Genomic DNA, 72,089 nt, shown 5'->3' with positions numbered 1-72,089 from the left:
ATCTCGAAGTCTTGACTCTTCCTCAATTCTGAGTTATCGTTGAAGAGCCTCAAGAATGAAATTATCACCCTTTCTCTTAAGAGAATTGCAGTAGTCTTTCCAACTTGGAGGTAATTTGGCGATGATAGCACCAACTTGAAGTTTCTGCTCTACAGAAATGCCTTCAGAAAATCATAGACTTGAGAAAGAATAGGCTTATTGTCAACCATTTTAAAATCAAAGTAATTGAAGATAAGATAACTTTTGTTACCAGAGTCTTCTGTTTTGTACTTATTCTCCGAAGCTATCCAAATCTCCTTCGCGGACTTCATATGAGAGTACATATCAAATAGATGGTTGGTGAGGGACACAAGAATAGTACCACGGCACAAAACATTGTCCTCGTCCCATTTTGGTTTTGCGGCTTTTTCTTCTACAGTAGACTTCTCGGTCAAGACTGGACACTCATTTTCCATTACATAATGAGTCTTCATCACCGTAAGGACGAACTCGATTTTCTCCTTCCATCGCTTATAGTTATTTCCATCAAAGCAATCAAGTTTGTCATGCGGCAACATAGATGAAAGTGCAGCATTTGAAGCAGCCATTTGAAATCACTTAATTATGCAAATTTGTTCAAGAATTGTTGGAGGAAATTAAAAGTGGAGATTAATGAAATCAAATGGCTAGGCACTTGCAACGGTCAGGAGAAGGTAAATCTATCTCTTGAACAAATTTGCCGTCCACTTGTTGCGATTGGAAATTTACAAAGGCAATTTGTTCTCGGAATACAAGACCGTCACGAATCAAGGTGCAACTCGCAAAATTGAACCTTGATCTGAACTAGAGTCAATTGTAACAAAGCAAGCACTTAGATCTATGGAGTATCTAAAATAATAGCACCATCTTCTATTTATAGAAAATAAAAAAACACCAACTAAAAGGTACTAGTAGTTATATAACTAAAAAATAGTTATATAACTAAAAAGTAGTTAGATAACTAAAAAGTAGTTATAGTAGTTAAATAACTAACAAATAGTTATAATTATGAAAATGTGTCTAATCTAAATATTTATTCATAAAATTATTTATTTTAAAATAACACTATAGAAATATTAATATTTCTAACAATCTATAGTGCAATTGGCAAATTAATCAAAGAGTATTAATATTTCTTTTTTGCTTTTTTAAGAGCAATAGGAATATCCATCTCATTTACAGGATGAGAGGAATAGTTATCCAATTCCAAGGATGGATTATGATGTTTAATCCAAGATGTTGTTTCCTCTCCTTTTTTTTTTCACTCCTACTGGAAATAAAATTTCTTTCTTCAAGAAAGATGGCTTTACTTGTAAGAGCTAATTTGTGGGTCTACTTAGCTTATTAAGTATACTTCCTCTGAGACAAGATGAGAAGGGAATAATTCAAGAAAGATGGCTTTACTTGAAGAGAGAATGTATAGTCCTTATTAAGCTCTACCATCCCTACCAATCATCCACATAGTCATTTAGTCCTGAAATGAATGATGAGAAGGGAATAAATTCAAGCTACAACTTGGAGTCTTAGTTAAGCTACTAACAAATAATAGAATAGATATAAACTAGGAGCATGCAAGACAAAGGATAAGGTTAAAGAGAGAAACATATATATATTATTTTTTATTCCAGAAAATGAGCATAAAAGTCATCTACAAGTTTCACTTTCTCACTATTTGGAATTATGGAAGAAAGAGAAATTTTGAACTTTAGTTGTCATGTGATCTATAACTCCAAAATTTTCCTGTTGACAATAGAGACTGTATGGAAACTGGATTGATGACTACTTGTTGCAGCAATAAAGGATTAAAGGGTGAGGAAGCATTGTCTTCAAGACTTTCAACATGTTCATAAATTTGATAAACTCTTCCATGGTTGCGGACTTAAGGCTTATAAGTCCATAATTATCTTTGATTTCTTGTAAGAAAAGAAAAAGAAACAGGAACTATCATTTAAAAAAATTAATAATAATATTTTTGTATTAACATACTTCAAAGTTAATGTTAGTTCTTTTGATTCTTCTCCTCCAATAACATAGTTGTGTTTTATTTTTTTATTTTTTTTTCAGATTCAGATTCAACAAAGAGTGCTTCGTTAAACTCTCTATTTCTTTTTCACATCTCCGATAAAAATATTAGCTAAAAAATTTTACTCTTATTCTATCATGCTACAATCCTTTTTTATATAGAGAGTGCTTGGATGAGTATAAAATATATTTATTTTTTTGTTATAAAGTGGAATTACTCATCTTTTATACACTAAAAATAAGGAATAATTTTGCTTAAAACCCCATAAACTATCTATCATCACGCTAAAAGTGAAGATAAAATTTTATAAATTAATAAAAGAGCATCCAGACGAATATGATACTACTTTTAAATATCTTTTCCTATTGAAGAAAGTTAATTCTTTTATCAACAAGGTTAAATATGAAAATCTCTTATTAACATTTATGCCTAATGTATCAAAAAATTATATATTTTTTTGATAGTAAAATGTATAACTATAGAGATGGATTAAGATAATATTTATAAATTTCATATATATAATTATAGATTGTATAAATATTCATCTTTAGATTATATAAAATTTCATCTTTGGATTCCATAAATATATTTAATTGTGAATTTTATAATATATTTATGGATTACATAGATATATTTTAGGAATTCATATAGAATTCACAGTTAATAATTAACAATTTATAGTTGGTAATTACAAAATCTGTAATTGATTTTTTAAAATTTATAATTAGTAACTATAAAAATTCAAAATTAGTATATATAGAATCTGAATATATAAACTATAGAACCTTAGTATCTATGAAATATGTTATTGGTCACAATATATAAAATTAAATTCAATGAAATGAGTTATTTTATTTATAACGGAGTGTATTTAGAGTTATTTGAAATTCATAATTAGTATCTCAAGAATTCATAATTTAAAGTTTGTAATTATAGAATTTGGAGTTAGTATCAATAGAATTTAGAATTAGTATATATAGAATCCGAAGATATTAATTAAAAAATCATGAATCTATGTACAATATGATATTAATTGAAATAAAAGTAAGGAATATATTTACTTTTTATTGAGAGATACTCTAAGTCTAGAAATATTTCATATTTTTTTATTGTTCAGTAGCTTAGATACGGACTTGACTTACCAACATATCAGTTTGTATGTTAAACTCGTACCGAGGTATGCACCCCAATATTCTGGTATGGACTATATATAAAGAATCCAAATACACTAATTATAAATTATATAGATTGTATGTTAAAATATTTTGTTGTTTTACATATATTTGAGAAACTAATATCTAAAAATTAAATAGGTTGTATGTCAAAGTTCATTGTTGTTGAACACAAAGAATATATATTGAACTTCATTTCAAATATTCAAGTGTTGTGTATTGAAATAAAATTTTATTATTATGAGATTTTTATCTAAGATGCCAAAAGAAAGAGAGAGAAAAAGAGTTTGATGAAGAACTCTTTATTACAATTGAAAAAAATAAAATAAAATAAAATTATGCACTTGTAGGAGAAGAATATATAATATATATTTTCTCCCTTGGTACAAAAAAAAGGGTGAAACTGTAAAGTAAAATTAGAATGGATAAATGTGCAAAAATATAAATTATATTTTTTTTATGATACAAATAGCCCTTTTAAGTATGCACACTAAAAATTATGCATCAAATAAGTGAGTTACAAATTTATTTTTCTAATATGACTTTTAGTATACGTAAATGTCTTGCAGGTACGTCAAAGAGAAACACTTTCGAGATAATAATTTTGTTAAGTGAAAAACGTTAACTTAATGAGTGATTTTAGGTACCTTTAGCAAATTAAAATGCTTAGTCACGAATCACCCATTAGAAGTGATTATATATAGAATATTAATAATCTTCTAACTATGGGTACCAAAAATTACTCTCCATTTACACCATAATTTCCTTAGAGAGATTAGAAAACCTTGAGTTTTGTTTGCCTCCCCATATAAGATCCACCTTTCCACTCCTATAGAGATGAACACATCCCAAGCTAGTCCAATATTTGGACATTCTCATTGTTCCTCCAGATCTCCCAATAGACCAACAGAGCATCCAGCTTAAAAGTCCAGCCTAAGAGGCCCCTGAGAAGTGATTAAAAAATATCTCAAAGCTTCAATCAATTAAACCAATTGGAAGCTCCAGAGATCCACACTGTCTTCTAACTGGGAACCAATTTGTGCATTCAGATCGAATCTGAGCCTTCACAAAGACCACCTTAATTTTACAACTCATAAAAAATAATATTTAGCAATTTTGCATGTGTTCCGTTAATCATAGAGTACAGGATCGAGACTATCAAATACATACACGATCAATGTATTAGCGTACATCTATTAAACCTACTGAAAATTCTTACGATACACCGCCAATTTAAAAACAATTAAAAAATAAGAGAAAAGAAGAGAAAAAGAAAATTCATCACTCTAAATAATTATTGTGAAGAAAATTGTTTGGCAGTTTAGTAGAGCTTAGCTCTACTTGGCTGATGACCGGACGATGCCATTAGCTTAGAGGAGGTAGTGTGACGGCTTGAAGCAGGTCTTACTAATGTTTAGTTTAAAGCAAGTATTCGTCGAAGTGCCTCTGCATCTATGAAAGGTTAATCTTTTATCTAGCTCATAATTTAATCTTTAGGCTCATAGAAAAAGAAGAAGAAAAAGGAAATCTTACTACATAACAGGACCAAATGGCCGGCCAAAGGTGCAACCGACCACAAGAATAAGGTGATGAGTGGGATTCCCTTGTGAACAGAAACATCACAATCTACAGCCACTGCTTTGTTTGGTGATGGTGGGGAATAAATATTTTGTATTGCATGGTCGGCTTATTCACGATATGAATAAGGGGACATGGGCTTGGCATGAAAGCCATTCAAAGAGCATTAATTGGCCATGCACATGTATCCATGTGAGGATACAAGCACAAGTAAAGGGAGCTCAATACTAAAATAATCCCATCTATGCCTCAGCCTCAGCCTTCTTCTCATTACGTCTAATTACCAGCTCCAAACTTCCAAGCCGCCGATGGTGATTGTTGTTCTTATCCATTGCTGAGTTTCTATTTTTCTTTTGATAAAAAATTGATAAATGTACTGATTTATATATATCCATATATTGTTGAGGGGATTAGAGTATTAGAATATAATTAAAAAAATTTAAAGTTTTTAGATAAATTAATTAGGTGAGTTAGTATAATATTAGAACTTAAGCTTTTGAAGAAACTGATATATATACATACATATATATATATATATAGAGGGGGGAGAGTCGGACTAATAATTGTGGTCAGAGATCCAGCAAATGAGGCAGTTCCTGCTCCTTTTTTTGGACTTAGCTCTCAATCAATTGCGTTGTAATAAAGATAGGAGAGATTATATTAATTAATTATGCCCATATATATCCAGGACTAGAAGACAGAAACTAAGCGTGATTTGCCGCAATAATAATGTAGGATTCTTTCCGTAAAACATGCCCATCAGTCAAAATCAAGCAAGAATGCTCCGAAATCTTCTGATCACCGTCCAATAAATTTATGTGTTGACTTGACTGGTAAAGTGTTTTATCCCCAAGAACGATGCGATGACGGCTTTGTGCGAGAATCATGGGAGTCTTATGTTCAAATCAAATCTATTTGATTCATTAATGGAGGATTTTCCTGCAGGGTTCTTTAGGATATGTAAAAAATATAGATATATATATATATATATATATATATATAATATACATTAGTGGTTTGTTACATAACAACTTATTTTTTAGTCAACTTAGTTTTTTTGTTAGATCTTTAAACCTCAATAGACAGCTTTTATTTCTTATGGTGGCAATTTGCCTATTCACTATAATAGATGATTAATTGTACATCAATATTCTAAGAAATATATGCAAAAACTACATGAGACCAAATTTATGATTCCTAATTTACAAATTTCCTGGCTTAATTAAACCATGGGGGCACACATGGGTAAATGAAGCACTAGTCCTTTCAAATTTTAGGTCAACTAGAGCCCCAAAGTAGTTAAGTTATGAGACCAGGGCTTCACATGCTTAAGATTGTTAGATGGAGGACCACAAATAGATAGAATACTAATACCTAACATAAATGATCTTAAATCTTAATCTCTTAGTTAAGCTAAACCGAATCTAACCAACCACAATTAGACTTTAGGGCATTATTTTTTTGAAGCTAGCTACAGCATTTTGTGCCCACTATTACACTATTGCTACATTAGTGATGGTCAAGAATAGTCCAAAGTATCCAATTAACAACCAATCATTTTGTTGGCTTGGAATAGTGACTGGATTCACTGCAGCCCAGCCCACTAAATGTCCATAGATTCCACTACCAAAAGCAAATAATGTTCTTATATATATATATATATATATACTTATATAGCCAAACCTCAAGCCAAGCCAAGCCAAGCCATTAGCCAAGCAGGAGCAACCCAAAAATTAAATTAAATTAAATCTGAACACCTAACTAACGGCTATATAATAGTCCAATCTGAAGGAGGGGGGATGTCATGAGAATGGAGGGGAGAAGCACCAAGACGACCATCACATGCATGCCAAGGATACGGGGCCGCCGGCAGACCACCGCGGCTGCCGCCTCGCCGATGTCGATGCTGGAGCGGTTCCGCGAGGTGGTTCTCCGGATCATCATGCTGTCCGCGGTCTCAAAGAGCCCGCGGACGCGTCAGGACGGAACGGAAGCGGCCGCAAGACGCACGCATTGCTGCCCCGACTCCTACCGGAGCGAGGCGGTCGAGGATTGTATAGAGTTCTTGAAGAGATCGGCTGAGGGGGAGGGAGCGAAGGGATCCGGAATTGGTGAGGATGATATGGAGGTGAGCCAGACCTACATGGCTTTGCCCGTTATATGATGATCCGATATAAATATATATATTGATCTAAAGTTCTTTTATTTAATTTTTTTTTTCCTTCTTTTTTTTGGTTGTAGAAAGAGTGGGTTTGTGTGTGTGTGTGTGTAATTAGTTTACACGAGTGCAACGTTCAGTAAATCTCCATTGCGTAATGAGAAGCATAAATCGTCTCAGTTAACTAGATTCATCGTTTCAGCATTTCATCAAACATGGGATAGGCAACATGTGGTTAAACTAACAGCAATATATACAAACATAACTAGCATAACAAAAGAAGAAACAAGAGCAACTCAAACAACGGCTAATAGAGAAAGATTATTCATACGAGTTATAACCTCCTCCCAGTAAGTACAACTCCTTGTCTCCATCGATCTTGTTTAACTCTCAGTTCATCGTCTCTTTCGCCTGGCCTTCGTTACTGCTACAAACTTCATAGAGCTTCTCGGATTCTACAAACAAAACTGGCTCTGGTTAGAGTGGCAGGGCTTGAAAGTTAATTTCTTTTCTTTTCTTTTCTTTTTCTGATCATTTTTATTACTTCTTGAATTTTGAACTTTACTAATATTTTTCTTTTGGGATAATTATACTTTTGTTTGTTCTTTCAGAAAGATAAAATATTATTTTTTGCCCCTTTCAAAAAAAAAATGCATACAGGAGTTAGAAACGTTTTAGAAGCCCAAATTTACCTTGATCCTGATTCATGTTATGTTTGCATATTATATATATTACTAAGATGAAAACTATGTGGCCCCTTTAATTATGTTTTCTATTAAAATTAGTTTAATTTAAATTAGGATCAAATGACTGTCTCTAATTATATGCTTAGAATACACTAGGGAGAGGGATTTAGTGAATACCGCAGTAAAGGTTATGTGAAGGGGGATGTCTCAATATATAGAGTTGACTTAGATTTAATTACTTATTTTGAAGTCAAGGATGGATATATTGAATATTTTGGGCTGTTGCCAAAAGAGAAGCAGAGTCTACCTACAAGCTTCTAGAGGTTGATTTTACAAATGGGCTAGTGGAGTTGATTTGTGACAAATATGTGATGGAAATGTTTAATGTGTCTAATAATAAAAGATATTAGAGTTATATGTCCATGAATATTATGTTAATTCTAATATTGATAGAAGTGCTTAGGGTGATGATTGTATAACTGATGCTAATATCACAACAATTATTAATTGGCCAAAATACTCATGGATCCATTTGAGGATGATGATATATAGTAGTGAAAGGGAGGGATAGTTATCAGAATTGGACCGGGCCGGTGAACCATGCAACTCGGCTAATTTTTGGTGAACCTGACGTGTCAATTATTTTTACAAAATTACATAATAATTTTTAATATCTAATTATTTTATTTTATACCTTAAAAATATTTAATTTATAACATATTTGTTATTTTTAAATTATATTTTTTTTGCAAATATATTCTGTATATTTGTAAAATCTCTTATTTGTTTGCATGTCTATCTAAAGTTCATATTTACATATATATATATATATATATCTTAAAATATAATTTTTTGCATCTATACCTTTCAAAATCCTTATTTTTTGTGGGAATACTATTTGTAATAAACTACCATAAAATTTAAACAATTTAAATATATAAAGATAAAAATATCCTTATTCTTTTTTAAGTATTTCTCTTATTTAATAGTATTTTTATCTTCTTATATTAAATAACTTAATTTAAAAATAACCTTAAGGGCATCCATATCAATGATGGTCGTGCCACAGGCACGGCACATGTCGCGGCATTTGCTAGTCGTGCTGTAAGAGGAGACAAAAAAAAAGATACCCACATTCGCCGTCGCCGATGGCCGCTCGCCTTCGCCGTTGCCTGAGCGCTTTAGGTGCCCTAGCCTGATGGCTTTGAGTTAAAAAGAAAAATGTATCATCAAATTATTCATCTATTCTTCATATTTTAAATTGTGGGCACCCACGGAATCATCTTCCTAGGTTAGTCTCAGTAAAAGATGTCAACAATGTAGCTCTCAAACTATAGTAGCAAATAAGATTATCTATTTTCAAAAAATCCATGTATAGCCTAAAGTAAGAATGCATTAAGTTCAATTGGAATTTCTTTACTAGTTTTAAGTAGAATATTAAGATTGGTGGGAGTTAATTATTTTTTTCGACACTAGATGTGAATGATATTTTGTTTACTATTAGTGAATTGGAAACATTGTATCAGAGAGGTAGTTTCTCTCTACGAACTTTGAAATGGATGATAATAATAAAATTTCTTATGCGTTAGCATAGAAATTTATAGAAATAGAATATAAGAAATATAATTATATATATACAATCTTACAGAGCTTACATAGGAAGATTTCTTGAGAGATTTAGTATGAAAATTGCGCATCTCCTTCAATATTTATCATACAATTAAGGATCAATCAGGCACCATGCTTGAGGAACTATTAGGAAATCAATAAGAATTGAAGTACACTAACTATACAAATCATCACGATGGAAGGTACAATCCTATTTACTTTTTTTTTGGTAAAAAAAATATTATAAATTTAGCCACAAATACAGGGATAATCACTACTGTTAGTGACAAAAAAGTTGCAAGAGAGGAGCGGGAAATGTAACACCCATTAAAAAAAAAAAATTTAGCACACGCGCCAACTCCTTTTTCCCCTCCTCCACCTCTCGCAGTAAGTTGCGAGAGGTGGGAGAGAAGTGCATCGGAGAGGAGTTAACTCCACTCCGTTACCCTCTCCACCTCTTCTCTATTTAAACTCCTCTCCTTCCCTTTGAGTTTCCCTCTTTCGCAATTTCCTCTTCTTCGCTCTTCCCTCCTCTCTTTTCTCTCTCGAGCCGCCGAAGTCCTCGTCACGGGCAGCAAGTCATCGGAGCACCGGCAATCAACCAAAACCCCTCTCACCTCGATCCTCAGATCCATTATTGTGCGGGAAGGATCTCGAAAATCAAGGAGAGCTGACTGATTAGGAGAGTAAGACGGATTCCAGAAATAACTCAGACGAGTAGAATTCTATAATAGTCTATGAAAAATGCATGCTTATGTCATTTCTTACCTGTGATAATTAAATGTCGTTTTCTTACTTGTGAAACTTATATGACATTTCATGTTTGCATTTAATTACATGCCAATTCTTACTTGCATTATTTATCACTTAATGCACATGTATGATAGACTCTATGCTTGTTTATAATATCTGTTATTGTGATGATTATGTTAAATAAATAATAGAGATCATGGCAACACGTGCACGTATCACTATTAGTCAAGTCCCAATTAGGCAGTTCCCTTTTACCCACTCAACTCGGAGTTAGGGGTAGAGTGTATATTATATAATATTATATTAGCGGCCCACACTTGAGGTCGGTAGCTGGTGGAGCATTCAGGTGATTACAGTGCCCTAGTTGGAGACTTGACTAGTATGATATTAGAAAAGATGATTGAGAGGTAGGGATTATAGTTCTAGCGGTACCCGAGGACGTAGGGTCAGGGCGTCTATTGAGCTGTGTGCTCTTATCAGCTGTATGTGATGATTTCACTCTGTGCGATGATTACTAGAACGGTGTTGATGGGCCTACAATTGGGATCCTTAGTCTGATGGCCACAGACAACCGGTCATATGCAGCGTCGCTAGGCATGTATGTGCGATAATACTGTGACTAGTCCCCCTCGATTTTTATGATGCTTTGTGAGATATGTTATTGTGACTCAACTCCTGTGTGAATTTCTATGTAAAATGAGCTATAATGAAGGAAGCTATTAAAAGTCATAATGTACATTTTTTCCTGACATGTTATGAGTTGCATTTTTATTTATCATGTAATATTTTTAGATTATTATTAGATTTTACTTGCTGAGCCCCGTGCTCACCGTCATTTTTGGTAGAAATATTTTAGAGATGATTATAGAGGATGCGGACATCGAGGAGTAACAGATTCATTATTTTATTTTTTAACATTTGTTTATTCTATTATTTTCAGTTGGACTTAGCCTCTGCGAGGGTATTTATGTTTTAACAAATTTGTGTTGGACTTGTATTCCTAAAGGCTTGTTGAGGCCTGTGATATTATAATTTTGGATTATTTGTTGGATTATTTTGGTATTTCTTGACTTATTCAGATACTTGGTGAGATTATTTCACTGACAGGTCATGTGGGAATCACGTGGACGTGCTCCACGTGAGGAACAAGTAAATTTTTGGAAATGGGTGTTTCAGGAAACCTTCTCAAGAACACATGGGAATTCTTTACATTGAGGAAAGTGCTTTAGAAAAAAAAAATCAATAACTATGCATTTAATTACCCATCCGGAATCATGAACACTATCAACTCATTTGCAAGCAGCTGAGAGTCTGTCTCAATCCAAACCGATAGGGGTGACCGAGATTTAACATAAATCGATGCTTCTCTGACTGCCCAAGCTTCAACCAATTGGTGATCCGTTAGACTACCGGGCTACAAACCCAATGGCATCGAAATTCGAACTGTCTTTAAAAGACCCGTCAGTGTTAACCTTAATCCACCCTAACGAGGAAGGTGTCCATCTGCCGACCAGATTGGGTTTATTGGGTTTGGAGGGACTGGTGAACAGCACATCAAAATACTCTTGATTTAAGATTAAGGCACAGTTCCAAACCTGCAGTGGAGTCTCAGATGCTCCATTAAAAACATTATCATTCCGATTCTTCCATATTTGCCAGTGGACTTTACCAACCAAAGCAAGGAGAAAAAGCCATTAAGCAGCCTACTCCTAATGATCCAATTGGGTCTATAATTATGGACATGGAACATGGTCTAGGCATGATCCAAATATGGGAAGGCAAAAGGGCAATGATAAATCTGGGTAATTTTTAAATCTAAAAACCAAGAAAAAGCAATATTGGAGCCATTTGCATGTAGTTAGCTTAATCACCTATTTACTATGTCACTGAACCAATGAAAGACAAAAAGGTAAGTAAGTAAAGAGGTAAAATTTTATTTACCAGACTATCAATTTGAACCTCAGAATATGACAAATGCTTGTTTGATGATGCCAAAGATGAGCAATAGTGTCTGGTTCAAGTTGTTAGTAAGATAAAGTTAATTAGATGAGGTTCGAATCAGACTTCCATTAGATGCTTGAATCTATTCAAAAGATCTGAGAGGTGATAGTATATATATATCAGAATAAAGGAGGATGTTTTATGTAGAATAGGGTTGTCAAAAATGCTCGCCACCTTGTGAGCCTCTTGAGCTCGGCTTGAGTCAGCTTGCTTGAGCTCGACTTAAATATGCTCAATATATAATATATAAGATAATATATATAGACCAAAATAAATGTTATATAACATAATTGGTTAAAGTAGCTTTTATTAACCCACCCAACTTGGGTTTGAATCATATTCTACACCATTTATTTGCTATTTTTTTTTCATAAAGACTTTTAGATGTTTACTCTCATATTGGAAATTGGATATTGTATAGGGGAACAACAACTTCTGCAGCTGCGGCCTCCCCTGCACCCTCTTCCTCGCGTCCTTCCTTCTCAATGCCCGAGCATCCATCCAATGCTGAATCATGATCACTCCGAGCAAGCCCTGCCTGGATTTTGCACAAGAAGGAATATCGACTTTGTCTTTATAACTATCATTTCCTCTAATTGCAATGAAATTGAGTCTGCTAGATTAGATTAATGTAACACAAAGATTTTGGATTGATCCACCGAGGTTGAGATCATAATCTAGCATACGAGCCATTGAGCGAGCTCAAGCCTCATCTAGCTAGAGATAAGCTGAGCCAAGCTGATCTTTTCCAACTCAAATTGAGCTCAAGTTGAGTGAGTTTTTCTACCTCTCAAGCTGAGCTGAGCCTAGCTCGCTTAAGCTCAACTCGTTTACACCCCCCTAACGTAGAATAGTTGGCTTAGATGATTAATCTTCATCCTAGATCATTAGATCTTGCATTAGATGGCTAAGTTGTCGGATCAAATTATCAAATATGAGAGATGACAGAGTCGTTGGATTCTAATTGGATGACTAGAAATAAAAAAGAAAAAGAAAAGAAATTAGGGTTTGTGGTACTATAGTCCTATATAGCCACGATTGTTCGTTCATCACGTAATGAATATTAACTGTGAGCCATTGTATCTAGTCCAACTACAAAACTGGATCTAAATTCTATACAAAGAAATGGAAATTTTGGGTAACTATACTTTTACCCCCTCAACTATAACTCTGTTTTTAGCTTTCATCCCCATTTTCAAAAATTGGCCTCTTGACTTTAAAAAACCATCAGAATGGTCTTATGTTAGTCATTTTCTCGGAAGTCCATTAGAATTATGAGGCATGCATGCCATATACTCACTTTTACTTTTATCAATGATACAATTATCATATTTGAGAGGGAATGGAAAAGAGAATAAAAAAGAGAAATCTTTTTGACCTTATTATTCTTACCATCTCCTTCAAAAATTATCTCCCCACTTCCCTCTTCTTTATATAGGAGTGTTTATATCCTTTTTAGATACTATAGATTGCTCGAAAAATAACAAATGAGATGGTTTTGACAATTCATGTGCATTAATCTTAGCATATCTCACTTATAGGTTTCTAGTTTCTATGCAACCATCCTATTCTCACCACAGAGTATAATTTTTTATTCATATTATGGAAATAAAGCCTTAGCATAGATTAATTTGCACCGACCATGAAATCACTATTCATACTTACTTATATCACCAAAGGGTATTAAACTTCTCCTCTCAGAGTGCGAGTCTTCCTCTTGGTGCTAGTTCACCCTCTCCCTAATCTAAGGTCTTGGACAACAATTCTATGATCTTGACACGTTCAGGACAACATCTATGACAGTTCACCTCAAAATATCTGAAGTATCTGATTCTATGCTTATAATCCACCCATTTTGACTAAAAATATCATGTAAATACTGCTCCTTTGGTGCATGGAAATTTTCTTTCTTGTGAGAAAACTTCTTATTCCTTCTCCTCTGCATTATCTTCTCCCTTGTCACCTCCTAACCTATTAGTTGTCCATCCTCCCTTGCTAGACTCCCTTTCCCCTATTAGCCCCACTCGAAAAAACTCTCTTCCTCTTTCTCTTACCCCTCGCCAAGGAAATGTAAAGGCCAGGCCCTATTAATCCATCCCCCAGTTGGAGTGCCCTAATCCTCCCCCGGTCATTATGAAGAGTCTCTCCCTAGACCAAATGCGAGTTATGGTCCATCAAGTCAAGCGGTGGTGAGTCCAAGTCGTTGTTGCCTTCTCAATGAATCTCTTAGCTTGGACTTGTCAAGGGTGTGGAGGCCTGTGACAATTCAAAATTTGATCAATTTATTCAATAGCTCGAAATGGGATGAAAATAGATCGGATAATGCTTAACCCACATTCAAATTCATATTTTTGGTTCGAATAAGGATATTGGACAGATAGAAATTTTTTAAAATCATATCCTAACTAAAAGGATATGGATACTTTTCGGATATGGATCGGATAATTTTTGGATACGGATTGGATAATTTTTTGGAAGATCTTAAATGGATATGTGTTGGATCTTAAATAGATATGTGTTAGATCTTAAAGAAAATAGATTGAATCTTAAATGAATTGTGACTTTTCTTTTAGACACAATTAGGCTATCAAAAAAGCCCGTGGGCTCAGCTTGTTAAGAGCCCGGAGCTCTGAATGAGTTGAGCTGAGCTAAGATTTTAGGCTCAAAAGAATTATTGAGCCGAGTTAAGCCAGCATTCGCTCACTCAAGCTTAGCTCGATTAGGCTCGTGTGTGTGTGTATGTGTGTGTATATATATATATATATATGTTTGCAATCGTTGGATCTAAGATTAACATTTGATATGATCTGCATATACCCATCCTCATCTCCCCAAAGTCCAAACCCATCGACCTGCCAGAGTCCAGACCATCTTCATCTCCCTCAAACCCTCCATCTCCCCCAAACCCTCTTCACCATTGAAAACCACTCTCGATCAACCATTGCCTGATCCGGCGGCCTCCGCAGTCGCATCAACGCCCCTTCCCAGCAGGAGTCGGAGATCCATCCACCAAACCCTTGGTGGTGGTGCATCGATGTGCTTCTATGGTCGATGTGCTACTATGGCGATAGCGGAACACTGTGGTTCTCTTGGTAGTTGGCTCCACTATATTCTAATTCATCTTCGAGAAGGCTGGGTATAGCTTCCTATCTGTAATGGCGAATGCTTACCACGTTGTCGCCATCGTCTTCTTCTAGGCCAAATCCGCCTTGCTCCATAATAGGTACCAACTCTTTTGTTCCTAGATCAATTGGTAACCAATATCTGTCAACACTCACCACTCCATCTCCACCACTCAAGCTTTGCTCCCCATCTACACTAACGACCATCCCATGAGCTATCAAGCCAAGTTAGAGCTTCATTGAGCTAGGCCCAAGTCGAGACGAGCTAACCTTTTCCAGCTCAAATCAAGCTCGAGCCAAAAAAAAAAAAAAAAAACCTATAGAGTCTAGCTGAGCTGGGCCTAGCTTGCTCAAGCTCTACTCATTTACACCCCTAGACACAATTAACACAAAAAATTAAGAGTTTTATAGAAATGAACTATTGCATGTCAAGTATATAAAGTTAGCAAAATTAATCTTTATAAACAATATTAAATACATTATTAATAATCAGAAGAAAATGACATCCTCGTTCAAGGGCATTTGCAAAATAAATAAATACTATTAAATTAATTATTGAACTAAAAATTTATAAATTGAAATTAGATTAATCAACTTAGAAAACTAAGGTAAAGAAACTAGATCAACTTAAAGCAGAGGTGTCATTAACTAAAGTTTAACAAAAGAGTAGTTAGACTAATGAATTTAGTAATTTAGATTTTAGGTATGGTATATCATCAATTGTAATGGACCAAAAGAATACATACATATATACTTTACAATTAAAATAATAGAACTAACACAAAAGACCCAAAGAAGATTACAAACACAATGGCTAAAGTTTTAGCCATCATCCTCTGTCTACTTTTAAAGTTTAAACATCAAAAATGAAAAGTCTAACTTCTCTTGATGCAACTACCTGAGCGAACCCCATTTCACTTCCTCCGTTCTAAACATTACAATACTTCTAAACATATCTGATCAATCAAAGTCGGTGCTCCGCTTATGACATTTAATTACAATAATTAAGCTACATGTTCATCTTATGGGCAAGAAAGTTAGATATGGAGCATAGAAGTTTAAGAGACCTTACTTGTAGATGTTCAGCTAAGCTTGGTGATGACAAGTTTGAGGAGGGGGGAGGCGGATCTTGATAACGACGGAGAGGCGATAGTGGCAAAGAGCTAAAGAGATGATAGTAGTAGAGTCAGAGAGTTGATGGCGACGGAGGAGGAGTTGAAGATGCCAAAAGTGTGGTGATTTTGGGATTTTCAATGGCGGCTAGATAAGTAGAAGATAGTTTAGATGACCTGTGAAGATAAGGTAGATGGGTAGTGGATAGAGTTTAGTTAGTAATGGGCTAGATTTAGGTTATTAGCAGGTAGGATATGTAATCTAAGTATATTATTTTAAAATTAGGATAATAAACAGATATCCAATATTCGTATCCATATTTGAATAATTTTATCCAACTTGTATCCGACTCCGTATCAGAGCTCCTAGTCTAGACAGTCTAAATGCCAATTATATTGGCTCGAGCTAGCTGAAGTCTGCTATGTGTGTCAAAGTGAGACACTTCTTCCATACCAAGTCCATTAATAAGCAGCTAAACAAAACAAATATTGTCCTTATCCCTAAGAAAAACTCTTCCACTATTGTCAATGAGTTTTGTCCAATTAGCCTCTACAATATGTCTTACAAAATCATATCAAAGCTTCTTGCCTCCCAAATGAAACCTTTACTAGACATGATTATCTCACCCTAGCAAAACACCTGTGTTCTAGGTAGACAGATAGTGGATAATCTCGTTGTAGCCTATGACATGGTTAATCATTTGAAACTCTCCAAAAGTAATTTCATATTGAAAGTGAATCTTTCGAAAGCTTTTGATTATATGGAGTGGGACTTTATATCGTTCGGTGATGTTTCTATATTCACGTGCGGAGCAATCTTTAATTCACTATGCAAATCCAAGTACAAAAAGTTTTCTCAACTCTACTCTCACTCAATATAATGGTGGCTCTTCTCTCTTATGTTTTCTCCCTTGCTACATGCCCACTCCAAACCATAAAATCCAACATTTGTATTTATAGAGCTGATTTAAGGCTGAAAAAAACTCGTGGGGGGCATCCGAACACCCATGAGCTCATTTGAATGCTTACAGAATGCCAAACTAAAATAAAGGAGGGCATTTGAATGCTTGTGGGGCCGTTCAAACGCTTGTAGAGTGAAAATCTTCTTGGGATGAAGTTTGGAATGCCCTAGCAGATGAAGTTTGGAATGCTGATCTGCAACAAGGCTATTCGAATGGATTCGACCCCGTTCGAACAATTGTCTTGATTTGAGCCAAACTTTAATAATTCTCCACCTTAGTGAGAACACTAACAAATTCCTCTCCACCACTATAAAGTGATTGCAAATCCCAAATTGCACCATCTACAAATTCTCGTCGAATGACGCCAAATCCAAAACAATCAAATATTGCAAGAATTCCAAAGAACTTCAAATGGTCTTTATCATTGTAAAGTGCGTATGCACCACCCCAAATATAAAAATGAAAAACTATAGTGAGACTTCAAAGATGCCAAAAAACTTTCTTCATCAATGCAAAATGAGTGAATGCACCATACTAATTCCAAGTAATCAAATATGTAAATAATTGGTCAAGTTCAAACAATGTAAAACCTTAACCCCAGTCATAACTGTACTATCACCGTGAACAACCGAAAGTGCATATGTCATCCTGTTAGTATACCGTGCAAACTTCTCAATCTTTCTTCTCAGCTTACTAACTATAATTGATTTTTCTTCTTGTAAATTTTTTTGAATTGAGGTCTCCTTTTTATGCAAAACTTGAGTCTTCTAAATTCAGATTTTTTGCTTTGATAGACATTAGTGGAGCAACAAGGATTTCAACTCCCATCTACTGCGAAAAGTCTTTGCTCTTACCATTTTTCAAATGCTCCTGATTTAAGTTAGAAGATTCCCTAAGAGTTACAACTCTCCTGGAAACCATATTCTTCAAAACTGGGCTTCGTGATTTATGACCTTGTCTGCCTATCACAGTATTGCCCTACAAAAAATACAAATCCTTTTTCCGAAGGCCTTTTATCACGACCAAAGTACCAAATGCAATTTTCAAAACTCTATTTTTCATTGTGATCGTGAAGCCTTTGAATTACAATGCACTAAATAAGATGAGATTCTTCTTCAAATCAAAAACATATTGAACACCTATCAACTCTCTCACTAATCCATCAAGCAAATGTAAATGAATTATGCTAATTCCTCTAATTTTACAGGAATTTTTATTACCCACGAAAACTATGCTTTTGTTCAATTCTTTAAAAGTGCAAAACTTGTTACAAATCCGATCTGGACTAAACTGGACATAAAAAAATTATAAAAATTTAAATACCAGTAGCCTCGAAAGTTAATAGTTCTAATGGTTTTAGTTTCATATATATCGGAGGTCGGAATGAAAAGTTATAAATAAAAGAGTGGAGTAAGGTCAGAACAAGGCAAAACGGTGAATATCAGACGTTGTGGCGATCATCAGAGGGTAGTGGCAAGCCAAGGGTGGTGATGGATGGCTGTATAGTAGGGTGGCTGCCGGAGGAAGGTAGTGGTTAGGGTTGGGTGCTTGGAAGGGTTCTCCAGTTACGATCGACTCCTATGAAGATAAAAACAATTTAACGGCTACAATAAAAATAATAAATGTGATTATAAGAAACTAACTAAACTTAATTACTTTTCAATGATTGGATGCTTGGATGATTAAATAAAGAAGCTTAGCCCCTCTATATATAGAGATCAAGTATAAGAAGTTCTACTCAGACTTAGCCATAAAGTCTTATATAACTCGAATTAGGATTTACTTTAGAGGCTCACATGACTTAATTAAACTTATCTTAATGGTTTACATAACTTAACTAGACTTATCTTAAGGGCTAACATAAGTATGAATAAATTAAGATATAAATATGCTCGATCTATTGAGCCCAATCATGATGAGGACACATATGATAAATGCAATTTGCATCCACAATCTACTTATCTATATGGCATAATACAAATGAACTGGTAAATGCAATATCCAAATCCAAATTATCAATCTCTTCTTCAAGGTCTACCATATTTACTATTTCCTCATGATGATCCCTATCATTCAATGCCGAATAATCTTTTTTCCAATATCTTTTATTGTGACAATATAAACATTCATCTTTAGTGGGAATGTTTCTGCTAGACGATACACCCCGGTTGCTAAAATTTTTAGGTTTTGATCTATCACCCACTATCAAAGCTTCAAATAGAGAGTCTATATGAATCTGCTTATCTATCTTGCAATATTCATTATTTATCAATGTATTTGCAATATCATTATAACAAATAGATTCTTTTCTGCATAGTAAGGTAGTAATCAATTAGTCATATATATTGGGAAAAGAATTCAACACAAGTTTTGTCTTCATCCAATATTTTCACATCCAAATTTTGTAAGTTTGCAAGTAACTTATTGAAAGCATTTAAATGCTCAACCATAGGTGTCCCAACCTTGTATTGAAATAGGAAGATTTCTTCTTCAAATAGAGCCGATTCTTAATGCTCTTGGTCATGAACTTGTTCTCCAATTTTTTCCACAAGCTTTTTGTCGAGGTCTTCTTCATCACAAAATATTTTTGATCCTTCGCAAGACAAAGTCAAATTATACTGCAAGCTTGTCAGTTCATTTTTCTCCTAATCCTCATCTGTGATTTCTTCAAGCTTTTTTTTCCAATGTAATGTCCAAATATTGTTAAAATAAGATAACCATTACTTCACATTGTCACATCCCAAAATTATTTGTGCCATCAAATTTCTCTACTTTTAATTTTGCATTTGAGATAATTTTTCCTGATTTGGATGATCCCAATATATTTGCAAATTAGTACACCAAATCCAAAACTCTTAGTTTGAACCTTTAACTCTGATACTAATTTATTGTGCTAAATGCCAAATGGGTGAAAGATAACGGAAGTGTTTTCAAATACCTACAAACAAATCCAATATGATAGCAAATGATTAGGGTAAACCAAATATTAGCAAAGCTAATATCAATACTAAATGGGAAATCCACAATCAAGATGCTAGATGTAGAGATCTGCAAATAAGAACTCCAAAATATGCAAATCACAGAGAGTAAAGAAGAGACAAGATTTACATAATTCGGTGATGTGCCTACATCCACACAGAGAGCAATCTTTAATCTACTATGCAAATCTAACTATAAAGAGTTTTCTCAACTCTAATCCTACTCAATACAATGGTTGCTCTTCTCTCTTGCAAAATATCCACTCCAAACCCTAAAAGCTAATATTTATATTTATAGGGCTGACTTAAGGATGAAGAAAACCAGCAAGATATTTGAACGCCTACGGAATGTCAAATTGGAACACAAGGGTGCATTCAAATGCTTGTGGGGCCATTCTAACGTTTACAAAGTATAAATCTTCTCGGATTTTGGCATTCAAATGCCCCCAAAGGATCGTTCAAATGCCTTGGCATATGAAGCTTGGAATGCTAATCTGCAGCAAGGCCGTTCAAATGGATCCAATCTCGTTCAAATGGTTGTCTTGATTCGAGCTAAACTTCAACAAAATCTAAAGGCCATTGTTAATCTTTATTGCAAGATATTTGGGCAAGAGCTTAATAAATCTTTAGTGCTTTAGTGCTAAAACTAGTCAAGACAACAAATTCTCTGCTCTCTCTATTCTTAAGGTCCGACATCAAAGCCTGAATGAAATGTATTTAGGCAATCATTTATTCACCATTGGGTCCAAGAGTAACCTTATCTCTTTATTGCAAACAAACTCAAAAGAAAATTTGAAAGTTTGAAAGGAAAGCATCTTTCACATGCGGGAAGGCTTGTGCTAATCAAGTAGATGTTAAGCTCGATTTCTATCTATTACATGTCCTCTTTCATTTTTCTGCAAAACCTTTTGAAGGATCACTCTAGTATTATTCAGGACTTCTGGTGGGGTTTTGTATCTATCTTAAATCCTAGGACTCTTACTGCAAACTATTGTGTCGCGGTGCTCTAGGCATTCGTAGATTGGAGGTTGTGAACCAAGCTCTAGTGGCCAAACTAGCTTGGAAGATACTAATTAATCTAGCTTTGCCATGGGCCTTGATTCTTAAAGTCAAGTACTTTTCAAGGGTCTCTTTTTGGTTTGCTAAACCAAAAGCCAATGGGAGTTGGATGTGGAGCTCCTTACTCCAAGCGAAGGAGATTTTGATGAATGATACAAGTTGGTCTATAGGAGATGACACTTCTATTTCAAGTAGGGAAGATCCATGAATCCCTTAGCTATGGCTGGATGATCTTTCCATTCCATCAGACTTAACTAGGGTGGACCGACTCTTGCGTGATGGTAACTTGAATTGTGATCTGGTCTCCTCGATCTTCCCTAAGGTGGCCAATATTAATGATATTTATTGGCCAACCTCTTACAAAACTCCTAATAAGCTAGTACCGTGCTTCTCGCCATTTAGATGTTTCTCTTCAAAATTAGTCTACAAGGAAATTTTCTATGCTAATTGGGATTCTTCTTCCTCTTCTTTAAATTACTCTAGTAATAATCTATGGAAATTAGTTTGGAAAAATAATAAGGCTATTCCCCATGTCAAAGCTTTTGTCTGGAGGGGGATAGTTGGTGTTCTACTAGTTCTTGATGTTTTGGGAAGGATGACGTCACACTTGGATGGTCTTTGCCTGGTCTGCCGGAGAGACCAAAAAATAATTATGCATATATTATTTGGATGCAATTTAGCTAGAACTAGTTTGATTCTACTCCAAGTTGGCATCTTGTGAATAAACACTTGCTTGTTACGAATCAAATTTGGACTGGACATAGGAAAATTATGAAAATTTAGGTGGTGATAGTCTCGTGAGTTAGGATTCTAATGGCTCTAGTTTTATCTAAATCGGAGATCAGGAATGAAAAGTTAAAAATAAAATAGTAGAGATAGGTCAGAATAGGGTATAATGGTAAATATCCGACATTGCAGCGGTCGTCGGAGGGTGGTGGATGGCCAAGGGTGGTGGTGGAAGGCCGTAGGGTAGGGTGGTTGTTGAAGGTGATGGTGGCTATAGGTTGGAGGTAGAATTATGGTTTCTAACTTAGATCTACTTCTAGAAAAATAAAGACAACCTAACGGCTACGATTTAATGGTAAATACAATAATAAGAAAATAACTAAACTCAATTAATTCTCAATGCTTTGATTCCTAAACAAATAAGCCCAGCCTTTTATATATAGAGGTCGGATATAATGAGTCCCACTCGGACTTAGCCCTAAAGGCTTGTACGACTCGAACTAGAACTAGCCTTAGAGGCTTACACGACTTAATTGAACCTGCCTTTGTGGCTTACATGACTTAATTGAACTTGCCTTAATGGTTTACATGACTTAACTAGACTTGTTTTACGGGCTTACATAAGCATGAATTAATTAAAAGATAAATATGCTCGATCTATTGAGCCCAATGCCCTCATGATGCGATTCGATCTGAGCCGGTTCGCATCACTGCTCCTCTCATTTAGGCTCTTGGATATTAGAGATGCATCCCCATATTTTGTCGGAACTACAGTCTTTTGCCTTCGCTTTGATGTGGGCCTTATGGAAGGCCAAAAATGATTTGGTCTTCAACAATTCTAGGAAAGGCCATTTGGAGGTGCTTTGTGAAACTGAAAGATTACTTATCCACTCCCATGGGAATGAGATATGTCCCCCCTTGAAAATCCTGTTTCTATTTTTGAGAGTCCTTTAACTATTTTTGTAACAACCCCCAAAAAAAAATTCTCCACTGCATGGCACGACAGCCACTTGCCATGCAGACGCAGTTAGGGAGGGCGCCACGCGCCCCAAGCGCCGGCCCAACCAACCTGGCTGGGCCAGCTGGCGCGGTGGGCCCTACCGTGGCCTCCCTCTCCACCGTCTCTCTCCCTCGTAATTCTCTCTCTCTCTCTCTTTGTTTTTCTTTCGGTCTCTCTCTCACTTCTCTCTCTCTCTCTCTATATATATATATATATATCTACTACCGCCGCCACTCCGTCAGCCTGCCACTGCCACCTCCACTAACACTGGTGAGCCTCCCTCCTTCTCTTTCTCTCTCTCTCCCTCTCTTTCTCTCTCTATCTTTCTTTCTCTCTTCGTCGGCTTCCTCTCTCGGGATCGTCGGAGGTTTGAGCCATCGGTGAGAGGCCGGCTGCTGAGTGGCCACCAACAGCCGTACCCCTCCCCTGCGGCCCAACCTTCTTCTTCTTCTTCTTCTTCTTCTTTCTTCTTCTTCTCCTCCTCCTTCCCTTCTTTCTCCTCTTAGTGCAAGGTGCTCGGTCAAGGTTGGGCCCAAAGAAGATTAAATATTGCTCGGCCCAGCACCTCCTAGGTCAAGGTGCTAGGTTGAGCCCATTACTGTATATAATATATATATATATATATGCATATTATTAATACTATTTTAATGATAATTGATTTTGTTATTAATTATTTAATTAGTTTAGTTAATCTAATATATTTAATTCATATAAATTAATTAAATCTAATTACGTCATAGTTAGTAAATAAATCGAATTAAATCATGTTTAATAAAATACCTGCAACATAAATTACTATATTAATCCTAGGTAAGTAATAATAATTATTAGGGTTGTATACGTATATTCCTGCGTAATTAATTGCAGTAACTTAATTCTTTTTTTTTCTTAATTATCAAAGAGAATAATAGGCAAATAATTATGTTTTTAATAGACTATTAAATAATATAATTATTGTTAATAAAAAAATAAAACAAATATAGGAATAAAGAGTATATGATTACAATAAGAAATTATTTTCTAGCCAGATTAATTTTAATTAATAGAAAGACTGACATTATTTGTTATAAATAATTTTAGATCCCAACCCCCCGATTCAAGACCCTGTGGACTTAGCTATCGAGACTTGATCGTTGTCGTAATAGTGTGAACGAGTAGTTATTTGGCATTTGCAGTGGTGGTGAGTAGTTTTATCCCCTAGATAACTTTCTCAAATTAAGTTATATTATATATTATATATACATGCATGTTTTGGCCTCCAGCATGATTATATGATTTTATCTAGAGATAATTATAGTCCAGCATATTTTTATCATGCATAGAATTAGGTTGATCTTGGATATGAGTATGATGACGATAAATATAGATGATTAGAGATGATTATACTTTTATGATTTTATATAAAGATGATCTTCTAGTATGAGTGTACATGTGATAGACTAGTAGGAGTATGCATGTGTTAGATACATGGTTGGAGTCTACATTGCATCATTTTTCTCTTAATTCCTGTTCCACCTAAATTCCTGTTATGCATTGACTCGTTATCGCACTAGATATATGCATGTAATCTGGCATTTTGAAGAAAAGCATGAAATATGATTGATAGGATAGTTGATAGAAAGCGTGAGGATACCCGAGTAAGCGCCAGGGTTAGGGGTGCCTAGAGTGATGATTATGGTCGCTGATATGCGATATCTCGTGGCCCATGTTCGAGGTCAGTTGAGTCTGTGCGCACAGACAATTGGACACATGCCGTTCGTTAGGGCATATGTGGCGAGTTATCCTCATGAGGTTTCTATCAACTATGTGAGTGCCCGATCTAGATGGATGTTGATACCCTAGCGGGTGGCGGAGTATGCTCTAAGCCTTTGGACATGATGTTGAGACCAGGTACCGGGTGTTGACTGTGCATAGTGGTTTAGAGTGATGATGGTATACCGAGATGTCGGCGTTGATTGTGATACGGAGAATTTTACCTGATTATTGAGTAATTATCATAATTTATACACCATTGCATTTGACATTATGACATAGTCGGCATGCATCATGTGTCATATTTGAGAGAGAGTTATGATGATAGTATAACATGGAGGTCTATTTATTTATTGTCGAGGATTATATACTTCTATTAGTTATGACATTTTATCTACTTTTTAATTATATATTATTAATTAATATTCATATACTCATTCATGACATAATACTCTTTCGATTTATATTATCCAAGTATTTGATTTATTCTCTGTTTTGCTTTACTGATTCGAGGTAAGTTCTATTCACTAAGCCTTTAGCTCATGACTCTCTTTGTTTTCTCCTTTCCAAAAACCCAAGTGAACGAGAGGAGCAGGATACTCCCTTAGAGGTCTTGCCGGTGAGTGAGGAGTAGAGTGTGGTTAGTGTTATATATCAAATGAGTTATCTTATCTAATGTATTAGTGGACATCCTCCAAAGTGTGTCTGTATCCTTGTCTTATATTTTAGCAGATGAATTTGTACTTGTATAATTATATATATACCACCGTTGTGTATATGTAGTTGTGAAAAACTCTTGATTATGTGTTGTGGCCTGTGTGAGGCCCAAGTAGGGTTATCTGTATACTGTTGACAGTTAGACTTGAGTTATTCTTAGTTTAAATATTGTGGATAAAATTATTATGTTGCTACAGGTTTATTTGATTGTTAGTAACTAACCAAATGGTCAGGTGTTACGGACGTGCCATGTGGGCTCATGCCATGCACGTGTTTAGGGTTCGGGTGTTACAATTTTGGAAGGATTGAAAGAATTAGCTAAGATTAATAAGAAGCAGCCTTCTTGGCCTTACTTAGATTCACAAGTTCTAGTCAAGGCGATCAAAGCGGGGGACCATAATATCAACTAGAGAATTAGTAATGTACTACTAGAATGCTTCAAATACTCATCCTTGTATCCTCGTATAAATATTTGTTACAGCAAGACAAACAATGTCTATGCTTATTCTCTAGCCAAACTAGCTAATCCATAGTATCCTTGTAAAATCTAGATTGACCCATGTTACGATTCAACCATGTGGGTTAAGTTGATCGAGTCGATTGAGTCAAGTCTATTTATATTTTAGTTGATTCATGCTTATGTAAGCCACTAAGACAAGTCCATTAAATTAGGAAAACCCATTAGGCAAGAGTCTTAGTTGCCTTAAGGTAAGAGTCCTAGTTGAATTAGAAAAGCTAATAAGGTAAATCCTAATGAAAGTTGTTCTAGGGTTAAGTTAACCTCTATAAATATCTGTAGTGCAGCTCTAATTGTTTATGCTTGAAAAAAAATATTGAGTTAAGCTAAGTTAAGTTTATTTACTTTGCATTACTTTCAATCATAGCGATCTATTTTTCCTAGGAATAGATCTAAGTTAGAAACCCTATCTACATCTTCAAACTCTAGCCACTATCTACCTCCACGAGCCACCCACTCATACAGTTGACCACCACCATCCCACGGCCGTCCGCCACCCTCCAACGACCTCTGCAATGTCAATTTTTCCTATTTCTACTCCATTCTGACCTTGCTCCACTATTTTAGCCATAACTTTTCAAAGCCATTAGATTTGAGACTTTCAAGATTACTATCTATCAAAATCTCAAGATCATCCTACGAATGAATCATCCCAAATCTAGTTCGTAACAACCCACCTTTGGATAGGTTCTGTACTACTCAAGCTTAATGCAATTTTTGTCTTGAGACATTTAAATAAAAAAAGTGACAATAATCTAGGTAACATAAGTCCTAACATTACTTCTAGTGATGCACATGATTTTTCTGCAACCAATTATGGAAGAAGAAGTATCTTTCATAGTACAAATTTTTTGTAGTATGAGTTGCAAAGAATTTGATACGATTCGATCCATATTGACTCCACGCATGACATTGGGTTCATGGGAATAAGCCTATTTATCTAGTTAAGTAGAATCAATAAAATCTATTTTTGCCAGGGTGCGTTCGAATGCAAGGACCGCATTTGAATGAGGTGGTTCGAATGCCTGCATCACGTTTGCATCAACGAAGACGGAATTGGCACCGTTCGAACGAAAATGGGTGCGTTCGAATGTGGCCGTTCGAACGCCTGCATCACGTTTGCATCAACAGAAGACAGAATTGGCGCGTTCGAACAAAAACGGGTGCGTTCGAACGCCTACATCAGATTTGCATCGACAGAAAACAGAAATTCCGCGTTCGAACGCAATCGGGCGCGTTCAAACGCACTGCGGCAAAAGTGTGGGTTAAGTTAGGGATTGTTAGGGTTGTTTGGAGTGTTTTTATGTTAATTGAGGAGTCCTTAGGGTGAGCCTCTATATATATGTGGAGGAAACCCTAATTGAGATCTTATCTTATGATTGGAATTGGCTTTAGCCCTATCTCCTTCTCTTTTGTCTCTAGCCATTGGCACCTTCTCCCTCCTCCCTTCTTCCTCTGCCCAAGTCTTTGGTCGGCTTCTTCCAACCTCTAACTACCCTCTTTCACAACAACTTCTCCCCCTTCACAGCAAAATCTAACCCTAGCATCTATTTAGTCATTGGAGGGCTACCAAGCTAGGATCCAAGTTTCAGAATCGTTGCGGATCAGATTAGGTTGGTTCGTAATAGAATTTTACTATGTACTTGTTTAGGACAGTCAATTGAGCTTGTTATTTTGCAAATACAATTATATTTTGGCTTGAAATCTTACTGTAGATTGATTTTCGAATTTCTAAAACTTATTGAATATGACATGCAAAATTTAGCTTAAATGCAAATGGGTTCAAGTCATAAATATATTAGATCTCTGTAGCCTGATTATTAAATAACTTAAATTTTGTATTTTTGTTTAAATTAAACCGATTAAGTTGTATCAAGTTGTTTATCACCCGTATAGTCAGTTTACGACATAACTGACCTAGTTATGACTTGACTGTCTTATTCAAACCTGAATCAACAAGTGTATCCATTTAAATCTAACATATTTAACCTATTTATTAATAAATCAAAGGATGAGCCATGTGACCTGTTTAATAAATATAAATGGATCGTATTCATGGTGACTTAAACCTAATCCAACCTAACTCAATCTACCAGAAATCCGATCCAATTGCCAACCCTAGTTATAACATAAACTCAATGTCTGTATGTTTTAGCTTTACCTTTGTTCCTACTTGAAGCAAGCCTACCTACTAGAAAGTTGAGTTTTTGATCAAACTAGCTCTCTTTTAAAACTTATTTCTCTAAATAGACTATACCTCAAACTTAACATTAAAATGAGTCTCTGTTGTGGTAGCTCTACATAAAACGCTGATAAATTTTGCATTTTACAAAGCCAAAACTAATATTTTAGAAACCACTAAAGAGTCGAGTGTTTATTAAAAAAAACTAAAAAAAAATTAAAAGTAAAATTTGGAGGAGCTATAATTTTTTTTTGATTATGAACACAGTTGGCTACAATAATAATTATGATATCCAACATATTGATTTTTTTTCATATCTTTATAATAAAATATTTTAGGACTAAAATAGATAACTAGGGCGCAAAGTTACGATGCTACAAACTTTTTCTTTATGTTTTTACCTATATCTTTCTCGTTTGAGGTTGGATTAAGCTTACAAATAAAATCATTACATTTTTTTGTATCTTCATAATGATATATTATATGTCTAAAATAGACTATCGGATGGAAAGTTATAATGAAGTGAGTAATTCAGTATCTTAATAAGATGTTGAATATTTTAGTGTTTTTAAAAATAAAACACTTAGCTTTTCAATATTTCTTGTGATCAACATTTTGACTAGATAAAATGCTTAACAATTTAGTATTTTAGTTAGGATAACAGTAAATAGATATTTTGCTATTAAATTTGGGGGTATAATCTATTTTAATAAATAAAGTTTAAAAGAGATTTAGTTTGCTCAAAAACTATTCGCCTTGTTTACTTTAGTAATAATGTCAATTCTAGAATTTTTTTCTTTTTATTATTCTCAAAATGAGGTAATTATTCTAAGAATATTGTTACGAATCGGCCTAATCCGATTCACAATGGTTTTAAAACTTAGATCCTAGCTTGATAACCTTCCAATAGCTAGATGGATGTTAGGGTTTGTCCTTGTTGTGAAGGGGAAGAAGTTGTTGTGGAAGAAGGAGGTTAGAGGCTGGAAGAGGCCGACCAAAGACTTAGGCGGTGGAAGGAAGGAGGTGGGAGAGGGTGCCAATGGCTAGAGTCAAGAAATAAGAAGATGAGGCTAAAGCCAATTCCAATCGAAATAAGAACAATCTCAATTATGGTTTCCTCCACATATATATAGAGGCTCACCCTAAGGACTCCATAATTAATATAAAAACACTCCAAATAACCCTAACATCCCTAACTTAACCCATACTTTCGCCGCGGTGCATTCGAACGCGCCAATGCCGTTCTCTGTCGATGCGAACGTGATGTAGGTGTTCGAACGGCCGCGTTTGAACTCGCCCGATTGTGTTCGAACGCGCCAATTCCGTTCGTTGTCAATGCGAACGTGATGCATGTGTTTGAACGACGCGTTCGAACGCGGTCTTTGCATTCGAATACACCCTGGCAAAAATAAATTTGATTGATTCTACTTACTCTACTAAATAAATAGACTAATTCCCATGAACCCAATGTCCTGCGTGGAGCCAATATGGATTCAATCGTATCACTCCACCACGCTTCCGCGCACCTTGACCTCAAGGTGTCAGCTCCAGGTTACGATCCATGAAGTCAGCTTCAGGCATCCATGTCGCCTCCTCCACTGGGTGTCCTTGTCACTCCACCAAAATCTCAGTCATCCACTCATCTTGAACTCGAGTGCGTTGGCGAGCTAGGATCCGAATTGGAGTAGGGGTACTTGGTTCGGATTCAGACTTTTCGGCCTTCATCATCGTTGGTTCGGGTGGAACACCTCCGATGGGCTCGATAGGGGGAACTCGAGCCTTGAGATTTGAAACATGAAATACTAGGTATATCCGCGCCTCCTCCGATAAGTCAAGGTGATAGGCTACCGGTCCAATCCTCTCGATCACGTGATATGGTCCATAAAATTTTGAAGCTAACTTCTGATTGAGAATTGGTCTAATCGAGCTTTGCCGATATGGTTGGAGCTTGATGTAGACCCAATCCCCAATCGAAAAGGACTTTTCTTGGTGCCTCTGGTCATAAACTTGCTTAATCCTAATTTTGCAGCCGTTAAGTATATTTTGAGTCTCCTCAACACCCCATCACGGTCTCTCAAAACAACATCTAACTCAGTTTGATCCGTTCGGGCTGATGGCAAGTATGTCTGCAAGGTAGGAGGGGGTTGCCCATAAACGGCCTCAAACGGAGTCATGCCAATGGCCGAATGAAAAGCTGTATTGTACGACCATTCCGCCCATGGAAAATAAGATATCCATTGTCGTGGTCGCTCGCCCACAAAACACCTCAAATACTGCTCTAAGCAATGGTTCAACACTTCGAATTGCCCGTCCGTTTGAGGATGATAGGCTGAACTCATCCGAAAGGTTGTCCCTTGGAGTGCAAAGAATTCCTGCCAAAATTGACTCACAAATATAGGATCACGATCTGAAACAATTGATTTTGGCATACCATGCATCTTGGCCATGTCGCGCACATAGACCTCAGCCACCCTTTTCGCCATGTAAGGATGCGCTAAGGCTGAAAAATGCGTATACTTGCTGAGGCAATCAACCACCACCAATATAATAGAATGTCCATTGGCCTTGGGTAGGCCATCAATGAAATCCATGGCGACATCCTCCCAAACCTTGGTCGGAATGAGAAGCGGTTGAAGCAATCCAGCAGGTTTGGCTGACTCCGTCTTTGTCCTTTGGCACACTTTACAAGCCTTGACATAAGCCTACACATCCTTCTTCATCCCAACCCATATGCAACTCTGACTCAACCTTTTGTAGGTGCATAACACCCCTTCATGTCCAGCCATAGGAGAGTCATGGAAGTGGCGCATCAACTCCAAGCACAATTGACGGTCATCTGGAATAATGATCTTCCCCTTGTCTATCAAAAGTTCATCCCTCAACAACACCCCTTGCTTATAATTAGGATATGCAGCAAGGTCATCCATCATCTTCTTGGCTTCCGGATCATTCTTGTAGGCCTCCCATAGTTGCTGGAAAAAGGGAAAAATTGGTGCTGAAATGGCTGCTAACTCGGTTGAGTTTGGGCATCTGGATAAGACGTCGGCGGTGCTATTTTCAGTCCCCCTTTTCTATACGATCTCGTAGTCATATCTGAGTAGCTTAGACACCCACTTTTGTTGGGCTGGCGTGTGAATACACTGCCCAAGAAAATATGGTAAACACATTTGATCCGTGCGAATCGTGAAGCACCGCCCGATGAGATAAGGCCTCCATTTGGTGATAGCATGGATGATGGCGAGCATCTCTCTTTCATAAGTTAATAGCAGCTGTGATGTGATCTCCCCTTAGGCTAAGGTTCGATCTCTTCCAATTTCCTGATCTGAACTAGATCTGGCATGGAACTTTGAAATAAGATCCTGAAATATGCCGCCGTCGAATCGATATGAAATTTTGATATATTGTAGCCCTAGAAAAGAGCTATCCAACAAATCTAGCGTCAGGGAAATCGGATGCGGGGATCTCGAGATATCATCAGATTAATGGACAAAGGTCAGGATGGTTTGTTTTGGATCCGTGGATGGAGGCACGTGATCCTAGGTGATGGTGGTTGAAGGGGGACTGGCGTTAATGGGATGGCACCGGTGAAAAGTGGTGGTGGAAGGGTTATGGTTGATGGAAGGGTTAGGGCAAGTATTGGATAGATTGGAAGAAGGGGAAGGAGAGGGCCACCTCTAAGGGACTAGGGTGATTGGCCGGTCGAGGGAGGTTAGAAGCGGCGTCGTCGGGGATTGAGAGAACGGGAACGAAGAAGACAAAGGAGGTAAGGCAAAACTCAATTCTTAATAATCAATTATGACTTTGGTTGCCATCCACATCCTTTTAGAGGCTAACCAACAATTCAAAATTAACCCTAACAATACATGCGCCTTATCAAATGCGAACGCACGATCAAATGCGCCTATTTCCCACTTCTCTGGATTTGCGAACGCGATGCAGGCGTTCACAATGCGTTCGAATGCACAATGCACACTCTTCACCCACGTTCACAACCCCGTTCACAACTGCATTTGAACTCACTCTACCCGCGTTCGAACGCGACTTATAGAAAACTTATTTTCATGAAAATTAAACACTAAAACATGAAATAAAGACACTCATAAAGTGACTCTATGCTTGAGACGACATCGGTGAAGTCCAAATCGTATCAAGTTGTGAACGCTCAAAAAGAGCCTTGCTCATGTAGGCTATAGGCCTTCCTTCTTGCATTAAAACTGCCCCTATACCAACTTCGAATGCATCGCACTCAATAGTGAACGGTTTGGTAAAATCTACTAAGGCAAGGACCGAGGCTGAGACCATTGCCTTCTTCAAGTTTTCAAATGCTTCCCTGGCTTTGTCTGTCCATGAGAATGCCCCTATTCGTAGCAAGGTCATGAGGGGAGCTGCCACCTTGCCGTAATTCACTACAAACCGGCGATAGTAGCCGGTTAAACTAAGGAAACCGCGTAGTTCCTTGGTAGTCTTTGGCAACAACCAATCCACCATGCTTTGGATCTTCTTAGGGTCTACTTCCACTCCATCTTTTAATGTGATGTGACCTAGGTAGTCGACCCTTTGTTGCCCCCATGAACACTTGGAGTCCTTTGCTTTTAGCTCGTATTGCCGAAGTAGTCCAAGAACCGTCCTAAGATGTCCCAAATGTTCCTCCCATGTGCGGATGTATACTAATATATTATCAAGGAATATCAGCACATATTATCTTAGGTGAGGCCTAAATATATCATTCATCAAGCTTTGGAAAGTGGCTGGGGCGTCGATAAGACTGAAAGGCATGACCAAGAACTTATAGTGTCCATCATGAGTTCTAAATGTTGTCTTGTGCACGTCGGATGGTTCGACTCTGATTTGATAGTATCCAGCCCTCAAATCTAACTTCAAAAAATAACCTACACTAGCTAGTTCATCCAACAACACTTTAATTACCGGAATAGGGTACTGATCCTTGACGGTGATGGAATTGAGAGCTCGATAGTTCACACAGAACCGCCATGACCCGTCCTTCTTCCTCACAAGTAAGACAGGTGAAGAATAAGAGCTTCTACTTGGCCTTATCACCCCGCTGGACAACATCTCCTGGACCATCTTTGATATAGCCTCCTTTTGAATTAGTGGGTATCGGTATGGCCTCACATTGGCTGGGCCCGCCCCCGGCAAGATCTCGATGCGATGGTCTTGCGCTCTAGGTGATGGTAGTTCATGGGGTTGCTGGAACACATCTTCGAATTCCTGCAAAATAGCCTTTAAGTCAGCGAGTAAGGGTGTTGAGTCCTCCATATTTTGGGTCCCCTCGATAAGTTGCATAAGGAACCCGTGGCACCCAGGTTTTGACAACCCTTCTAGGGATTGTAGGACTCCAAAAGGTTCCTTGTTTGATGTAGCCATTAATTGGATCTGATTGCCTTCATATCTAAACTCCATCTTGCACCCCAAGCACCATGTCGGCCCCTCGAAGAGCCAACAGGTAGAAGTCAATTCGGAAGGTGTGGCCTTGAATTTGCAGCTATATCTTGCGGCATATTCCCTCAGTCCTCAACACGGTGCCGTCCCCGATGATCACATCAAAGCCATTAGAAGGCTCCGATTCTAAACCCAACCGCCTAACCATTCGTAGATCCACAAAGTTGTGGGTTCTTCCTGAGTTAATAAGAATTAGTGCCTTTTTCTTCTTAATCATACCTTCGACCCGAAGGGTTTTCGGAGTCGACTCATCGACAAGCGAATGGAGGGAGAGTTCATCTTGAACTTCTAGCGAGTTGTCTTCCTCAATGTGATTCATTTCATCCGCTAGCTGCCCTTCAAGATCTTCAATAGGATCTTCCTCAATCATCTCTTCCATGAGCATGATGGCTGCAGGTTGTTTGGCACATTTGTGGCCTGGTGTGAAGCGCTCGCTACAATAGAAGCATAAGCCCTTAGAACGTCGATCTTCGATCTCTGCTGGTGTGAGCCATTGCCCTGTCACCCTTGGCTATCCCCGAGAGTCAAGGCCTATACGTGGAGGGTTTTGCCGATTAAGGTTTGGCTGAGCCCACCCCAAACATGCCACTCTTGAAACCGACAGTTTGGTGTTAATATGCGGGTCCGCAATGCTCCAATTACGACGGTGAGTAGCCTTCAATTCCTTTATATTTTCTTCCATTATTTGAGTCGCTGAGAATGCCTCTAGTGAGGATGTAGGGCGGGTAATCTTGACTTCTGCTTGGATATCACGGCGAAGCCCGGAGATGAAAGTACTTTTAAGGGCCAAGTCTGATCACCCATGGACTCTATTGCTTATCCTTTCGAACTCCTCTTGGTAGGCTCTTACTATAGTTTTTCGGGTTAGCTTCGTCAAGGTGGTTTAGAAGTCTTCATAGTCCGATGGTTCGAAATGCACACAAAGCGCATCAGCGAACTCCTCCCAAGTGGCGAAGGGACGAGCTAGATGTGTTGCTTGATACCACCTCACCGCTACATCTTCAAGGTGGAATAAGGCCAATAACACCTTTTGATGATTAAGTGTCCCTTGATATGTGAAGAATTGTTCCACTCTATAAATCCAATCCAACGGGTCCCCACCGCTGAACTTAGGAAAATCAATTCAAACGATGCGAGGTTGTAGCATTTGGTCGTGCCCGTTGATGTTGGGCCCTTAGATGATGAGGAAGTTCCTCCTACTCATCCCAAGGCTCCTCTAGTTGTGGGGCCATAGGTTCCCTCAGGTGAAGGGGAGGTAAGTTGGTGCGGCGCCTATGCGGCTTGTCGCGTTGTCTCCAAGGTGCCTCCAGGATCGATCCTCATCAGTTTCCCTCTCTAGGTAAGGGGGGTTCTTCATGTCTTCGATGATGTTCAAGTGTACGCCTTGGAGGGTATTCATTCCTATCTGCAAGGGTGGCTTTGATCTCCAACAAAGTTTGTGCCATAAACGCTAGGGTTTGCGCGAGATTAGGCGGGCTTTCTATCCATCCTCGAGAACTTTGAGGGGATAGGGATCTTGACACAGCCACCGCGGTCGGTCTCCCGCCTTGATCACTGACTTGCTTAGCCGCCTTGGATCTTGTGGTAGCCATAGTGGTCCGAGGAAGGTTGGCTCTAATACCAGTTGTTACGAACCGGCCTAATTCAATTCGCAACGGTTCTAAAACTTAGATCCTAGCTTGATAACCCTCCAATTGCTAAATGGATGCGAGGGTTTATCCTTGGTGTGAAGGGGGAGAAGTTGTTGTGGAAGAAGGAGGTTAGAGGCTAGAAGAGGCCGACTAAAGACTTGGGCGATGGAAGGAAGGAGGTGGGAGAGGGCGCCAATGGCTAAAGTCAAGAGAGAAGAAGATGAAGCTAAAGCCAATTCCAATCCAGATAAGAACAATCTCAATTAGGGTTTCCTCCACATATATATATAGAGGCTCACCCTAAGGACTCCATAATTAATATAAAAACACTCTAAATAACCATAACATCCCTAATTTAACCTATACTTTCGCTGCAGTGTGTTCGAACGCGTCCGATTGCGTTCAAACGCGCCAATCTCGTTCTCTGTCGATGCGAATGTGATGTAAGCGTTTGAACGGACGCGTTCGAACACGCCCGATTGCGTTTGAACGGACATGTTCGAACGCGCCCGATTGCATTCGTACGCACCAATTTCGTTCTCTATCGATGCGAATGTGATGCAGACATTCGAACAGCCACATTCGAATGCGTCCGATTATGTTCGAACGTGCCAATTCCGTTCTCTGTCGATGCGAACGTGATGCAGGCGTTCGAACGCAGTGTTTGCGTTCGAACGCACCCTGGCAAAAATAGATTTTATTAATTCTACTTACTCAATTAGATAAATAGGCTCATTCTCATGAACCCAATGTCCCGCGTGGAGCCAATATAAATCGAATTATATCAAATATCTATTCTTATATTCATTTGTATTTTAGAATAAGGATGTAGTAATTATCTTAATGCGATATAAAATAAAGGAAAATATGAGAAAATATTTTTTATTTTAAATAAAATTATCATAAATATTCTTTGATTTGATATAAAGTAGTTAATTGGATACATCTAAAAGAGTAAATTAGTAATTGAGTTAATGTATAGGATAAAATATAATTTTAATAAATAATCTTTATAATATAGAATAATGTTTAAAAGTTATTTAGAGAGTTAAATACAAAAAAAAAAAATTCCTGAAGTTAAGTGGGGCTTAGAAAGTTCACTTTTTTACGTAGGAGACCACTCCGCAAACCTCACCCCGCCCGCCTCCGCGCCAGGGTTTGTCCTCCTCAACCTCCTAAAACCCCACCCAAAGAAATCCTACCAAAAACCTTTCAATCTCATTATGGAGGCAACGGCGGAAGACGGCAGCGCCACCGCTCCTCTTCACTCCGAGACGCCGCGTCCGGCCCCGATTCCCCGCGTGACGTGGGAGGGCTGTAGCGTCCTCCTCGACATCAACGACGGCGACCGCCTGGTCTTCGCCCGCCTCTCCCCCAACGCGTTTGTCCTCTCTCATAACAACGCAGTCCTCTTTGTTTGATTTCTTTCTGCATATTCTAACCTTTTGGGTGATTTGGGGGCGTAGGACGCTCAAGATTGGGAACAAGAAGTGCTCGCTCCACTCGCTTCTCGGATGCCCCTTCGGTTCACTGTTCCGTGTTGAAACCGGATCGAGTGGGCCTTATCTGTCTAGATGCGTTCCCTCTTCTCGTGGTAGGATTTGCTTCCTTGTGCTGTCTTGCTTTATTGTTGCATAAATTGATATAAGGAGGGGATAGGAACGTTAGTTTATATTCAACAAAGGACATGAAATTAGAAAAAGGTTTAAATTTTTGAATGTTGCATGCATTTTATGGTTGATGGTGCTTCTATTCTTTTGTTATGTTGCAAGAACTGATTCAGGGAGGCAATTGGACTGTAGGGTTCCTTTTAGATTCTTCAATAGAGGATGGAACACGAAATTTTTTTCAACTTGTGCTAGTTGAATTCTTGAATATGGTGGGTGATGCTTGTATTCTCTTATTGGATTCCATCCAGATCTCTGAATAGAAGATGGAGAACCAAGAAAGTTATGAACTTGTGATGGTTGAGTACATCATTATGGTGGTGATGCATGAATTATCTTGCTTTGTCGCATGATTGATTCGGGTATGCGATAAGATCGTTGGGTTTCATTTAGATTGTTGGATAGAGGATAAAAAACTAAGACAGCGGTAAACTTGTGATTGTTGAAATTTGGATACATCTCTATGGTTGATCTTAATTGGATTCCCTTGTTCTTCTGCATGAAATAATTCAGGGAGGCAATAAGAATGTTGGATCATATTCATATATCTGAATGGAGGAAAGAAAAATATTTAAACTTGTGATGGTTAAATAGATCACTATGGTGATGCTTGGATTCTCTTATTCTGTTGCATGAGTTGATTTGAGTAGGCAATGGGATTGTTGGGTTTCGGTTAGATTTTTGAATAGAGGATACATTACTATGGTTGGTGATGCTTTGATGTTCTTGTTTTGATGCTTGAATGGAGGAAATAGAACCAAGAAAGATTTAAACATGTGATAGTTGAATACATAATTATTGTTGGTGATGCTTGGATCCTCTTGTTCTGTTGCATGAATTGATTCAGCGAAGAATATGATTGTTGAGTTTCAGCTTTGTCGATACAGGATATAAAGCAAAGAAACTTTCATAGTTATAACTTATAATGGTCAAACACATCATGATGCTTAGATGCCTGCAAGCTTATAATCTCTTTGGTAGCATGTTAGATGCTGCATTGGTATCCATTTGCCAGCAATTTTTGGTACCAATGATAATGCATTGAAATCAACATATAACAAGCTTCAATATCTAGTGCTATATTGTTGCTTTCTCCTTGACAAAAGATCTTCTATTCTACCTATATTGCTTAGATGCGAGAAACCTGTAGTCTTTTTTAGCTCCTATTCTCAAGTTAGGGGAGCCCCAGAAAATGGATAGGAATCATGGGAGGAAAGGCTTAACATTTCTGTAGGTCATCTTTCTGACCTGTTGCTAGAATATGTTGATAATTCCAATACCTAAACAACCAAATAGTACATTATTGGACTTAGTTTTAGCACTTATTTTAGACTTTAGAGTATCATGTGACAGTGTAAATAATAAATCAGCACGTAATAGACTGTTATTTCAATTGTTAAAATCATGATTAACTTGAAGGCATATAATATGTAAAAACCACTTCATCAAGACTACTTTTAGCAGTATAAGATTTGCAAGTTAATCTGAGATTCCAAATGTATTATTGTGGTTTTATTATTGGAGAAAATAAACATATCATATATTGTGACTTATATGTAACTTTGTGCTCTGCCTTTTATTTGGTAATAAATAAAGTTGCTGGCACTGTTTTTTTTCGTTTGTCAACCTAAGCTTTTGAAGAAAATTGATTGCCTTACATGGAACCAAAGCAGATTGTCTTGTTTCAAAGCCTTTCTTGGCCTCCAATCTTAGTTGACTTTATCCTACTTAATCTCTAATTTCAACTGCTTTGCTTATCTTCAAATCTGTCAAACTCCATACGCTGTCTTGTGTTTATGTCCTCTTACAGATTATTAGAGGTTGAGTATACATTAATATTACCATTTTCTAGCATCTGAAAATTTGGAAATCAGTTATTTAATTTTTTTATGTATTCCCTTTTTCTAATTGCAAATTTTATTAAGATTAAATAGAAGCTGCAAGGCAGTTAGGGGAAATATAAGACCGAGGTTGGTGTTGAAGGTTCAATTAGAACTACGAGGAGAAGTGCCCACGGTGCAGGAAATAATCCTAATTCCTTATCTTAATCCATGTAGGCTATATTATGGAATATTAGGGGATTAAACAAAAAAGTGACAAAAAAATGAGGTTGAACGGACTGGACATTGTGTGGACTATAGAAACTGAATTCAGTGGTTAAAGCTCACAAGATTAGTGTCATCAATGGATACTTAGGGGTTAGACATTTTCCCTTTATAATTGCACTTTTGGGCAAGGTTCTTAGTATTGGGATCGAGATCGGCATCATATATATATTGGCCGTATTGGCCGCTCGTATCGGATTGGACTATTTTTTAATTACGTAAAATTCTAAATATAATTTAAAAATGCAGAAAAATTTCTAAAAATTTAGAAAAAGATGAGGGGAAAATAAAAATTACTCACATATAAAGCCTAAAAACTTAAAAAATGTATTAACTCACTCAAAATTCAAAACTTTGATGAATATTGATCTCTCTCTCTCTCTCCCTTTTCCCCTCTCAACATTCAAAACTTATTTAAAGATTACTCACATAGATAAGGTTCCCATTTTTCCTTTACTTCTTTCCCTTCTTCTCTCTCTCTAGCTCTCAGCAACTGGTGCTGCTGTTGTAGGTGCAGCTCAACATCTGTTGCTGCTTCACAGCAGTAGCAACGGTAGAGGTTATCGGATTCACTCAGTGCAGGAAGAGAGAGAGGGAATGAGATAGGAATTAAAAATAAAAAAAGTAATAAAAAACTCACCCGAGATTGCTGGAGGTCGAATTCGCTGGAGATCTACTCGGTCACCGAGGTGAGAAAGAAGAGAAAAGAGAGAGAAAGAGAGAAAGAAAGAAAAGAAAGAGAAAAGAGAGAAAGAGTGGCAAGTGGGGGGGGGGGGGGGTGGGGTCCGGGCGGATCCAACCTGTTTTCTCCCATTTCGGGCAAGATCAGCCTTATCCGAAACAGATTGGGTATCGGTCGAAACCAGCCAATCGGTTGGTTTCGACCAGGATTGGGATTAGCTAAGGTCATTTTCGATTCGTTTCGGTCGATTCCACTCAGGATCGGCTGAAACTAGGAACCTTGCTTTTGGGGGCCTATAGATTTACATGACAAATTCCTTTTGTTAGTTCCATGTCTCTAAATATATCAGATTCTATGGTAAAGAATAGTCCTATGCCAATTCTATGATATGGATTGAACTTTTGGTCGATCCTAATCTATTTCGGTGAAACAGATGGGCCTATATGGCTGATTTAGCCAATCTCCAATTCGATCCTCCGAAACGGATGGTTCTCAGCGATATGGCCAATATGTATTATTTTTTTTTTGAACGGCTAATCCCAAAACCAATACTTAGAACCTACTATGATTTATCATATCTTTAGTTACTGACAGATGCATTTAATCAATAAAGCTTTATTCTTTGTGTTGTCAGCTGAAGTAAAGATATGTGCATATAGAAAACTAATCTTCGTAACATTCACATTTTTTGGCCTTATCTTTGGTGTGATATTTGATGACTTTTGCTATATGCAGATGATTGTGCACAAGATGGTGTTGACGGACAAGTGATGGAGGATTTTAGAGACAATAGGTCATTGCTTGACAATAACACGGCCCAAAATCTATCCAGTGATGATATAGATGCAATGCGGAGGTGAGAGCTCATCTTATTTAGTCCTTCAATTCAGGGCAAATGTTTTAAGTACCTGGTTGATTCGGAAGGAGATTGAGGTTCTATGAAGTCAAAGGATAATTAGTGGTGGTTGGATCTACTAAGTAGTACCTCAATAGTTCCACATCTTTACAGTCTTGGCAGAAAATGTCTCATAGGCATCTAAAAATCCTGATGTATTGAAGTAGTGTCCTGAAATGTTTTTATATTTAACATTTCTTGGTTTTAATTGACATCTAACTTGTTACCACTGATTCACTGGTATGTAACCATATAACTCATAGATAAGCTTGAATCTTTTATGATTTTATTGATGTCTTACCTCTCTAAATGTGAAGACTCATGCTTATGCATGATATTTACTGATATTCTTGATCTTTTTGTGCATTTTGTTATACTTGCTTTTCATACATAAAGAAATCTTAACTGCCTTGGCCCATGAACTTATTAAGTACTTTGAAGGAAAGTTAACTAAGAAACTGAGAAAGCCAAGTTGTGAAAGTTAACTAAGAAACCAAGAAAGCCAAGTTGTACATTTGATTGGAATAACTGATTTGTTGTTCTCCAGAACTAATGTAACAAGGTTTCACTTATTGACTTCCTCAAAGAAAGTTATTCTTCTTTTCGACTCTTAAAGTTCGGGATGACAGATCTGTATCACAGTTGCTGAAATACCTTTTTGCATTGCAATTTTGATTCTATATATTAGTAATCTGACAAGAACAAAGGGGTTGAGTCAATTATGATACATAGTAGATGTTCTCTGAAATAAGCTTAGGTTTGATGCGCATTAAATTTTTAAGAATGCTTCAGTAAATTTTACTTCTTCTGCCAGAGAAGCTCCTTTAATTTTGTTGAGAGACTGTTATTTTTGTCAGTTTTCTTACTGGGTAGAATAGGCAGGTGGGTTTTCTAATGTATCAATTACTCATTTATTTGTGATGATTAATATCCTCAACTTGGTCTGCTAGTCCATCTAAGTTTTTTCTCTTGATGCAGGGATGGTGCAACTGGAGATGAAATTGTTGAAGCTCTGATAGCTAATAGCTCAACATTTGGAAATAAGACTGTGTTTTCACAAGTGAGTGTAATATTTAAATCCTATGCAGCTTTTCAATTTTGATATCCTGCTGATCAAGGAATTGTCATCAGGAGAAATACAAATTAAAGAAACAAAAGAAATATGCCCCTAAAGTACTTTTGCGGCGTCCATCTACACGAAGGTAATATAACTACCTCATCTTCTGTTCTTTTCAGTTGCGATATTTCATTTCTTTCCAGCGGTAAGATATTCACATGATTAGACTTTAGTAGAACCTTGGGATATGCAGTGTTATGGCACTATTAGATGAGAATCTGATATTACTAATACCTATTAAGGATAATAAGTGACGCTGTCATAGATTTTTGTTTTAGTTTATTGAAATTTCTTCCTGATGTTTATAGTTAATAAATTGGTGCTTCTTATGGAATTTCAGATGAAGACTTATAGCAATGCTAAGTATACAGAGTTCATAATGCATGATGATACGTTGAATCAACAAGTTTCAGCAAATTATTTCATTCTATTAATCCTCATTAAGTACCTTTTCGTGATTCGATGTACATGATGTTTCTGTGTTGTTTTATACTAAACTAAGTACAGTTATAGCATAATTTGTGATGTAACTCTGCCTATGTACATTCATTTGTGTTGTCCTAAATTTTATGGTTCTTCTTAAGCTTAACATGTAATAGTTATTGCATTTATTCTTTAAAAGAGGTCGAAAAATATTTAAAGGAGATGTAGATAGATTAGGTTGATGATATGTCGAATCAACAAGTCTCTGCAAATCATTTCATTCTATTAACTGGTCTACATTAGTCCAGAACCTGACCCATTTATTATTATGATTGGGAAAGGGTTAGGTCGAGGTACTCACTACTCAGAATGAATGATTGATGGCATCCATGACAGTGGTGGAGCTGAAATATTATATTCATTTTTAGTTTATGTCCCATCAAATAATTATAAAAATCTAGTAAATAAAAAGATATGAAAAGTCACATCTAACAAGTACAGAAGCACATGGAAATGCATAAAATCAGGATATGTTTACCAAAAATAAAAAACAAAGAATAGAAATATAAAATATGTTTAATTTAATTTTGACATGCTATTCTCTAGTTAAAGGTGATAGACTTTAAGAGCTAAATAATCTAGGCACACCTTAAATTCAAGTATTACAATGTGCACGGTTCGTGGTTCTTCTCATCTAATGACTACAAAATTTCCCACACAACAGTTAGCTAATTTCTTTAACTTAATCTCTTTTGGTTTACACTATATTACCCATAGAAAACCCCAACTTAAACCTTTAAAAACTTTCCAGCAATAGCTGCTTATAATGAGTGGAATATGGATGACCTATGTAACATATTTTATCTTGGGTTTTTGGCCATCTAGCTTTATTTTCACTATACTTTGAGATCTCTTTCTCAACTATTTATGATTGTTAGAACTTGGGCTTTTGTTGGCTTGGGAAGAGAGGCCAAGGAAGCTAGTTTAAAACTCATAATTATATATTTTTTGTGTGTAAATTAGGTATATCTTTTAGAATCTCAATATTTTGAAGACTTGTTACACAAGACAAATATCCCATCTCTGTTGGAATTTTGAATTCAAAACCTTTAAAATAGTATAGGCCAACTATTTTATAACATAAAATAAAGATTGATGTCTTCATAGGAGGCAATGTAACTTTTCTAAGGGCGCAACCACATGATTATCTAAGTGTATTAAATAAAAGTTTCAAATGCAAGGGGGGTTATGGTCCCTTCTGGCTCTTGCTGGCTCCACCAATGTTTCCATCTGTTTGATTTGGTTTACTGGCTCCACCTATGTTTCCATCTATTTGATTTAGTAAGTCAATTAGATGTAGTTACATTTTTTCTCATTTGTTGTCTTGTGAAGAACTTAATGGAATATATTACTTACTGACTCATTCTCCACTTTCTTTTTGCAGCATATGCGAGACATATTTCAAGAAATATCCGACTCGAATAGGGTAATCTATTTTGAGATCTTTAGTTGATTATTCTTGTTATCTGTCTTAATGTTATTCTCAATTACTTTGTGGACATCATAATGCTTTCATTTTCACTATGATATTTCTTGAGTATTCGGAGATTTTGGTGTTGATTAGTTAGAAAAACTTCGCCACCATATTGTCATTCACTTCGTTTAGGGTACTTCTTTAATGATCTTTGTACATAGAATTGAGATGTAATTCCGTTTGATTAATTCATATATGCTGCTGTTGATAAAGTTGGGTTAGTACATCTGATATGAATTGTGTGTATATAATTTATTAGTAGTTGTGTGATAATAATTAAATCAACCAATGATATATTCTTTTCTGCTTTCAAACTAAAATCTGTTGCCAACATCTTATCCTATTTGTGTGCGCGCATAGGTTTCCCAATGTCTTGTTGGTAGATGCTGAACAGAAAGGTTATGATTCATATTATTCTGATTGTGCATGTGGGAACAGCAAATATTGCTTTTAATAGGCAACTATTCACTGCATATAGGAAATGTTTAATTTATGTAAACTATTTTCTTCAATTTTGTTTTTCTCTCATTGTGCCTAGGTTTTTGCGAGTCGACACATTATCTCTCTTGTTGTCTATGGCCAACATTGGCGCATATTCAGATGTTCTTGTGGTTGATATGGTTGGAGGTTTAGTTACTGGGGCCATAGCAGAACGCTTAGGAGGTGAACATTATCTACTTTCAAGTTTCAATATGCTTTTGTTATCTAGAAGCTTCCAAAACTATACAGGATGAGCTCCCTTAACCTTTTCTTTAGCCCTTTATTTGCTTCAAGGATGTGCTTTTACTACTTAGCACTGATGACATTCATGGAGGCTTATTATTTTTGTTTGTTAAACGCATGAAAAATATTGTTTGCCTAACAACTTAACTTTTTGGGTCAATACTCAATAGGTAATCTAATACGCTATCATAGCCAACTTTTCCATGACTTCAAACCTCTACAGAATTCAAGGATGTTCAACCATAGTACAGGATCATTTCATTTTAGAACTTATAAATGGTACTTCAAGAACCATCCCAGGCCTTTTCAATGTGCCTAAAACATTGAAAGGAGAAGAATATTTCCTAACAAAGCAGGATTAGTTTCTTTTATGATCATTAAGTGCTACATAACCAAAAGATGCAGTGGCTACCTAGTATCCAAAGGTTATCTGAATCAGATTAAAGAAAAGTGTAATACAAGATTCTCTATAGAGCATATTGTTGTTTAGTCTCAGTTACACATATGTCAATGTGAATCTTTTATTCGGAATCAATACAAGCTTCCAAATATTAAGCAATCAAGTCCCCCCAACATCAAATAGTCAAACATTGTTAGAATCATAGTTTCCAGTTTCAGCCGATCCTGAGTGGGATCGGCCGAAACGGATTGGGATCGGCTATAGCCGATCCTGATCCAAGCCGAAACTAGCCAGTACAGGTGGTTGGTTTCGGCCTGTACAGGTGGCTGCAAGCAGACAACTGCTGCTGCAGGCGGCTGCAGCAGGCAGCTGTCAGCTGCTGCTGACAGTAGTAGCTAGAGAGAGAGAGGGAAAAAGGAAGAGAGAGTGAGGGAGAGGGAAAGATAAAAAAATGGTGAGAGAGAGAGAGAGAGAGAGAGAGAGATAAAAAGAGGGTGAGAAAGAGAGAGAGAGAAAGATAGAAAAAAAGAGAGTGTGGGAGAGAATGGATATTTCAGACTAACAGTTAGAGAGATAGGAAAGAAGAGAGGGAGAAAGAGATTTTTACTTTTTAGGCTTTATATGTGAGTAATTATTATTTCTTATTTTCTTATAATTTTTTTTCTAAATTTTTAGAAATTTCTCAATATTTTTAATAATATTTAGAATTTTATTTAATTAAAATAGTCCGATCTGATACAGGTGGCCGATACGGCCGATACGTATCGTTTTTCTGGACGGCTGATCCCAATCCCGATACTGATTTTTGGAACCTTGGTTAGAATAAGATGTCCAAGCACTTTGTTGAACATCAAACTTTTCACACGACCATTTATGTCACTACTCACAACTATGCTTAGAAGAACGGGAAACAAGAAAGTTTGCATGAATAGCCCAAGTTGTTATTCATTCTTTCCTATCATAATTCTTGCTACCATATAACAGAATTCTAAAATTCAATGACCATGAGGAATGGAGGACAAAGAGTCACCTACTAATAACATAACTACATAAGACATATTTATTAACTTTAATCAGTTCACAACAATAGTGTAGATATCCTAATACACAATTCCAGAAAGGTGTAATAAAATGCATAACAGATTTTGAGTAACATGAAACTAAGAGAAACATTTTTAGTTCAAAATCTATTAGGATAAGCTATTCACCAAATGATATATAAGTTGAATTCTAACAACATCACCCAAAACTATATACTCAACAATCATGATATTTCAATTGGATAAACAAAAAAGTGCAGCTATTTCATAAAATATTCAACAACAAGCAAGCTATAGAACTATCTAAAATGAAAAGAAGAATCACATGTAGGTAACATTTTTCGACCTTATATCTTGATGATCTTAGCAGCTATGATCACATGGTTAGCCCTCGCGATCTCCTCCCTCCATGCAGCCTTGTAGTTAAAGGAACAATCGTAGGTATCAGAGTATCTATGGAGACCGTAGAAGAGATTGCCGCAATGGAACCGAAATTCGGCAATTGGAGAGGCAAGTGGCGACAGAGATAGGCTAGATACGAGAGGCGGTGGAGATGGTTGGAGATGAGGTAGTTGGCTGGGTAAGTTGATGTGAGATTGAGGCAGTGAGGTAGCTGGGTGATGTGAGGGTGAGAGATTGTGTGAGACAGTGAGAGGTAGAGTTAAGTTTAGACTTTAGTTTATATTAGTCATGGTTGGCGGTTTGACCCAGTCCGACCCCATCTGTATACTTAAATGAGTTAAACGGGACAAAACATGTCAGCTATTAAACTTGAACTTTACCCAATTATTAATCGGGTTAGGCGGGTTGACCCGTTTATGACTCAAACCCGATTAGATTAAAGCCAAATCCGATTAAGAGGCAGGTTATCGTGTGGGGTCAAAATTTGCCATCCCTAATTACACTATCCTATGACTACGTAGGATTCACTAGCCCGAAGTGTATCTATCTGCAAATGCTTAATTATCGAGCTCCTCCTGTATATTAAGATTCTCCTTGTATGGTAACAAATCTACTATGTTATGAAAGTAATCGAAGCATAAGTATATTTAAATAGTTAAATATGTCACAGATTGCTATTATGGGGTTCGGGTAGATTCAATAGTCCAAAACTACATAAAAAAACTAAACACAATAAAATAAAAGAAAATAAATAAGAAATATTTGAGCTGGCATGCGACCCAAATAATTGGGAAAATAGGAAGAAGTGGGTTGGGTCTAAGGGACCAAACCGAGCTAGCCATGGTTGGTTTATAGCCTAGGGCCCACAAGGACGGGTTGGGCGAATGCTTCGCCCAACCCATGCTCATGTCCTTCCTTCTTATAGGGAACACCATAAACCATAAGGGAAAGGAAGACGCTCGACCAGAGAGGAAGCTAAGCCACTGAATCAAGAATGAAGCGGGTTTGAGAAACATTCTAAGAGATAAAGGAAGGCGAGGGGAGTGTACCAAGGTAGGGAAAGTGACTAGCAAGTGGAGGAATGGGGCAAAACTGCTTGGCTGGCGGCTATAAAGATCACCTTTTAGGTAATCCGAGCCACGAGAGCACTAAAGGAAAATGTCAAAAGCTTCTACTTGCACAAGGGAAAGCGACTAGCAAGAGGAAGAATGGGGATGAAAATGACGAAGGGGAAGAAGTGGTCAAGATCCCAAAGAAGAGGGAGAACTCGACAGACGGGAGAGATTAGAAGTTAGGAGAGACCTTGCCAATGGTAGAGGTGATAGGTTGGTGAAGAGGGAGGAGGGATATTATGATAGAGAGAATAGAGAGAAGATAGGAGGCAAGAAATTAATAATCTAATGGCATAATAATTTTGGCTGCCATCCACACCTTTATAGAGGCTAGCCAATAAGCCAAAATACAATTATTAATCCTAATTTTGGAAGATTCTTGTCGATCGTTCTTTGTATGTGCGAACGCGATGCAGACATTCGAACGCGGCGTTCGAACGCGCCCGACTGCGTTCGGACACACTCTTCTTGTCCTCTGTATTTGCGAACCTGATGCAGGCCGTTCGCAAGGCGTTCAAATGTGACTCCTTCCGCGTTCGAACGCGACCTACAAAAATTTTATTTTAAGGAAAATAAATAACTAATGCAATATGAAAAGATTCTAACTAAATGTATCAGCCCACCACTCTTCCCCTACCTTGCCCTCAAGGTGTAAAGTCGGGGAAACACTCCAAGATGTCCGTCTCCAACTCCCATGTCGCCTCATCGGATGGCTCGCCAAGCCACTCGACTAGAATCTTCATCTCTAATCTGATACCATATCATCGTTGGTGCCTAACAAGTACACGAACTGGCTCTACAACCTCTGTCTCCTCTAATGGCTCCGGTAGAATTGATCCAACGACCTCATGATCTCCAATCTGCTCCCTTAACAATGAAACATGGAAGACAGGATGCGCTCTAGACCCCTCTGGCAGCTCCAAACGATATGCAACCGGATCAATATGCTCTAACACTCGAAACAGATCGAAGTAGCGATGTGCTAGCTTCTAGTTTCGCATCGAACGCAAGGTTACCTGTCAATACGGTTGCACTCTCACAAACACTCAACTGTCGATGTCAAACTCCTGCTCAATATGACTCCGATCATAAACTTGCTTCATGCGGTTTTGAGCAAGTTTAAGATAGGCACGCAACCTCCTCAATGTGGCATCTCTATCCATCAAAGCTAAGTCCACTTCCGTCCGATCTGTAGATGTCACTGGGTCATAAGCGTGTAATGTCAGAGCCGTGCATCTATACACCACCTCAAATGGAGTCATGCCAATGCTGCTATGGTTGGCAGTGTTGTATGACCACTCCGCCCATGGTAAGAACTCCAACCATCGTCTCGGCATCTCTCCAACAAAGCACTTCAAGTACTGCTCAATGCCTCGATTGACCATCTCGGTTTGGCCGTTCGTCTGTGGATGATAGGTCGAACTGAAGTTCAATCGCGTCCCGAGCAATCTGAAAAACTCTGTTCAAAAGTCACTTATAAATACACAATCACGATCTGAGACAATCGTGCGTGGCATGCCATGTAACCGAGCAACATCTCACAAAAATTTCAGCCATTGACTTAGCTGAAAATGGATGTAAAAATGCCGAAAAGTGCGCATACTTGCTCAATCTGTCAACCACCACAAAGATAACAGAATAACCACGTACCAGAGGAAGACCCTCTATAAAATCTATAGAAATGTCTTCCCAAACATGGTTCGGTATAGGTAAAGGCTAAAGTAATCCGGCCGATTTTATTGTGGTTGCCTTAGCCCTTTGACGGACTTCGCAAGCATGGACAAAATTCCTCACATCCCGCCTCAATCCTGGCCACGCGCAACTCTGAGATATCCTCCTATAAATCCTCAAGCCCAATCTCCTCACTAACCTTTCGTTTAGAAAGTTGTGTGTACTCTCCGAATCGATGAGGATATGCACACAATGCTTTCTAACGAGTCTATCTACCCACAATGTCCTTGGCGCGGAAGTACCTGAATATGCATGCATCGATATTTCAGCTTGGATATCTTCCTCCGCACCCTCCTCAATGTCCTTCTCATGAACCTCCTCTGGACACTCTCTATCATCAACAACCTCATTATCCTCCTCGAGACCGTCAATGAGCATCACACTCCCGATCGGTTTGGAACACCGATGACCGGGGGTGAAACGCTCATCACATCGAAAGCAAAGGCTCTTCGCTCCTCTACCTGGGCAAGTGTGAGAGTTTGAACGGGGGGTCTTGTGCATCCTCTAACATCGGAAGAATGTCTCCAAGATGGTTGTGGTTTAGTACTAGCAACCGTTGCCTTTGAACCTGCAGAATTTTCAGCCGGTGTTCTAGGCGCAAACCGCCCATCTCGGTTGCCCCAACTTGTTTTCGCTGCCATCTTAAGAACCTTATGCTTTTGTGTTGTGATCGTGGGAAGAGGAATTGAATCCGGAATCCCTCGTCCTACAATGCCCCTCCCTCTTAACCACTCTTAATAACCTTATGCTTTTGTTCCATCCTCATGGCCTTCTCAAAGGCCTCCTCAAGAGTGGTTAAGAGGGAGAGGCATTGTAGGACGAGGGATTCCGGATTCAATTCCTCTTCCCACGATCACAACATAAAAACAATCAGTTGGGCCCTCCCATAACATTTAAACAAGAGGGGGGAGAAGATGGTTGTCACTGGTAGCAACAGTAAGCTCATGTAGCAACAGTAAGCTCATTAGCCTCTTGTGGTACCTCCAACTTCCTCCTCTGCATTCTCATTAATCGTGTTAACCAACAAATTCTTAGTGGAACAATTGCAAGAAAAGTGATCTATCTCAGGGACTTATAGCGGTGAGTGACATTTGCCCCTTATTTCAAGAATGTTGATGCAATAACTTTCCTCTTACTATTTTGTGTGGTAGCACATACAAAAGTGTTATTAACATAGATGTAGTTGATGAGGTGCAAATAGACTAAGTAGTTGATGCACCCTTGGAACATAGTGGAGTCGAGTATATGTGGCTTGATAATTAGAGTTTCTATGCATCTTGGTTTCAAGTAATACTGAAAGTCAATAGCTAACTGAAAGTTTTGCTAAAGGGTATCATATAGTTGTAATTTTGTAAATGCATCTCATGTGAAATCTCAGGTCTCAACGCAGAATGAAATCTAGCAATGGTGTTACTCTTCTCTGTTAAATCATACTTAATCATCAGTTCATCAGATTGACTCATGTACTTAATTACTGGCATGTTGCCCTGACACAGAGAAGTCATCTGCTTCATTAGCAGTCTGGCCATTTGTCAAGGCCTCGGAAATCTGCTAGACATTTGGTGGATATATGATGCTTGTATATATCTTTGTTTTAGATATCCTTTCATTTCAATCCTATGCTTAATTGGCTCATGACATGACCTTATTATATATGTCTCCCACACTAAGCCAAGATTGTTTAGCTTGTTTCATTAAGTTGAATTTCATGAACATAACCCTATGACTTTCAGACATTATATAAACGAAGGGATTGGTCCATGTTACTGAGCATGTCTTAGAAAGCCTTAGGGTCTAGGCTAATAGAAACTAGGGCTTTGTTTGTTTTGAGTTCAGCGGAGGTCCTTTAATTGGGTTAAGGACCCCTAGCCTACTTTAGTGATCAAACATCTTTTTAATTTTTTTTCTAATCAAGTTCAGTCCCCAATTAAATAAATAAATAATAATATATAAATTATAATACTCTTTTAAATTGTTTTTAGTTTTACCCTTGACATGACTTAAACATATCAATTTTAGGCCTTGTCAATCTTCTCTCTTCTCTCGGTTCTCTCCCTCCTCGCTCTCCTCTCTCATCCAAAAATATATAATTTCTTATTAGAAAAAACCTCTTTCACCATGGCTCACAAAAAAACAACACTAGAAAAAAATATTTATACATAGGTGAAAAAAATTATTATTGAATATCATTTACTGATATGCTTAATAGTAGTTTAAAATGGCTAACTTATAATTATATTTATAAATTTAATAATAATATTTTAGTACTATTTGCATGACACTCAATTTTTCTAAAAAAATAAATATTTTTTTACTTTTATGTCACGTCCAAGTAAAAATTATGTGCTGATTTCAAATCTACTCTTTATCTATTTATAATTTTCTTCCAAAATAAATATATTTTCCTCTAATTTTTTAAAAAAAAATTTACTATGTCCACAATAAATTGTAGAGTGGTTTCAGGCTTGTGAACTTTTAAGCCCGCAATAACTCACTTTTTTAATAAAAGTCTGGAATACGAACAACTTAATATTTGAAAGCTAAATTGTTAAAAAAATAAATTATTAATATTATTACAGCCTTACATGTGGGCTTTAAAAAAATAAAATAAAAAAAAGTAATAATATATTATTATTTAAAATAGAATATTAACCTTATATTATTTTAGAAAAAAAATCAATAATAATAATAATATGTAAGCCTACGTAGCAGTGGTTGTGGGCTTACATGCTGCATAAGCTCGCAAAATGGGGCCTATGAGCTCACAAATCAATTTAAGACCTTATTATCGCTAAAATGATAATATTTTAAATTTTATCATCAAAGTCATATGGCATTAGTCCATTAACTTTATATATCATTTGTTTTCCTCAAAAACTACATTTTTCACTTTTTCACATCACATCAAAAGTAATAATTACACTTTAGCTTAGTTCACACTTAAACATTATATTTTCTTGAACTAGTTCAAGATATTTAAATAATGACTAAGAAATAGGGTTAGCTTATCTAGTTCGGAGCTTAGCCTCAAATCAAACATGGCCTAGGTGGCTTGATATTCACTTCCTTGTACTATATCCTCTAGGTCGTAATAATCACATCCATTTTGCACAGGGACATCAGTATGCGTATCATGCATAACCCTATGAGGTTCAAGATCAACGTATCATTGTGCAGTTCTCTCATATTTAAATGCGTGTTTTTGTTGATATTATCTTCTAGTTACCTAGCATGCTCACTTCAATGTGTGATTAGCTTGGAGGGTAGGATTATCTCTAGGTTCAGAGCATGTAACCTAAAGACTATGCTTTAAATTATTGAACCTTTCATTCCAATTCTCTAAGCCACTGAATAATCTTTGAAATGTGCCATCTCTTGATTTATTGGCCATATCACTGTTGTAAGGTTGTCCAAAAGGAGTGGTCTGGTAAACCCAACCTAGGATTGATACCAAAGATGATGTAGGACAACCTAGGAGTCAGAACCATGTTTGACTCAATATGTACACATGCATATGATTCTATGCCATGCAAAGGATAAAGATCTAAAGTCTATATGAAGTGTAATATGTGTAACTGAAATAAAAGGAAAAATAATTTCAGCAATAAAGAATTAAAAACTACACAGTAGTAGATAATTCCAAATGAAATTCAGAATAGTCACCATCTTTTCTAATTAACTCCATACTAGATAGTGCAGAATCCCCTCATTGAACACTTTGTGAGTGCTCGAGATCAGTTACAATCAGAACCATCTGTTAAGGAAAGCTATTAAGGCTTCAATAGTTTGAGTTTTAAATAGTTTTCAGGTTATAGATGCAGTGGGGTTTGATAAGGTATTTTGAGAAGGTTAAAAGGTGACATTGAGAAGATTGTCATTTTGCTACCATTTTCTTTTGCTGCCGTTATTATTTTCTGCAAAAATTTGAAGCTCATCACTCTTATTGTCTCAAAGTTTGCATACCATGTCATATATTTTGCAATTCCAAGACAGCCCCAAGTCCTCCGGTACACCTTAAAGCCTTGATCAAACAACCTCAAGATCTACCTTACTACCTTAGAATTTGAACCCTGAAGCCATTACACAACTGACTGCAGAAATATCTGCTGCCTAGTATAACCATCCAAAAGTGAAATTTTCTCAAAACAGCCCTATCAAACCCACTGCAAAATACAAACTGCAATCCAAGTTAAAAGCCCAACTATTGAAGCCTTAAACCCTTTACTCTTCACAACAGCTGAATTGAATTTCATTGTAATTTATTTTGAGCGCCCACCAATTGTTTGATGCAAGGATTTTGGATGATTCCTTGGAAGTTAATAAAAACAAATAGAAACAATATCATTGTAACCATTCTGGATTTCTTTTGGAATGATTGATAACTCTACTACTCTCTTTAATTCATTATTGTTTTTTTCCCTTTATCTTAGTTATATACATATTAAATTTCATATAGGCTACAAATCTTTTTCCTTTGCATGATGTAACATCATATATCCATGTGTGCATTTTGGGTCAAACAAGGTCTGACTCATATGTTCTCCTACATCACTTTCTTTTTCACCTCTTCTCGTTTTTTTCCATGACTCGACCTCAGCAGTCTGCCATTCAGTCTCCTCTCTCTATGGAAGATGTTGTTTGGGTTGATGGGTATTAGTAATTGTCAGGCATATTGGTTACCTATGTCTGAATGCCTCCTTCCACCACAACATCATCTACTGCCTGTCTCTATCTCTCTGTTAATTATATTGCAGGATGACAGAATGCAGTGCTGTTTCTCTTCTTACAAAAGTCATGCCGCCCAACATGCACATTGCATAGTGGCACTTGTAACTTGATGTGTAATATTCTTCTAGGCTTAGTACATGGTTCTTTGAGGCTCTACTAAAACTGGATTTCTTCTTCTTCTTCTTCTTCTTTAACTTTTACACTATATTCTGTGCATTATCTAAATGGAACCTTATGTTGCTTATTACAGGGACTGGATATGTTTGTAGCACCTACTTTGGATCAGTACCCAATCCTATAGACATTAGCCGAATGTTCAATTTCAGCAGTGAAGAATGCAGCAGGTATAAATTTGGTTTCCTCTTTGCACGCCACTTTTTATGTGAGTGCAGTAAATGACAAGAAAGGATTTTCAGTTTAAATTACTCAATATGGTAACCAAATAAAACTTGTGATTTGGTAGGAGTTGGGTCTGATGCTGTTGTCACCATGAATGTTAAACCAAATACTACTATAGTAGAAATATTAACATTAGTATACAATTTTGAGCTTAGCTACAAGAATCCTTTGTAACAATTCTAGGGACACACCCATTTTCGACATGAAAATCATCTCTTTCTAGTTTTTACTAATTTTGCAAGCTCCATTTGGGTTCTCTTGTCATTGTGTCACTACCAAACTGGATTTAATTCTCCTTAGTGTTTGTGTCTTACGTATCACTTATAGTTGGACCTAGCCAGCCCAAGCTTAGTTTCTGTTATGGCAAAAAGTGAATCAGGCAATTCAGCCCCAAATAGTCATCAGTCAAGCTAGTCTAGCATCGATCTTGGTGTTGTTGGGGTATGTTGTCCTATAGACTTTTACAATAGTTGGAAATGTGCGTAGCATGAAACTTGTGAAGTTGGCTGCTAGTGTTGTCACAGTGGACTTGTTGAGCCAGGGGGCTGTAGTATCATGTTATCCCATTTTTGGGTCCTATACCTTGTACTTCTAGGTATGAAATTTGTACTTTTTGGTCATCAGAGCAGAGAGCAGGTGGCCATTCAGCCACATAACTCTCCCTCTACGAGCTACATTTTTTCCTTGGGAATTTCTGCATTCAGTTCTCCATTCTCGAAAGTATCATAGAGCAGTCACCATCTCATCCTCTTCTTAGCCATGCTATCCCTCCATCTTTAGTTACAAAAGATAGCTGTAGACATATTGATGATTCTGAACACTTTTTGACTTATTCCATTTATATATTTTCTTTTGACAACTCGGTTCATTCCTGCACTTAAGCTACTAACTAGAACGCCACGTTTTGACACACTCAACTCATGGACGTTGAACCGTGGTGCCTTGGCATCTAGCACAATTTTTAATAATTATAATTACCTAAACTAAGTAGCCAATCACCATGGGTGTCATGAGACTGGTATCTTACAGAATTCATATCTATTATTCTCTCTGACACTTGGAATGATAAGAGAGGTGATCTGATCAATCTTGTAAATGGTCCAATTGTGCATAACATAATAATACAAAGCCAAAGTTAGGAAATGCAGCGTGAATATGAATTGATAGCATAACATATCACTACTAAGACTAATGAGCATCAAATGTCACAAATCTTGTAACATTACTCGGCGGAAGCATCAAGGAGCATTACATCTGTGGTGCTAGAAAGATGATCTGGTCAAGATCACTACAAGGTGTTATTTTAATGGCAACTGCAGACTTGAATGATTACCTAGAGTATAGCCACCATGGAGTGTCATTAAGATAATTTATCTCAATACTCTTTTCCATATGGGTGTTGTCGATACAAATACCTTGGGGTTTTCTTCTAAATTTGTTGACATGTTTTTGATCTAATTTTCACGAGTGATGCATTCTAGTTAGGGCTATCAAAATAATTAAGCTGGCTTGAGTTCGGCTCGAGTTTGGCTCGCTAAGGCTCAATCAAGTTTGGCTCAAATTGGGCGATTCAAGCTTGATCAGCTGAACTAGGTTCTAAATTAATTTCGAGCCAAGCTTAATCATGAGTCGGCTCGATCAAGCTCGGTTCGGTATGGCTCAAAAATAATTATTTGATATTTAAAAATTGTATAATATATATTACATATAATTAAATTGAACCTTTAGATCAAGATCTAAAGGTTCATAATATTAGTTACTCTAGACTATAAATTTTAGCCATGTTATGGCTGCAATAGGAGTAAAGGTTGGTGCACTTGTACATTATTTATTTTTTTGTTACTTATTAATTTAGGTTTTATAATCTCTATTTTATGTAGTTGAAATTATTTGCATAGAGATTGTTGATTCAAGTCTATTTCAAGCTTGATTTAGGTTTCAACTAAATAGGTATCAACTTGTTTAGGAGCTCGAGATCAAAATTAGAGCAAATGGAAATTGAATCAGTTCAAGCTTGATTATGAATTCAGGCTCAAAATTAATTTCAAATCAAGCTTGATTAGAGCTTGACTCACTTACCCCTAGTTTTAGTTAGTAATTACTATATATCAAAAGAGTATTCTAAATAAAACATGCTATCTTGTCACAACTTCAACTTTTTTTCTCGAAATGTGGAATGTATGAGTGATACATCAAATGATATATGCTGTTTGCTATTAACTATTTATAAACTTTTATGGAATTAATGTATGTAACATGTATATTTGGAAGATGGTTATTAGACCATGTAGAATTATTGTTCTAGGAAGATGTCATCAAGGCGACAATGGCGGCTGGCATGGCTGTTTTTCGCTGCTATCTGTGAGTTTTGCCTTCTTTGGATGATGTCCAAGCTTATGAAAGTAGCGATCTTGAGCTAAATGAACTATTGGTGTTGTGTTTCAGACTATGCTAGGTTACAATAATACATGGTAGCTAATGAGTTTGGTTGGTCTTATTTTATAGGTTGGTGTTGCTTCCCCTTGTATTCTCTGAAGATTATACCTTTCTATATAATTTTCTTGCTTAAAGCCTTAAACTATTAGCCACTTCTGCTTATGTTTCCCTCTACTTGTTTAAAACTTAAATTGCTCCATTCTACTCTGATTGGCACATTTAGTGTTTCAAGATTGATGTTGCCTGAGTTATAAGTTATTATTGACTATACTTGCAGAAGATATGATATTAATAATATATTTAATGGGGTTAAAAGGCCTGATTTAGGCTAAAGCCACTCAAAGTGGTGCCTACCATCCATTGTGTTGTAAACTCTATTGGCCACCATGTACTTGTGATATACTTTTTGAACTATTGTGCAGAAGGCCCATGACAATAATAGTAATGGATTGAAGTTTTGACCAATCCTGATTTAGATTGGCCGAAATGGATTCGAATCAGCTCCATACCCAAAACTAGTATTGTTATTGGTCTTAGGCTAGAATTGCCCTTATCAGGCGAAATAAGCAGGTTTCAGACCTGCTTCAGCCAAAATGTATCTAAATGAGCAGGTATAAATGGGTCAGATCTGACCCGGATCTGAACCCATATTAATACCTTTACCTTCTCTCTGCACTCTCATCTCTTCTCCCATTTCTCTCCTCTCTTGATCTCTCAATGCACCTCTCTCAATCTGGCGAAGTTGAGTGAGGATGAGTAATTTCCAACAATGTTGACCTCCAACAAGTAGTTCTCCGGCGAGCAAAGGAGTTTTTCTTTCTTTTCTTTGGTTAGGTTTTTTTTTCCCTTTTTTTCCATTAGGGCTTTTCCCCCTTTTTCCCATTAGGGTTTTTGCCCTTTTTCCCATCTCTCTCCCTCTCTCCCTTTCTCCTTTTCTTCCTTTCTTCCTTTCTCCTTACTGCTGGAGCAGTTCTCCTTCGCTGCTACAGTAGCACAGAGAGAGAGAGAGAGAGAGGATGAGTATTTTTTTTTCCTATCATTTTTCAAAATTTTTAGGATTTTTTTGACATTTTATACAATTTTAAGATTTCAATGTTATTAAAAAATATTCTAATCCCTAGATGCTCAGCACGACAGCCGATATAATTAAGGTTCCCAGTTTCGGCCGAAACCCGATCCGTTTCGGTCAGAATCGGCCGATCCCGACCGAAACGGGTGGGAACGGGTCGGATCCGACCCGGGGGACATTAATAATTGATGTCCCCACCCCTACCTGCCTCTCTCCCTTTTCTCTCTCTCTCTCTCTCTCTCTTTTCCTCTCTTTCTCTCTTTTCTTTCTTTCTCTCTTTCTCACGGATCTCTTACTCTCTTTCTCACCGGTGACTGAGTAGTGAGTAGATCTCCGTCTCTCCGGTGACCTCGACCTCTGACGACGTTCTCTGACGACCTCGATTTCCAGCGACCTTGGGTAAGTTTTTTTTTCAGTTTTTTTTTTCCATTGTGCACCAACTGCACCTGCAGCAGGTGCTGCTGCAGCAGCAGAGACTTCTCTGCCAGTAGAGCAGCAGCAACTTCTCTGCTACAGCAGCACCTTGTTATAATTTTAAATTATTTTATATTTTATTTTGATTTTTGTTTATATTTTTTAGTTGCAGAGCTAAAATATCAATGACTCCAAAAGAGAAGTCATATGATACCAACATTGGGTGGCAACATTGCAGCACTATTGGGCAAGATAAAAGACGCGTTAAATGCAACTGGTGTGGAAAGGAAATGAGTAGTATTAGCTGTTTGAAAGAACATTTAGCTGGAAGATAAGGAAATATAGCAGCTTGCACTCAAGTGTCTTTGGAAGTTAAATAGTAGATGTTGACTCATTTAATTGACAAAAAGAAGGATAAACAATCTGCACAACAAAGAGAGTCAATGATTCGTAAAAAATTGATGCATAATCCTGTACACATTGATGATGATAGCAGTGAGCAAAGTGAGGAGGATGAGGAGGAGAGACAGATGAGGGCAATGAAAGAGAGCAGAAATATGCATAGAGAAGAGGAAGAGATGAGAAGAAGCACTGGTGGTAACTTTCAGAAATCTAGATCAGTTAATATACAAGAAGAAAGAGAATATAGGGGCATCAATTTTACCTAGAGGACTCCTGGTGTTACAGCAGAGTCTGAAAATATTGGACCAATAGATACATATCTTCAAAAAAAAAAGGGTCGTACACAGACTTCAATCAAGATAGCTCTCAAAGGAATTAAAAATGCAAAGAAACACATTGGTAGAGCTATCTCTAAATTTTTCTTCTACAACCATATTCCTTTTAATGTAGCTGATAGCCCTTACAATCACACTATGGTGGATGCTATACAATCAGTAGGGCCTGGTGTTCCCCCTCCTAGTTCAAATGATATTGCTACTAAATATCTTGACTCAGAGGTAGATGAACTTCATACTTATATTGAGACATTTAAACGGTATTGGGATGAATTTGGTTGTACACTGATGTGTGATGGGTGGAGTACACAAAACAGAAGAAATATAATTAATTTCTTAGTGTACTCTGGCATGGGGACAATATTTTTGAAGTCTGTGGATGCTACTGCTTATTTCAAAAATGCAGATTATATTTGTCAGTTGATGGATGAGGTGGTACAAGAAATCGGTGAAAAAAGAGTAGTCCAAGTGGTTACTGATAATGGGGCAAATTATAAAGCTGCTAGAAATTTACTGATGATTAAGACCTCATTTATATTGGACGTCATGTGCTGCACATTATATTGATCTGATGTTAGAGGATATTGCAAAAGAGTCTGAAATTGACATGGCTATAAGTGAAGGTCAGAGGTTAACAAATTTTATATATAATCATAGTTGGGTTCTTAATTTACTCAGGCAGATGCCTGGTGGTAGGGAGAGCATCATGCGCTACAAGGATGATATTATACGGATGTTTACATCACAGGAGTGGTCTATGAAAATTAAGAATATGAAACCTAAAGATAAATCTTTAGGTGAAACTTTGAAAAATATGGCTCTTGGAAATATATTTTGGGATAATATTACAGTTGCCACCGCAGTATTTGAGCCTCTTGTCAAAGTATTAAGACTTGTAGACAGTGATGACAAGTCTGAGATGGGTTTATTATATGAGGCAATGGACATAGCTAAAGAATCAATAAAAAAAACATGGGCCAAAGTTATAGGAAGTGGTGGAAGATGATTGATTCTAGATGGAACAAACAACTACATAGAGATATACACGCTGTTGGTAAGTATGCTTTTAAGTTGTAAGTTTTAATTTACTTCTATTTATGAATATTTAAAAATTTGAATGCTTACAAATTTTAAATTTTTACGGGGTATTTTCTTAATCCAAGATTTCAATTCTCTAAAAATGTCAATAATGATAGTGAAGTCTTGTTGGGGGTTAGAAAGGTAATTAGCAAGCTTGAGCCCGATATTCATAAACAAATCCTGTGCGATAAAGAAGTGAGTTATGATTCAATTAAATAATTTTATTATTATTTGTTTCAAGTTTTAACTTTCAACATAATCAATAAGCTAATAATATATTTCGATTTCGGATGGAGAGATATAGATTGAGAGCCAAGCAATTGATCTTGCTAAAGTTCTTTGCAGCCTATATCTCATAACACTCCAGCTGAATGGTGGTCTATTTATGGATGGGAGGAGGCACTAAATTTGACGCCAATAGCAAATAAGATTTTAAGTCAAATTGTGTCTTCATCACAGTGTGAAAGAAATTGGACTACTTTCTCCTTAATCCACACAAAAACACAACCGATTGACAATGGAAAGATTGGAAAAATTAGTTTTTTGTCATTATAATATGAGATTGAGGGAGAGAAATTTAAGAAGAAAGGTAGAAAATGAATAACTTATTGATTTAAATCATGTTTTTGATGAAGAAGACCCCTTGACTCTATGGATCAGAGAAATAGAGGACAGGTTATTAGATGACAGAGATAACCCATAGTTAGATGAAATATTGGGAGAGACCACGACAAGGGCAGAGGCTAGTACGAGTCATTCAGCAGCGAGAGATAGTATACCTACTAGTACTAGTCATAGTCCTGATGATACATATGGTGGTGAGATCGTTCCATCTACATTTGTTGAGGAAAGTCAAGGAGGCATAAGGAGTGAAGACAGAAAAACTGAGGATATATATACATATCAGCGACGTCGTCATGAGATGCATTTTTGTTCCTATGATTATGGTACATCGAGTATTTATTGTTTGGAGCCATCACAAAATCCATATGCTAGTTATTATCCTCAGTATCCTCAGTATTCTCAAGCATAAGATCCAAATGTTGGTTATTATCCTCCTCAAACGCAAGTCACACAACAAGATCCATACAATATGACTAGTATGATCGAATCACTTTTTGGAGCATCAGGTCCTAGACATCAATATTTATAAACTTATGGTAATTATGATGATGAAGACTATAGAAATTTACAAGAACCAGCTCGGTATTCAATAAAGTTTTAAATTTTGAGTAAGTTAATACATTTTTTAAGTTTTTAGACTTCATATGTGAGTAATTTTTGTTTTCTTATTTTTTGTCATTTTTTCTAAATTTTTCTGCATTTTTAAATAATATTTAAAATTTTATATAATTAAAAAATAGGCTGATCCCGATACTGGGAACTTTGGATATAATCAATACATATTGCTTTTTTGGGGGTGATTGTTTTTGACTCTGAAACTGATACTTAGAACCTTAATAATAGCACTAGAGCAACTCACCCCATTTGAGATAGGGTTTTCTTTAGCTAATTGGGGGTTTCTGTCATTTGTACTGTTGGTCCCTGAGGAGTGAGGGAGGAGAGTTTGTTCTTTAGCTAATTGGAGGCACAATTTTGATTCTAGGTTTCTATCATTGTAGGATTGTTCAAGCACCTTTTACAGATCTCTGCTCTTCACAGAACTCTGGCGATGAATTCTCAATATTGCAGGAGAACATACCGACTACAAAGATGGAGGCAAGTTTGGCAGACGATTCACTTCTAGCTGAATTTACTTCACCAAATGAGTGTTCTCTTCAGGAAGAAGGTTCTTTGTCAGGTAAGTAATTTGTTAACACTGGAGTGCATCTGCACCCTTTCCATAAATAATGTTCTTAAAGTTCAGGCTATCTATGTTCTGTTATCTTTTTAGAGTGCAGACAGGTCCTCAAGTCAGTTAAACCAGGAAGGAGGCCATCATCAGAAATCATAAAATTTTGGAAGGAAAATGGCTTTACCAAGTAAAATGAATCTCAATGGAGTTATATCATAGCAAGAGCTTATTCAAATTCCATAACAAGAGCTTATTCTCATTGATGTTCTTCGCAGTTTGATAGTTGCTGCATCAGAACTGGAGGTGGATCGTTTGATTATAGATCTGCTTCCCCTTTTGTCATATTCTGCACCATTTGCCGTTTATCACCAATATCTTCAGGTAACTTACTAACTTTATAATCAGATGATTCATCTTAGCATGTTATGGGTAATCTGCAAGAATACATCCAGAATTTTCTTAGCCACAGAAGTTCTGCATAATGTTGGACATCCTGTTGTACCATGTCACTTTTCAATTTTGTTAATTAGTTTTCACCCATTTACTTAAATATTGTATAACCTCTGAGTTTGTGAAAATGGTGGTTTGATATAGGTGGAAATTGGATAATCTAAATTTTTATGTTTCTTTTATCTAGAGCTAAGATTGGATGATCATTGATAACTATCCTTGAATTAACTAGAAATGGTAGCAACTATAAGGTGGTAACAATTTTTGAATTTTCTTGGAATCATTGATTTACTGCTTTCCTTTACCCCAATTACTTAGTGCAGTTAATTTTCTTGGAATCCTTTTCACAACATATAATCATATCTCTGTTTGCATCTTGAGTTAAACTTAGATCAAACTCCTAGGTTGTTTTCTGTCACAAGGTCCTGGGACATGATGAAAGATTAAATAATTATGAAAGAGTCTCTGCAGAGTCTTTGATCAGTATCTCACAGATATCCAACTCTGACTAATAAATATTCCTTTTAAAAGGACTTCTGTCTGGAGATAAATTTGCCATCAATTAAAATCTGGAAACTCTCCGCCATATGTGAAGATGGAAATATAGAAGATATCTAAATGAATATGAAAATATGTATCTGTGGTAACTTCAGCAGTACCAATACTGAAGGTTTGAACAGTACTAGCACAAAATTAATTTGTTTTGCATTAGAAATGCATGACCAATGATTGAGAAGTTTAAGCTCGTATATCTAGTTATATTCAGTTGTGGCACCTCTGAGAAACAAATTGGACTATTCATGGTGATTTTCTATAGCAGCACATAAAGCCTAACAGAAAATGAAAGAAATGATATGGAATATGTAAAGGGTTTATGACTTATCTATGTGTATAAGGTGTGATCCAGGAAGTAACATGGTTATATCATCAACTACTGTTCATCAAAGCATCACACCACTATAGTGATTGATCTAATGTTCAATTTGCAAACTTTCTTTCGTTCCTTACAAAATGTATATTTTGATAAATTACTTTAACAATTTCTTTTCACAAATTTGAATTACTGATTGGATAATTAAATTTGTTTAGCATCACTAATGAATCAGAAGATATGCCAGCAATTATTCTAAAGTTATTAGAACATGGCACGTCTGAATTTTTATTACATAAAATTTATATAGTACTTATTTAGTTAAGCTTGCTTCTCCTTGATGCCTGAACCATTTCATTGACCAATGGCAAGGGTTGGCATACTTTTTGAGGTCATTATTTCTCTTGGATTTTAGTATAGATATGCTCATCTTATATGACGCTTTGGTATTTTTCTGGATAATTTTGATCGATTAGTTTGCCTTGTCATATTTAAAATTTTCTGTCTGTGTGCTTATAAGTTAAAACCTGTGATTCTGTTGCTAAGTATAGTTTTCTTGTCTGACTTGTCATATTTCATTCCTCCAAGCATTGTGTTAATAGTTGGACAATCAGCATGCAATTTACAGATTCTAACTTTCTCTTGCTGATAATTTTGGGTGTTGAAACCTGCAGCCTCTTGCTACATGCATGCACAAGTTACAGGCTTCAAGAATGGCTGTGGGTTTGCAAATTTCTGAGCCTTGGCTTCGTGAATATCAGGTCTGATGTGTTTATTTAGTTAATGAATTCAACTGTGTTTTGTTCTAATATATAGCTGTGTGTGTGCGCGCGCACATTAAGTAGCAACATCACATGCAGCAATGTATTCAATATGCATCTGTATTGCAAGGTATCTTTTTCTTTGTTGTGTAGGAAGTAGTGCATCTTTCAGACTGAACTCGTTCAATGGCAAGTTTGTTTTTTCTTGGTTTTCTTCTTTAATTATTGATGGATCAGTTTGAGTCTAGCTCATTATTTGATGATTTAGCTTCTCCTCATCATGGTGGAGACCTTGTTTTCTTCAACCTCGTTTGTACACTTTTTCATTGTAATTATGCTCCAAATCATTTGTTAGTAGTTGCTCATCTGATGTATTTGTATCTCGTAAAGAGATTAATATGTACAAAAAGAAAATTATACCAGAACAGATAACTGGTTGTTCCATCTTAGCTTAAGAAATGACAGGCAAAGTTTGGTAAAGTAGAACTTGTATAAAATAAATGTACATGTGCTTAGGATGCAAATGACATTGTAATGGTTATTATTACATCAAACATTGGATGATTTTGTATGAATAACAATTTCATGATACAATTTCGTGATTCAAGACATTACTTAAAAAAGTAGAGCAATGTATACCAAGTGAACTTGTCCAAAGCAATAGTTTACATTGCATTATTCAATTCAGAGATACTATATTTCCAAGCTTGATAATCTTTCCGTAGTGAACTTACCTTTTTAGTTACCCAGAACCAAATATGGTTTTACCTGGCATGTATTATTCAAAAGTTATGTGTAGAAAAGTCCTCTTGAATATTTTAATTGAAACTGAACTTTGGTTGGATAGTTTTTGAACCAACTAAAGTACCAAGGGGGCTGCATCTGCATAAAATTTACCCTCTGTCAGTGGATCACGCTTTGTCTTTGTTTAACAGGTAGGATCAACTGGTAAATTACTATCAGTCTATCATGGCAATATGCTGATATTACCTTCTATAAAGAGATACATGTGCAGTGCTGTAATGGAGGATGAAAATCTAGTATAAGTTGTAAACTTAAGGTTATTTGTTATATTGTCTTTTTCCCGAATTAATGTAGCAATTAGCCAATTATTGTAGCGTCAGGTACTGTAGCATTGGCACTGTAGCAGAGAATAGTGCCGACGAACTCCCCCTTTTTTTTGTAGGAGTCCTAAATGGTGCAGATTAGGGTCTATTTACGTTATAAGATTCCTATTGATATAGAGCAAAGTAGGAACCTACAGGGTTCTATGATCTGATAGTGGACCTTTTAGAAGAGATGAATACAAAAACGAGAAAAGGTAGCAAATGAAGAGAACAAGAGAGTAAATGTAATATTTTAGAGATAAAGAGAATAAATAGGAAGAAAAAGAGAGAACATAGCACACCTAGCCAACGCTGGGTGTTGTTTGTCAAGAAAATGTCTAAGAAATTCTAGATCTTTATTAGATGATTTGGCCTCTTGATTTATATACCTTTTGGTAAAAAAAAAAAAACTAGTTATTTACTAAGATGGCAGAACACCCAAAATTACAGTATCAAAATTTCACTTTTCGACGTTGATAAAAGGACACTAATAAGATTTTTAACAAAATTTGCAATTTGTCCCTCAAAACTTTTTATTTTATTTCTAAACTTTAATTAGATTTTACAACTTCTCTCATCCCCAACAGTAAAAAAAGGCTAGTTTTGAGAGGTAAAATTATAATTTAAGAGTTCAATGTCTTTTTTACCCTTAAAATAACTGGTTTTGACTTTTTCACCCCTAGTGTGGATCCACATTTCTTATATTTCGTTGCATCAACATGTTTCTTTTAGGCACATCATTTTGATATTGGAGTAAGTTATGATCTATCAGATCCAACTATGATGTTCATTTATAGAAACGAAGATGAAATCACCCGATGAACGATGAGCAATTTAAGAGAATTAGTGTTCTTATGATCAAGACTATGGTGTCGCTATTACCTTCTCTTATTGAATGACTTTTGATAGATGACCAAGAGTTAAGTAAATTGTTGTAGTTTAATCACAAGAAAATGTGATATTGGTCTACATCAACTAATTGTGGCAATAGATTTTTAGCATTCTTTCTTAATAAATAGTGCTAATTAAACCTAGAACCCCCTAAACTATGGCCCATTTTCACGTAATCTTCCTTATTTATCTTTTGACACTTTGACTCCCATAGCCCTTCACTTAAGGAATGATTCTAGAATATAACTCGATATTTGAGAATAACAGTTAAACATTATAATAACTGTATTCTATCATACAAATATTATTCATCAAAATTACATCTTATACCACACACTAACTCAATTATTAATTTATCATTGATATCTATTATGTCAATCTACTTTATATCAAATCAAAAGATATTTATAATAATTTTATAAAAAATAAAATAATTTTTTCCTATCTTTTTCTTCACTTTATATCACATCAAAAGTAATTGTCACGACCCGAAATCGGAATTATGACCGGTCATGCACCTCAATACGCTTAAGATACATGAAGCCTTACTAATACTTCCTAAGTGTATAATGACAAGAATAAATAAACGAAGAGGATCATCTTTATTAAATTTAAACTAATTGCAATGAAAATAAATAATGTCATTATTACTGTCTCTAAACGAAATTAAATTAACAACTAAACTAACATATAAGACCAAAAGAGCGAAAATATAAATAGGTAGGCCCTAAGTGGAGGAAGGGTCCCGATGCATCTTGCTCAGTTGCCACGCTGACCATTACCTGAGATACTAAAAGAGAAAAAGAAATCCATGAGCCAACAACTATAGTTCAGTGAGTAAAATCCACTTGAAAACTAAATAAATTTTAAAATTTTATAGTGTTAAACTAAGTTTAACAATATACATAACAATTTTCAACAGACATGCTCTTAAATAATGATAAATGATAACAATAGAGAGTTATAACTTGTAGCCTTGCATAGTTCAACATATTAACATCTTTCCATTATTTATAATGTCATTTGTTTCAATAGGTCTATATTCTGTGGATCCACATCAACTAGAAGTCACATCGAGATGACGCTTGAGATTTTTCCTCATAGCTGATCTGGTTAGGGTCATCATATAGTATCATTATGTGATCAACAAGGTCTTCTTCGGTGGATCCCTTTTGTTCCTGTTTAGATGTTACTAACCATTGAGAGATGTTAGTCACCTAGGAAATTTCTCATTCATCTTAGGACTGTTCCGCTAACCTCGCCGAGTCACTTAAGAAAGTCACCGTAGTGATCTGATATAGGATTTTCTCTTGGACTTCTAGATAGACTTGAGTCACCAAAGAAAGCCGCAAGCGATCTATACTAGGACTGTTCTCTAAGCCATACCAATACTAGTTTTATTTTATTTTTTTACTAAAATTTATAATTTGCACAAGGTATGACGATGCACTAAGTGTAATGATTAAATGTACACAGAAAATGTAACAATTAAATTTGCACGAAAAATAAAATAAATAAATTTGCACATAGCAAATTACATGGTCTGACAAAGGTGCGAAGTATAATAAAAATAAATATGAGTGAACTAACTCACTTCAATCTAGACAAGATAATCAAAATCTCAAATCTCTAGCTCACGTGCTAAAAATCACCACCGAGGAGGAGCGTGATGGTCCCTATTTACTCCGGCAATGCTTTGACAGGCTGAACCCACGTCGTGATTCCGACGGTGAGGAAGAAGAAAACGAAGGAGAAAAAGAAAAAGGAAAGGAGGCTGGGTAAAGAAAAGAGAGAGAGAGTTAAGGTTTAATTTATAGGGTCAAAATCCAAATCTAATTTAGATTTGTATTCGGCAAGATCTCTGCGGCCGCCTCGTCGCGTGCCGAGAGGGGAGATGGGAGAGGGTTGCACTTGCAGCCTCTTCTCTTTTTTTTGTTTTTGTTTTGCAGTTCTTACAGTAATTATTATATCTTTATTCCAGAATACAAGTGAATATAAAAATAGTTATTTTTGGAATAAAGATCTTATTTTGAGAATAATAAATATGAATACCTATTCTAGAATTGGCCTTATTTTTAAAGAAAACAAATCCTTAACTATCTAATATTTCTCTCCCCTACGATGTTAATGAAAAATGTCAACTAATCATTTTACTCAACTTTTTTTCTAAGATTCCAAGTATTGAAATCAGGATGAAGATCAGGATCGGCCTTCCAAAAAATGATGCATATCGGCAATATCAACAATATCAACAATATTGGCCATTCTTATCTGCGTGTATTTTAAAATATAGAAAAATAATTAAAATTTAAAAAAAAATAATAAGATATAAATATAAAAATTTTCTATATAAAGTCTAAAAACTAAAAAATAAATATTATTTTTAATTTTCTATCTCTCCTTTCACACAAATAAAAAAAATTGCTTACTTTCTCTCCCCCTAACTCTCTCAGTCCCCTACTAACTCTCTCTTATTAACTCTTTTAAAAAAAACTCTCCTTATCCCTCTTCCTCATCTTCCCCCTCCCTCTCCGTTTATCTTTTCTCTCCCTCTCCGATTCCCTCTCTCTCTCTCTCCCCTAAGCCGTTGCTTTTTCGACGTAATTTTGGCCTTCATCAACATCCAACAAAATATTCTGACATAGATTTGTCTCCGTCAACCTCCGACAATCTTAGATACACTTTTTTCTTCCTTTATTCTCTTTCTTCGACGAGCTCTCTTTCTCTCTTTCTCCCTTTCTCTTGATTTCGGATCAGGATCGGCCAATACTAGGCCGAAACCGGTCATTGGACTAGTTTCAGCCCTAGATCGCCGATCTCGATCCATTTCGGTCGATCCCACTTGGGATCGGTTGAAACTAGCTTCCATATTTTTTCTCTTTCTTTCCTCTAAAATAAGAATGAAATAATCTCCAGAGGGCCTAAAATGGATTATGTAGTAGTCGCAACATTTTTTAATAGAAAAATCTAATGGATAACTAATGTAAGGAGCATTTCAGAGGTTTTACGTTGTTAAGGTAGTCAATGTGTTGTAAAAAATAAATAAGAGGGTCTACGTGAAAATGGGCAATAGTCCATAAGGTTTAGATGTAATTATCCCTAATAAATATTCCGGTTTATTTTTCTAAATGCCAGATTACCTTTCAGAGCATCCTAACTTGTTTAGAAACCCATAATTTAGGATTTTGGTATATTAGTTCATTAGAGTTAGGTTTACTAGGAAAGGTTTTGGGGATAAATATAATCTGAAAAGGTGTTATTTTGATTGTGATTATTTGAAGAAATTATTGTTATGGAGAGTTCCATGTGTACCTTTTATTTTCCTTCTTGTTTATCTCACAGTGCTAATAAGAGAAACATACTTTGAGGTGGGAGAAAGATCTTTGGATTCACTATCTTTTCTCCTTGGGCATCTTTCATGAATCTCTTTATTGTTTCCTTAAACTAGCATGCTCATTGATTGCAAATTACATCAGTTCACTTATGAGTCTTAAGGTAGTTAAGACATACTAGAGTATATCATTGTGTTTTCAGATGTTCCAGTTCCTTGTTTAGACTACAACCACTATTCATTGATGTATTTTCTATAAATTCTATAAAAAGAAAATTCTTGAACATAATAGAAACAATTAACATATCACAGCTTTCATGAATTGTCTGAGATCACTCAACAGAAAGGATACAATGAACCACTATAGAGGGGTGATTTTATTCATGTAGAAGATTTATTGACATGGAGTAGATGACTAAATTCATGTTGGAGGAAGTAGAAAGAAGAAGAGATGATAGTACTTGACTTGATTAAATACCTTGTACTAAATAAAGTTGAATGAAGAAAAATGATCCTTGCTTGCTCCTAATTTAGTTGGAAGTAAAAGTAGGGTATTCATTTATAGTTGTTGCACTTCCATTGTATTTAAGATATGGCATTAAAGTTCTATTTGGATTTTCTTTTGAACTTAACCAAGAGATGTCCACTTCTTATTAGATTTAAAAAAGGGTTTGAGGCGTGGAGTCTTTAAAAACAATATTGTTAATTGTTTTAATTGCTGATGCAGGTTCTTCCATCCCGGACTCATCCGCATATGCAAATGAATGCGTTTGGTGGTTACATTTTAAGTGGGGTTAGAGTCTGCAGCAATGAAGCGTGTGATGGAAATAAGTGACCATATGATCCATTAACTTTGTGCTTGGCTTAAGTAACAATCAGTAATAATCAGCATCACATCCCATCCCCGCCACCCACCCACCCACCCCCCCCACCACCACCACCACCACCACCAAGGCCACAAGGAGAACTTACAGTTGACTATTACGTGGACGAGTATCAACAACTTTACTGTTTTCCAACCTACATATAGCAGGTTATCATCTCTCTGAAATCCCAAAGAAAGTTGTGGTAATATTGTCAATTCAGACCGACCCATATGATATCTAAGCAAGAGTGTAGAGAAGATTTTTGACAATTTGATGATAATTTGATACTTGTTCTTGTCCAAAGATCATCTATTGACTGTTGTGTTTGCTTCATGCTGTTATTTTTATATTATAAAAAAATTTGTTGGTTAGAAGGTTGTTAAGCACTGAGATTTGTCGAGCAATTACTTTAGTCATCAGGGGCAAAGTTTCTTTTTTGTTTGACAAACCAGGCCGCAGCCCTGTTTTATTAGAAACTTAAACGGAGCAAAGTTTCAAGTGGCTATAACTTTAGTCTTGTATCGGAAGGAGCAAAAAAATGAAAAGAACTTAGTCATGTATTAGTGACCATTATTTTCTTTAATAAAAGTCTGTAGATCATTCATTCATGAACCAGAAAGTACAATCAAAAGTAGAATTACAATGAGGAATATATAATAATCCGTTCCAGTTAAAACTACGAACTTCAAAATGTTATACTAGCAATATTGTGAGCAGAGTTGTTCATTCTGCTAGTGAATGAAACCCTAATATTGGGTAAAATTAGTCAACCACCAGATGCAATCTTTAATATCATTAGTGTGTTGTAGCAACTCTCCACATAAAATGCCATACATGCGTGAGAAAATAGAGCATTAATGAGAACGCTCAGCCTTGCAATATTACTCTAAAGCCATGCAACACTTGATCCAGTAGAAAAACCTAGGGCCAGGCTGCACACTAGAGAATTATCCTGGCAAGTGGAGCCGTAAGAGTGGAAATGCCCAAGATCAAGAGGCTACTTGCTTCTTGAATAGCTGCTACAGGTAAAGTATGATCTTTGCAGATGAGGCAATTATTCCTCGCCTTTTAGATAGTCCAGAGAAGAGTAAGGGTCAATGGGAAGAGGTCAGTAAAGATAGTCGAATGCTTGTGGAGAAGCTAATCAGCAAACCAAGTGGGCCTAGCAAACTCACAATCGAGAAGGAGATCTCCCCACAGACTCATTGCAAGGCAAGCAAATTGGACGTGAGTTCTCCAAATAAGTAAAGCGCCTATTAAGAGTTTTGCAGACAGGAAGAGCACCAAAGACGCATCTCCATAAGAAATTTTTAACTCTTGGGATGATATTTTTGCATTTATGAATAAGGTTCCAATGCTTGCCTCTCTTGGGATTGTAGTGAGAGCTAAACCAGTTGCCATTCAATAGAGTATTTAGAGCAGACTTAGTTGAGAAGAGTCCAGTGGGCAAAAGAGACTAGACCAGAAGATATGGATCAGCAATGGAGGTAGGGCTAATAAAGGTGCTATAAATTGCCAATAATACCTCCTCTAGAAAGATGACATTGTTATGAGCTGGACTAATGAGAGAGTTAGATTGGATATTTGGATTAAAGGGAGTTCTTGATGGTGATGAAAAGGATGGAAGATGGATGATATAGGGGATAGGGATATTTGCGATTAGAGAAGAGAATAGGATGAAGGGGAAGAAGGGGTCGCTCCTAAAAGAAGTAGGGCCGCGACAGATGAGGAGAAGGATCTAACCAATGTAGGCCAGGGGAAGATATGAAGTTAAGGCAAGAAGAAGAAAGAGAGAGAGAGAGAGAGAGAGAGAGAGAGAGAGAGAGAGAGAGAGAGAGAGAGAGAGAGGGGGGGGATAAGGAGAAAGAAGATACATTCATAACATAACCCAACTAGGGTGCACTCCACAATACTTGAAGGTTACCCCTTGGACCCAAACAATAAAAATAAAACCCTAAAAGCCATGCGTTCTCGTTGCGGTGCATTCAAACGCGCCCGAGACCGTTCGAACGCACAAATCTCGTTCTCTATCTTTACGAATGCGTGCAGGCATTCGAATGGGCGTATTCAAATGAGCCTAAGGCCGTTCGAACGCATAAATCTGGTTCT

The 72,089-nt window shown here is 36.6% G+C and overlaps 1 protein-coding gene across 1 annotated transcript; it reads left to right on the top strand.

Annotated features, from left to right (window-relative positions):
- The first annotated feature begins 36,300 nt into the window (after positions 1–36,300).
- On the top strand, positions 36,301–70,269 carry LOC140784959 (uncharacterized). The gene is made up of 13 exons (XM_073132603.1): positions 36,301–36,596; positions 36,682–36,809; positions 40,405–40,525; positions 41,543–41,624; positions 41,696–41,766; positions 43,549–43,590; positions 44,177–44,301; positions 54,025–54,118; positions 61,532–61,710; positions 61,804–61,891; positions 61,980–62,085; positions 63,700–63,786; positions 69,842–70,269. The coding sequence occupies exons 1-13, from the start codon at positions 36,439–36,441 to the stop codon at positions 69,947–69,949; spliced, it is 1,389 nt and encodes a 462-aa protein (XP_072988704.1). The 5' UTR covers positions 36,301–36,438; the 3' UTR covers positions 69,950–70,269.
- The last annotated feature ends 1,820 nt before the right edge of the window (positions 70,270–72,089 follow it).

This window comes from Typha latifolia, chromosome 3 (genome assembly GCF_019914945.1).
Source record: "Typha latifolia isolate L0001 chromosome 3, TyphaL0001v2, whole genome shotgun sequence".
NCBI lineage: Eukaryota > Viridiplantae > Streptophyta > Magnoliopsida > Poales > Typhaceae > Typha > Typha latifolia.
This window is presented reverse-complemented; position numbering and strand designations above follow the sequence as displayed.

What these genes read in the sequence shown, in the direction of transcription:
- LOC140784959 (XM_073132603.1), top strand. Translation starts at nt 36,439, where the DNA reads ATGGAGGCAACGGCGGAAGACGGCAGCGCCACCGCTCCTCTTCACTCC. An exon ending in GATATAGATGCAATGCGGAG is followed by an intron (nt 40,526 to 41,542) that starts GTGAGAGCTCAT and finishes CTCTTGATGCAG; the next exon opens with GGATGGTGCAACTGGAGATG. An exon ending in CATAGCAGAACGCTTAGGAG is followed by an intron (nt 44,302 to 54,024) that starts GTGAACATTATC and finishes TGCTTATTACAG; the next exon opens with GGACTGGATATGTTTGTAGC.